This window comes from Papio anubis, chromosome 18 (genome assembly GCF_008728515.1).
Source record: "Papio anubis isolate 15944 chromosome 18, Panubis1.0, whole genome shotgun sequence".
NCBI classification, from domain to species: domain Eukaryota; kingdom Metazoa; phylum Chordata; class Mammalia; order Primates; family Cercopithecidae; genus Papio; species Papio anubis.
In genome coordinates this window covers 28,891,472-28,963,560 of record NC_044993.1, presented here as the reverse complement: position 1 = coordinate 28,963,560, position 72,089 = coordinate 28,891,472, and the positions used below count along the sequence as shown (strand labels likewise).

The window sequence follows — 72,089 nt, the reverse complement described above, 5'->3', positions numbered from 1 at the left end:
CAGTTTTGAAAGTTTCTAAATCATCACAGAGTGGATTTGAGAAGAGCAAGAATATATTATTTTTCAAATGTATTCATTTCATGGAAAATTCACGAGACATCTAGCATCTTTATTTACATGTTTTAAACTTCAACATTTAATTTTAACTTTCACTGAGTTCTGTTTATGTTACAGAAACTACTTAGTGATAAAAATTTGGGGAGATATAAAATAAGGTTTCTGCTTTCAAAGATCTCAGTCTGTTTTGACAAACACATATAAGTATATTACAAAGCATCTGAAAAAGGTTATAATAGTGAGTGCTATATGAAGACTGAGTCATTCACCCTGGCTATAGGTAATTTTGGAATGTTTAATAATAACATTATCAGCATTTTATGATTTTTTTAGATATTTAATTAAGTCTTTTATGCTCCTTCATTTTTCATTTTGTTTCATTTGTCATCTTTTTCCCCTGTCATATATTTCCTCCTGTCTTTTCAAACTCTTTTTCCTCTAATTCTACTACATTACTTATCCTTTTTAAGCATTAAGAAAATGATAATAGTTATAGTATATACAGCAAAGTGATGAGAAAAGAACAAGAATGTAAGAAATTGCTACGTATCAGACACGGTGCTAATTGGTTTACATGCATTTCTCATTTCAGTCTCAGAATTAGAGATGATTACTGTCTACATTGTTCAGATGAGGAGACAGGCACAGATTGCCACACGTCACATGTCAGACTACTCCCTGCACAGTCCTAGGCAATGTCAAGGCTAAGATGTCCAATTATGTGACCCTGGCCACTCTTCCATTCTTCCTCCCAAGGCAGATATGATCATCAACTACAATTTATAAAATGGAGTGAAGTGTTTTGGTTCAGTCTATGAGGCAAAGTTTGCCCAGATGCAGATGCTGGCTCTACCACTTACAAAGTGTGGGCCATAGGCATTGCCAGGTTAGGCAATTTGCCCCAGGTTCCTCATCTGAAAAATGAGGAGTAATGTCTGTCACACAATAAACACTTCAGAGTAGTGTGCTAGTAAATGTTTAACAGCTGGTTCTGGGAGAGTAAGAAGGGGAAGGTCTTTAATTTAGAGTATTTGCTGATTTTTGTTGTGGAAATAGTTCTGCCATAGACAATTTCCAGCTTCAGTGCAGCATCACCAAAAATGGTGTTGGGAAGAACTGCACAGTAGTATTTGGAACACAGATTTTTACTATATAGATATGATAGACATTTAAGAGCACAGCTATTATTAAAATGTAATAAAATAATTAAAAAATAATTCAAAGAATTAAAATTAAGCAACACTTCACCTTCTTTGATATGATTTAATTATATATTTATTTAATCATACACAATATACAATAATTGATATTTTATTTACAAATTTGTTGAATAATTTATATTATTCATATTTTTCTTTAACTTATTTAAAAATAATTTATATTTATTTCTTTATTTTAATTGAATTTCATAAAGTTTATTTTTTTTTGTGGTGTCATGTTTAACATTCAGGTCACATAATTCCTAATTATACAACTACTTTCTCTTGCAAATTTATACAAACGAACTCCAACATACCACTAGTACTATAATATATCAAATTTTCTTTTAAACGATAGATACATAAACAAATGTTGATACAGGTTTAGCAGGGTTGTCAATAGAGCACACCCTTTTACCAATGGATCAAAATTTTCAAAGCAGATGATGACACGATTTTCTAATCCTGGTTTATGGAGTTATTGATGACTCATATAAGTTATTTAACTTTAAATAATTAACCCTATAGAAGAGATTAAAACATAGTAATAGAAATTAGGTAAATATCACCAAGCTAGTCAGAGACAATATTTGAACTGATATCCCTTACCTCAAAGAGTATGATTGGGATTTTTTTCTTTTTAACTATTCCAACCTACATCAAGAAACAAGAACAAGGACAGAAATATATGCTTAGATGCAGGAGCTATTTTATAAAACCCAAAGTTAACGCTGCAGTCTGACACAACTACATAGGAAATAAGCTGTTATCTTTAAAAAATCTGGGCAACCTGAATGGTATTGCCTAGGTTTTCTTCTAGGGTTTTTATGGTTTTAGGTCTAACATTTAAGTCTCTAATCCATCTTGAATTAGTTTTTGCATAAGGAGTAAGGAAAGGATCCAGTTTCAGCTTTCTACTTATGGCTAGCCAGTTTTCCCAGCACCATTTATTAAATAGGGAATCCTTTCCCCATTTCTCGTTTTTGTCAGGTTTGTCAAAGGTCAGATGGTTGTAGAGGTGTGGTATTATTTCTGAGGGCTCTGTTCTGTTCCATTGGTCTATATCTCTGTTTTGGTACCAGTACCATGCTGTTTTGGTTACTGTAGCCTTGTTTGAAGCCAGGTAGTGTGAGGCCTCCAGCTTTGTTCTTTTGCCTTAGGATTGTCTTGGCAATGCAGGCTCTTTTTTGGTTCCACATGAACTTTAAAGTAGTTTTTTCCAATTCTGTGAAGAAAGTCATTGGTAGCTTGATGGGGATGGCATTCAATCTATAAATTACCTTGGGCAGTATGGCCATTTTCACGATATTGATTGTTCCTATCCATGAGCATTGAATGTCCTTCCATTTGTTTGTGTCCTCTTTTATTTCATTGAGCAGTGGTTTGTAGTTCTCCTTGAAGAGGTCCTTCACATCCCTTGTAAGTTGGATTCATAGGTATTTTATTCTCTTTGAAGCAATTGTGAATGGGAGTTCACTCATGATTTGGCTCTCTGTTTGTCAGTTATTGGTGTATAAGAATGCTTGTGATTTTTGCACACTGATTTTGTATCCTGAGACTTTGCTGAAGTTGCTTATCAGCTTAAGAAGATTTCTGGCTGAGATGATGGGGTTTTCTAAATAGACAATCATGTCATCTGCAAACAGGGACAATTTGACTTCCTCTTTTCCTAATTGAATACCCTTTATTTCTTTCTCTTGCCTGATTGCCCTGGCCAGAACTTCCCACACTATGTTGGATAGGAGTGGTGAGAGAGGGCATCCCTGTCAGGACATAGGCATGGGCAAGGACTTCATGTCTAAAACACCAGAAGAAATGGCAACAAAAACCAAAATTGACAAATGGTATCAAATTAAACTAAAGAGCTTCTGCACAGCAAAAGAAACCACCATCAGAGTGAACAGGCAACCTACAGAATGGGAGAAATTTTTTGCAATCTACTCATCTGACAAAGGGCTAATATCCAGAACCTACAAAGAACTCAATCAAATTTACAAGAAAAAAACAGACAACCCCATCAAAAAGTGGGCAAAAGATATGAACAGACACTTCTCAAAAGAAGACATTCTTAAAGCCAACAGAAACATGAAAAAATTTTCATCATCACTAGCCATCAGAGAAATGCAAATCAAAACCACAATGAGATACCATCTCACACCAGTTAGAATGGTGATCATTAAAAAGTCAGGAAACAACAGGTGCTGGAGAGGATGTAGAGAAATAGGAGCACTTTTACACTGTTGGTGGGACTGTAAACTAGTTCAACCATTGTGGAAGACAGTGTGGCGATTCCTCAAGGATCTAGAACTAGAAATACCATTTGACCCAGCCATCCCATTACTGGGTATATACCCAAAGGATTATAAATCGTGCTGCTATAAAGACACATGCACACGTATGTTTATTATGGCACTATTCACAATAGCAAAGACTTGGAACCAACCCAAATGTCCATCATTGACAGACTGGATTAAGAAAATGTGGCACATATACACCATGGAATACTATGCAGTCATAAAAAAGGATGAGTTCGTGTCCTTTGTAGGGACATGGATGCAGCTGGAAACCATCATTCTCAGCAAACTATCACAAGAACAGAAAACCAAATACTGCATGTTCTCACTTGTAGATGGGAATTGAACAATGAGATCACTTGGCCATAGGAAGGGGAATATCACACACTGGGGCCTGTTGTGGGGTGGGGGCAGTGGGGAGGGATAGCATTAGGAGATATACCTAATGTAAATGACAAGTTAATGGGTGCAGCACACCAACATGGCACATGTATACATATGTAACGTACCCTAGAACATAAAGTATAATAATAATAAAAAATCTGGGCAACCACAAGTATAATCTAAACTATTTAGTGATTTTAAAATAAAGGTAATTTTGGTTGCTCCATTAATTTAAGCAGAAATACCAAACTATTTTGAAAAGCAGAACAATTAGAGGAGTGGGGAAAGCTAATAGTCAAGCTTCAGTCTCTCCCAAAAATTAATATAATTTTTAAAAAAGTAAACAACTTTATATTTCCTTAACTTATTGCATCCCTTTTCTTATCTACGAAGTTTCCAATTTAAGTAAATTAGTATTGCTCAAAGTTCAGTTAGATAAGCTAAATAAGTTTATTCAACATCTTTGTAACATATCTAATATGATTTGTCTGTGTCCCCACCCAAATCTCATCTTTAGTTTTAGCTCCCGTAATCCCCATTTGTCATGAGAGAACCCTTTGGGAGCTAATTAGATTATGGGGGTGGGTTTTTCCTGTGCTGTTCTCGTGATAGTGAGTAAGACCTATGAGATCTGATGGGCAGTTCTCCTACACATGCTCTCTTGCCTGCTGCCATGTAAGATGTGCCTTTGCTCCTGCTTCACCTTCCACCTTGATTGTGAGGCCTCCTCAGCCACATGGAACTGTGAGTCTATTAAACTTATTTTTTCTTTATAAATTATCCTGTCTTGAGTATATCTTTATTAGCAGTGTGAGAATAGACTGATACAATAACCTTTTTTGTCCTTCCCCATAGAGTCACAAGTCAGGTTGCCAGAGAGGCTAGCTCCAAAATGAGATTTGGTATTCAGGATGTTTATATTAAGTTATTAAAGTTGGGATCAATACCAGTGGAAGAGAGGAGATAGGAGTGGGAGTGGGCACAGGGAGAAGTCAAGCTCTGATGCACCCAGATTAGCAGCTGGATCCATCCCCAAAGCAAGCTCAAGAGCTAGAATGGCCCTTCAGAGCTGCCTCAAATTGGACCAAGATAGTCAACTCGTAGTACAGCTCATTGATCTGTCATGGAATGCGGGACCTGATCAAGCTGATTCTCTGCAGCAAAAGCAATCTGGAAGGCAGTGATAGTTAAGATGCTGGCTTATGTAACCCCACAACAGGGCCCCAGGTTCTTCAGCAAAGGGTATCTGGGTGGCACATCACAGTGTCCACCACACAGCATCCCCTGTCATCAGAGTTAAAAACCTTACATTGGCCTTTGGGAGACCCTTTAACCCAACTGTACCTTTCGTGGCCTAACTTGTTTTCCACTCTTCCTTCAACAGAGTCCATTCTCCATCCTGCTGTTTGTTTTGTTGTCTCCCTGTTTCCCTAGTCTTTTTTCTTCTTTCTGGTTTTCCCTCATCTCGTCTGAGCAAATATTAATCTAAAGATGTGTACCTGATTTGTCTGGTTCACTGTGATTTCTAAAACATTAGTGTAGAATTGCAGTCTATATTTTCAAGGATAGTCTTAATTGCAAGTTATTGCACTTTTGTGAAAATATAATTCATTAAATATATAGCAATGAAATCTAATTAGCCTTTTCTTATAAAAACTGTGTATATATATATAAATAAACATATATTATATACATATATATATAATCACGAATGACAGAAACTGCCTTTTTAAGGTGATTTCATTGACTTAATGATGGTAAAAATGGCCACGACATTTCATACAATATTATCAGTAAATATTTAAATATATATATATACACACATATATATACACACACACATATATATATATTCAGTATTAACTTTAAATATACAACTATTATTGGGTAAGGTTAGATTCTAAGTATTTTTCATGAAAAAAATCCACAATGCTCTATACTTTCCTTGCATCATAAATGTCTTCTAGAACAGTACAAGGCACACAGAAAAAATTTTAAAAATTTCCTGCTACATTTATCAAGTTTCTCTTAGGACTATAAAGTGACATACAACTGAGACCCTGTATATTCACATGAATGGACTCCCAAGCAGTAGAAACTCTAGGAATGATTTTCTGATTGTTTTCTTAACAGTCAGTGAACTCAGAAGAGATCACCTACTGGGTCACCTTCTGAGGATTTTAGCAGGAGAGAATATTTCTCAAAGAGAGAGTGTCAAGAAGAATTTCACATATATTAGTGGTGAATTTTTTTTTAGAAGAAATAGACTTGTAGTCCTGTCAATGCTGTAATGACAGCATTTGTTCATACTGTTAGTAGGGGATTAAATGTCACTTTCCCCTGGGAAGTGTCTTTAGTGTATTTCAGTATGCAGCACGTCCCCAACTAGGAAGGTTTTTCAGGAGGTGACAGTGCTCTGAAATTTGCTCACTCTCTTGCCCTGTTTTAACACAAACCAAATTCTGACAAAATGTGAAGAAAAGGGAAGAAAAAAGGAAAAGTTTTAGCAATTTGTTCAATTCCAGAGCATAAAGTATTTACTACCCCCATTATTTTCTTGACAAGCCTGGTATATGGACAATGCCAGGTACAGTTTTTGGTACATTTTTATCATATCGATCATACCAGGTTTCAAACGATGTAATAAAAATGTACCAAAAGATGGCCTGTCTTCTAAAAATGGAATATTAAGAAAATGTAAACTAAATCCAATAATGAAAGAAAATCTCTTTTTGGCGTATTTTAAACATAAGAATTCCCTACCTTTAAAAAATATTTTGAAATGTGATTGTCCATATTTATTCTATATGAGTACTTTGCTTTAGGAAAACATGTTTACCTCATCACCAAAGAAATTTTTAATATTGCTCATGAGTGTTGGAGTTGAGCAAATATAAAAGATGAACTTTCGAAAGGTTGCAATTCTTTTTTAAATGTATTTAAAACTTGATTTGTGCTTATAACATTATAAGTTTCTTCTTGTGTTTTAAAAGTTTCGAATCTTTTCTGAAGAAGCCACTGATATGGAATAGCCCATGATAAAAACAAAACAAGATCAAAAAAGATTAAAATTAAAATAATTCCTTAGTCCAATGCTGCAATTTTCAAACGTAGTTAAATATGATAAGCATGCCTCTATATTGCAACACTTTTCTCCTCTCTATAGAACCTTAAATTAGCATCCTTGGGAAAACTCGGTTAAGAATAATACATTTTTGTTTAAATATATTATGCCTAATACATTTTACTTGTCATTTACATTCAAAAGGAATCGTTGTGTTGTGGGAGAAATTGTAATTCAGATGATAAATTTTTGGATTTCTTGTTTTTATAGCACCTAAATTATGCATATTTTTGTCAATACAATCCATCACATGATGATATGTAAGAAATAATGTTTCAATATACAGCAAAAAATTATGTGTCTGTTCAATTTGATTATACAAAGAACTGAAGCTCCTTGGGGAAACATTTTTTAGCATCAGCTCGATAGTTTACCATTTAGTTCTGAATTTAAAATAAGGTTTTATAGAAATTAAGAAATAAATAGTTTTGTAGGGTTTTTAAAATCCTAATTCAGTAGATGGTTGACCAAGTTGCTTTAAAATGTATGAACAAAACTTGGGGAAAGTTAGCATCGTTAAAATAGAAGAATGATTCATTTTCTCATGGAAAATATATTAAATGCATAAAGAATAAACAAGCCTAATTTGATTACATGTACTACTCTTTGAAGGAGAACTGCAAAGACTTTTTAAGACATAAATGCATACTTCTTTTTTGCTGACTGGTTATAAACCACAAGTTAATGTTTTAAAAGATTCATTTGAGTAAATAAAGTTATGCATATTCAATTTTAGTACTATTTTCCTATTTATGCCAGAGATTTTAAAACCAAGAAATTTGGAGAGCCCCAAAAGATAATTTGGAAATATATATGAGTTTTTATTTGTATGAACAAAATATAAGCAACCCAGAATTTTTCAGTTTTTCTTCAACTGCTCTGAAACCCAGCGGTCCTGTAATACTTTTACTGAGCGATCTGTTGAGACTGGCATACATTAAGCTCTATTTGGGTTCTTGTTTACCAATCTACTCTAATTATTTTTAAAGAAAGTATAAAAATGATGCTATACAATTTGAGGAAATTCTGAAAGACCCCAAATGCTGGACTTGGAAGGCATTAGGTCAGAGGAAAACAATAACACATCATATGCAAGGAATTCTGGCAAGGAATTAAATTATGAGATTGAACCAAACTTATATAACCTACCCCTAAATAAGTTAGTGCATATAATAAACACATGCACTGGTTATGATGAACTTCCTCCGTAAAACATAGAAGGATGGAACTATATAGAGAAACAATGAAAGTTTAATTAGGCAAAGATTTCAGATGCAAGTCATGAGTGTTTTGATATCAGACACATTTCTGTATATTGGATTCATGAAGTTAGATATATGATTCTTATTACGATAAAATTAGAAACAAACATCTGACAAGTCTCATGAAGTTCCAAAATATCCTGCTCTAAAACCCATAATAGCAATCATAGTAATTGAAGCTACCATTTACTGACAACTTACTATATACTGTTCATTCTTAGTTGATCTGTGAGTCAATAATTTGTATTAGGAAAAAGGTAGAAAGTGAGAAGGGAAGCTTGAGCTTGGAAGATATATCCAGCTTGAAAACGTAATACATTATGTCTGATGGAATGCACAACAGTTTATTTCAAATATTTGTAACTTTAGTGTCAAACCAGACCAGGTTTCAAATCCTGACTCTAACATTTATTAGCTATTAAACTAAGTTTGCTTATTAAATTGAGCCCTGGTTTTCACAACTAATAATGGAAGCAAACCTCCCTTACTATGATTTCATACAATTTGATATAAATGCTAAAATGAGTTAACACGACGTTAGGAAGGGCCATCATTAGCATTACACTTAAAGAAGGAGCAATTATTAAGCAGACAAAAGTTTCACATTAACCCAATCAGACCTAGACATGCTTCCCTGTAAATCATTATTTGAGTTATGATGATTGGATTAATATGCATGTCTGGATTCTGATTTTGAAGTATGCTTTCTACCCAGAATAGTAGGGAAAGTTTAACACAAATAAAAGACATACGCTGTATAAACATATGTCAGGATAGATTGGTATGTAGCTAACGTTTTGATAAACGAGGAATAACTAGAAAAGCTGGAAGATTTAAATTACCTATTGTTTTTCTGAGTTAGAATGAGAATTACTGAAGTGGGAAGATTACTGTTAGTGTACAGATAGATGAATATACTGATATTTGGGAGATATTACTTGGTTTTGCTCAAGTCATACAACCAATACATGAGAAAAAAATCCTTGGCTTGAACTCTAGTTTCTATTATTTCAGCATCCATGGAAGCTCTTCATTCACGCTGATGAAAATTAAAAGACCTATTTCTAAAAATATGCCTTGAAAGCTTACTGAAATAACTATTATTTGCATAGGATATACATGCACTAGATACTTAATGTTGGTCAAATTAATAAGTTAACCAAATTATAATCAATAGAATCTAACCACCAGGCTGTCCTGTTAGTTGGCCATTACTCTGCTATGTGGAGCGTGGTTCTGATCTCAGGGCTCTGGCCTTTGCTCTCTTTTATGAATCTTCACTCTGTCAACGATTGGCTCTAATTTTTGGCTCTGTCTCATCCTCTCATCCTAATACTTGTTACAACAATATTTTGGGGACATTGGGTGAAATTGAAAGGAATAAACTTGCTGGATTAGGGAGTGAGGTAGAGGACAGACCCTTGAAATCCGTGATATTCTATAACAAAAATGTTCTCATACAAGACTGTAACTTCAGGGGGAGCGTGTTAGAGTAATAAGTGGTGTGTGTGTGTGTGTGTGTGATGTCTGTAAACCCTTCTTTTAACATCTTCATACTCTGCCCCTTCTGCACCAGATCTCCCCATTTTCCCAAATATCATATTCTCAAAAAGTGATAGGCAAAAATTAGGTAATTAATCTTTCAGAAAACAGATAAACTGTGGCATGGCCATGGGGTAGAAGTTGTGGAGACAGGTTGATTTGAGAACTATGCATCTTTCTACCAGTTCTTACCACTTACCTACATTTGAACATGTGAGCGATTGGGTGGGGGGCAGAGGGCTGTTAATTGAAAGCATTCTTGTCAGTGGGATTTTGGTACTAAGGATATTTTATATCCTTGTACTTCCTAGCTGTTTTTAACTTGGATAAATCATTTAACACCTCTGAATTCATTCATAGTACCTATTAATAATATCTAGTTTGAACACTTATCCAAAATTTTGGCATCTTTTTTCCAAATATCTTCCCAGTTTCTGTTACTATAATCTGTTACCTGAATTATGCAATAAACATTTGTCATTCTGCCTATTCCCTAGCACCATGATGGAGAGCTGACAGAGTAATTAAAAAATATATTAGTGACATCATGTAATTCTTCTGCACATCTCAGAACAGAATCCAGAGCCTACAGGGTCCCACCTGTTCCAGTGCAGGGTGTCCGTTCTGACCTCATCTCCATAGGCTTGCTTCATGGCCCCAGTCACATTACTTTCCTGATCTTTCCATTAACATGCCAACCACACTCCCATCTCAGAGTGCCTTTTTCTTTCTTCTTCCTGGAACACTCCTCTCCAGATATCTGTAAGGGGCATGCCCCTACTTCATTCAGGTCTCTGCTCAAATGTCACCTGATCATAGAGAACTTCAGGACTAACCTATTGAAAAGAGCATCCATCACTTTTTATACCTTTACTGTGCTTTATTTTTCTTTATGTCGCTTACTTATTTTCTAGTGGTTTGTCAAATTTCTTTCCACACAAAACATTAAAATGTATGAGTGTGGATCATGTTTCTTGTTTTCTGCTACATTTTGCATACTGAATGAATAGAATTTTTGTGTGTATATGAGGATTAAACAGAATAATCATGTAAAAATACTACCATGGTGACTATTGCTCAATTTAAATTGTACCTGTTATTTTGTCTATTGGTTTGTTTAAAGCAGGGTTCAGCACTACATTCCATGGGCAATAGCTGGCACCTTCCCTGATTTTATAAATAATATTACTGAAATACAACCACACCTATGTTTTAATGTGATGTCTATGACTGCTTTCCTATTACAATGGCAAAATTGAATCATTCTGAAGGATTATATAGCCTGCAAAGAGTGAAATATTTACTATCTGGCCATCATATTAAAAAAAACTTGCTTTTTTACCTAGCAGGAATGAAATACATAAATGGACTGACTGAATGAAAAGAGTGAATGAATAAATCTTACATGTATATGGAAGATGATTGCCGCAATTTGTACCATCCCCCATTTGACAATTTGGTATTGGGTTCGAAATGAGCCAACTTCCCAATTTTAACAAAATGTGAAGTGCTATCTCTTGTCTATCAAAAAATGAGATGGTTAAACTAGTCGAATGCTGAGGCCCAGAAGCTGAAGATTTGCCAAAGGTCACCCAGCAGGTCAGGTGAAGAACTGAGGCAAGCTTGAAAGTCTCTTCATATTTGACCCATTTCTTTCTCAGTTACATATCTAGGTATCACTGACAAAAATTAAATCATTTCAGCACTTTTCTTAAAAGTTGATTAAAGCCTGCTTTGCTGTTATTGTCAAAATGTTGTTGGCAATTATCTCCTCAATTAGTAAAATGGATATTTTAAAGAGAAGCTTAATTTTTAAATGTTATCTTTGATGAAATAAAAATTGAGCTTTCATAGCTGAGTTCTTGTAAATGAGAATGATATTTTTGTGTTTTCCTGGGATAGCCTACCCACTGGAAATGCCCTCTCTCAGATTAGACTGCTGTTTGAGCAATTTTTGTTCCTCCTAGGCAAAATAATGTAGATGTTTGTTCTTGTCTAGCATGGTGAAGAAAAATCACTGTCACTATATAAGTGAAATATGTTTAATTTAAAAAGGAGCATTTGGAGAGGGATCAGGAAACTGGCTTCCACTTCTGCATCATCTGTAGTAATTTTGAACAGCTGGTTTTTTCAAAAAAATAAAATGACCATATTCCTTTTTACATTTTCAACCCCCAGCATCCAACATAGTACCTGATTCATAGTTGATATTCAATAAATACTTTTTACAAGAATACATGAATGAAAAAGTAGAAAAACAAAGGTTTATGGTTATTAAGAAAAACATTAAAAAGGAAAAATGGGTGGAATTTTACATACAGAAGTTTGTTTTACATCAGAGCCTTGAAAGAAAGAAAAGCTTATAATTTCCAGAAGGAAAATGAAGTTAACAAATCTAATCTAGGTCATTTTTTTCTTATTGTGGTGTTTTGTTATGTTTTATCTTGAGGTTTTAATGGCATTTAGGTGAAACTAAAGCCGTACATCTTCACTTAATGGAAAAAGGGTCAGAAGATACCTTTGGGAACATTTCCTCCACTATTTAAGCCATGCTAAAGAAGAGATTACATATTACCTAAAACATCCAGTGTAAAATGTATTCAAGTTACCCCATATCTGAAGAGCTATTATTATATCCTCTGAAGTGGTGAATAGGCCAGAAATATTCTATATAGAGAGGTGTCCCTCCTCAAATCACTCCCTGCCTTCCCTGGCAGGTGATGGAGGGAGGGAATGATGCCCCTGAGCGACTGAGGATGGTGACAGCAATTAACACAGTGTAGAGGAAGATAATGCTTATCTAAATCCTTGTGGTTTCCAGTTAGAGGAACCCAACTCAAATTAAATGGAAAGAAATGGGTGTGGGATTATGGAATATAAAATTACAGATTTGTTCTTGTCATCACACCTGGATAAGCTCTCATGCTCAAACAATCTGTCCGGAAAACTCTGTTCCCTCTTTCATTCAGTCCTACTTTCTTGTGTGGTGATTCTGTGCTCATGCAGTTCTCTCTATACGGTAGTGTCAGCTTAATACCCTTTGTATTAATTCATTTTCACACTGCTATAAAGACACTCCATGGGACTGGGTAATTTATAAAAAAGAGTTTTAATTGACTCACAGTTCTGTGTGGCTGAGAAGGCCTCAGGAAACTTAAAATCATGGTGAAAGGCAAAGAAGCAAGCAACTTCTTCACAAGGCGCAGAACAGAGAGAGAGTGAAGAGGAAACTGCCACTTTTGAAATCATCAGATCTCATAAGAACTCTCTCACTATTGCAAGAAGAGCATGGGAAAACTTGCCCCCACGATTTATCACCTCCCACCAGGTCTCTCCCTGGGAATTACAATTCAAGATGAGATTTTGGGTGGGGACACAGAGCCAAACTATATCACCCTTATAACTCATGTTATCAAAAAAAAAAAAAAAAAAAAAAAAAGACAAGACAGTCTCTTGCCCAATCATTGTTCCAGATTTGAGTATGTGGCTTAGGTAGAAGTAAGAGGATGTATGACCTCTTTGGGAATAATAATGCAAATTCCTCTTGTGGAAACAAACCTTCTTAAGTAATGTAATGGTACTTCTGGATGTGTAGAATAATTTTTGACGAACGATTTAAGTAAAATACATAAATGTTAATGGTTTCCTTAATGAAGGCAACTTGCTCCAGGATTCTTCTGGTTTAAGTCATGTGCCAGTCTCAGACCACTTACTGTATCTAGGGTCATGAGGCCCTCTAACCTGCCAGGTCATAAGCAAGGCAGCAGGGCCTCATCTCTCATAGCCCCCAAACTTACCTGGAGTGAGATACAAAGAATTCTTAGAGGGAGGGAATGTTAGACAGATATAGAACAACAAAAGTACACTCCCACACTGATGAGGTAACCTAAGATTTATCAACTTTAATGGGAAAGTAGAGAAAAGAACTTACAAAGCAGATTTTTTAAAATAATAAATAAAAATTGAGAAGTCTGACTCCTCTAACTGTACAAAATCTCCATAATGCATGATATAACTCTTCATGATCTTGACATACATTTATATTGCCTTATTTGTCTTAATTTCATCCTTGTGCAAAGGTAGAGTATGTCTTATTAAAGCAAAGTGTATATAAACATTAGAGATATATTTTATTCCAAATATTTAATATTGTCATTAAATGGACTGAGGACACTCAGATAGTTAGGCAACCCAGTCTCTATTCTTAGTTCTGTAAGTTGTGTGTGTCTGTGTGGGTGTGTTTTGATTTTATTATCTCCTTATCTTCTTATTATAGAGGTCAATTACATAATTGCAAAGTCACTATTATGCAGTTAGAAAGCTCACATAGAAGGAAAGAATCCAGTATTTGTTCTATGACGATGGTATTCTGATACATGTTTTGGCCTTTTATATAATTAATTTGACCAAAATATAGTACACCCTTATTTTATGCCAACACTCAAGACAAACAGTCAAAGGTATAGGCCAGATCTCTTCTCTAATAGGATGTAAGTATTTTGGGAATCACTCTGAAGAAAAAACAATCAGGGCAATATACTAGGGAAATGATGATGGGACAGAAATCACTAACTCATGTTGTAGGTCAGATGGTGCATCTGAAGAGGTGATCTGAAATGTGAGTTATAAAAAGATCTCATATCTAGATCTCCAAAAAGAGGGTTCCAGGCAGTAGGAATTAAAGGTGCTAGAAAGAAGCAAATGATGTGTGAGTCTCTTACAAAGGACACTGTGGCCAAACCATGGTGAAAGTTGAGTTAAAGAAGATGACAAGAGAAGTTAGGTTGAGGGCCAGTGATGTTGTATCTTGTAAGTAATGCCAAGGGGTTTTCAGTCTGTGGAATAATTAGAGGGCTGAAACATAGAGAAATATATATATATGCACATAGAACACAACACAACACACATACATATATACACACATGTGGGGAAATTTTACGTATATACACACATATATATTTTAATATATATTATAGCATCATACATTTTCATATCACAAGGACCTTAAGTTTCAAATATTATGGCTATTTTAGGGTTAGGGAAAAAATGAAGCTCAGAAGTTCTTACGGTGACAATTCACTACCTAGAACAGAATTCAAGATAAGATCCATATGAATAACATGCCCTTTCCTCTGGTCTACTGTCTCTCACTATAGCCACTAACTCAGTTCTTTCCTAGAAAGCTACAACCATGTGATCTGAAGAGGAAAGAAGACACTGGAGAAGAAAATGAGCATATCCATGGGAGATTAAAAATATATATATATCCCCCATCTTCATTTACACAAATTTTTAATTCCTTCCTCTTTTTTGGTTATAATGTTCTTTAAGTTTTCTCAAGCTTGGATATGAAGTTTTTTATCTTTTTATTTTATTGTTTTTTGAAAACTAAGGTAATTTTAAACCTTTTTGTATTAAACCGAACAATCTGAGTGAAATTCAATAGGCATGAGAAAGATTATCCTATAACCAAGGATCAAGAATTAAAAGTGTGATTGAGGTTTTTGTTATATTTTTTAATTATTAGATAGTTGAGCAATAATTTTCAATGATTGCCTCTTTAGTCTTTGTTCTTAAAGCAGTGTTATCTATAATTAAGGAGATTGGCCTGAACTACTATTTTTACACCTTTTGCTAGCATTGCTCAGGAGTAAGTGGAATAAATGTGCTATGATTTTTTCCCAATTGCTTCCTTTTCTTTTGTTTTGAAGTTGCTTTCATTTTTTATTAGCACACTGCATCAGAGGTGGGTTAATTCTGTCTTTTTATCCTTGTCAGTCACACCGTATCCAAGACTGCTGATTTCCAATTTGTTTCACAGGGGAGGTGGAGGGAGCAGGTGAGCAAAGGATTGCAGTTCTGCTTTTACCAAACACACACACACACACACACACACACACACACTGCACATGAAATGGAAGGGGTCTTATGGATCTGACAGGCTAGGTTATTGGTCCTGACATGTTTAGCATATTTGCAGATAACATGCATAATGCCATCCTATAAGGTGATCACGTTTTCAGAAGACCAGGAAATGAGAGAAATAACTAAGCTGAATAATAGAAATAGTATTCAAATGCTTCATTCTAACTTGCAATGATGTGTCACATCCATCTGAATTCCATTTACAGTTTAACTATTTCTGGAAGGGCAAAGAAGTCCAGAAAAATAAAAGCACATGCAAGGGAGATATTGTTTATGAGGTGAACATTTGAAAAAGGAGAGATGGATACATGTCAGTGATTTGGTGTGACTACAAGGGAAATTGAAACGGTCTCAGGTGCCTTTCTTTCGATATGTGGCTCTAATTGGGATGGGGGGCACATCTAGCACACTGTGTTTAGCGCCAGGAGTCATTCTTCAGAGATAACTAGATGAGGTGGAAACACTGACAAAGAAAGGACATGGAATTGAGAAGGAACTCAAACACATTAACCTTCCATGAGTTTTATATTTTTTTAAAGAGGGAGCTGAACAATCAGATTGCCCTAGCTGAATTCCCAGATCAACTTTTTGGAGATTTTGGTTTAGTGATCAGATTGGCATACGTAACTATCCTCATGCTTCAGAAAACCTACATGCTTAATTTTTCTCATCTATGAAAGGGAAATGTCACATTTCCCAAAGGGTAGCTTTTGGATGAAACCAAACAATACATATAATACAATCAGCATATTACCTAATATATTTGAGACAGCCAGTGAAGATTACTCCCATTTCTTTTTCTTTTCATTATATTTGTTAATTATAGAAGGAAGTTAGGAACAGTGACTCTCAAATATAGCCATCGGAAAGATGGTTAGGTCCAGTATGAACACAATAACAAAAAATCAGCCCTTGCGATTGCCCTCAGAAGCTAAGGGCAGCCCCGATAGTGTCACTTTTTAATCTTCTGTGCCATACTCATATCATTTTTCATGTATCTTTTGTCATTAAAAATGATGGGGTGCATTTTGTAGACAAGGGAAACAGTAATGCAAGTTATTTTGAAATGACATTGTAGCAGTAGTGTAAGAAATTATTTGGCTGGCGATGGTGAGAGAAACATGGGTTATGAAGGTGATCATTAACATAATTTCATGTCTATACTATTGCAATATTCAAAGTAGAGGTAATAGAGATGAATATGACAGCTTCGAGATTCCATTGATGGTGTTTGTATTATTTCACTATAGCGTTCTAAAAGTGATCTTTAGTTCACCTCAAACAGGAAAAGAACACATAATTCATGTTTAAGTATTTCAGCAATTTAACTCTTAACAACTGTAACTTAGTCATATTCAAAGGTAGAAATTCTATATATAATGTATAAAATAATATATAGTATATGTATGTATTATATATATAATTTTTATATATAATTTATAATATATATAAAATTCATATATATATATATATAAGAATCTGTTTCTGACTTGCCAGACTCCACTAGGGTTGCTTACTCCCCTTTTTTCAGATATCCTGTGATCTTTTCACTGCATCTACCCCAGAAGCTATATGAATTTAAGCAATTGAATGGGAAGAAGGACCATAATATTTTGAAGTCCCAGTTATGTGTATGGTTCAGTACTCGATGCTTTAGACGTCTGGTATTGAGGAATCAGACCTCTAGTATGTTATTAATACTTCCTCAAGGATCCCCCAGTGAGTGGAGTGAAGATCGAAACCCAGATCTGTCTGATTCCAAAGTCCATGGTCTTCCTTTCACAGCATGCTTTAGTTTCTGCCTCATTAAATTCTGCAATTTTAGACTTTTGTCACACATGTGTAGTAACACACTTTTCCTGGGAGAAACAAATTCATAATGTAATTGAATAGCAAAGGAGCATGTGCTTCAGGGTGGTGCTACAGCCCTCCCCTAACTGGGGGCTGCACATGTGCATGTGTGTGCTTATGAAGGTGTGTGAGTGTATGTGTGTGGTTGTGTGTATGAGTCTCCAGTGTTCAGTGTGTGGTGAATCTAATGGAATTGGAAAGCTCTGTGAAATTCTTGAAATTATATCACCAAAGAATCCACCTCTCACAAGGGCAGCATCAGAGAAATACCTACAGAGAATACCAATTAACACTCTGAAATAGCCTGATTAATACACAAACATATTTTACTAGCAACCAAAATAGGATTTTCATCTTAATCCTTTATTAGAACACAATCATTCAGCATAGTTTCAAGTCAAGCTAGAAAAAAAAAAAATAGAAAATATTCATGGTTCATTGAAACACCTTCAGATGTTTAACCTTTCTAAAAGTTACTTCTAATGTTCACCACCGAGCAACTGCAGCTGAATGATAAGGAACTAAGGTAGAGGCTCGGGAAAAGGAGATTATCAAATATAAACAGTTAATTTGACTATTTTCCTTAAACTCAGTGGGTAACATGGATTTTAGTTTACAGACTTATACCTAATGCCAAAAAAAACAAAACACAAAAAACAAACAAAAAAACCCACAACATTCTTTAGGGGAGGTAGGATGCAGTAGTTTCAAATTAGCCTTTTCTTGGAAATATATTGTTAAATTTATAGATAGTTATTTTAAATTAAGGCAACTTAAGCTAGAAACATCCTGATTTCCTAAACTCTGACTCCACTTTTTGATGGGATTCAGAGGCCACTGTCTTCTTGGTCTCAGATATCATGGTACCAGTGACGGCCAGGCCCTCACCACACTGTGCTGGCTGCCTGATGGTTTCCTTGTTCTTTCCCATAGCTTTAAATACGGCGTTCTCCATACCACATACATTGCAATTGATTTTGAGGCATTTTAATAAAGATACAGTCCTTCCGTGTCTCTATTTTAGGACCTGAGACTTCACTTTATCTAGTAGGGAAGGCTTGAAGTTTCTTCAGGATTAAGTCTATCTTTTCAGTTCTCTTACTTGCAGAACCCAGGAGTACTGTCTGTGCTGTAGGGTGGGCTTTGAAGTTCATCGGGAAATAGCTAATCCTGCTAGGGGTCTTTCTTGAAGACCCTACACTAGTTGGAGGTAGGTTCCTTCGCAATTGTAGATTCCTTTGTAGTAGAACTGAGGCTGGTGTTTCCATAGGGGAAAGCGCTGTGCCCTCTGCTCATTGGGCTGCTTGGGCCTTTCTCCTTTTCCTCATCCCTGGGGCTCCATAGCAAGCTAAGGCCCGGAATAAGGACATATTTAGGGTCTACATGTCCTTTTCAGTCCCATGGTGATGAGAATGGCTTTTATCAGGAGTTTTGTCTTTTTCCTTTCTTTTTTTTCTCTGGGCTTCTGCATTACATTGGAACATCTTGCGACTTCACTTTTCTTCTTTTTTAATATATATCATTTTTGTTTTGTTTTGTTTTTGAGATAAAGTTTCACTCTGTTTCCCAGACTTCACAATCACAGCTCATGGTAGACTCAACCTCCTGGGCTCAAGTGGTCTTTCCACCTTGGCCTGCTGAGTAGCTGGGACTAAAAGCATGTGCCATCACACCTGTCGAAGTTTCTTAAATTTATTTTATAGGAACAGGGTCTCTTGCTATATTGCTCAGGCTAGTCTTGAACATCTGGGCTCAAGCAATCCTCCTGCCTCAGCCTCCCAAAGTACTGGAATTACAGACATGAGTCACCACACCCAGCCTTATCCTGTTCTTCATGTAAACTTCAGTCTGCAGGGTTGAAGGGAGGAGCCCCACTATCAAACCCTGAGCTTTTTCTGTAATGGCTTTGCCATTTGTGTCTGCTCTTGAAATTACTGCAAACATCCTGCTGTCTAGGGAGAGACTGGAAGCTCCTGCTGACATGCTGAAAGCACCCTCTGAGGACAAGGACATGCTTGCAACACTTGCTACAAACATGGTAAGACCCTCTAAAAATGTGTCAGAAGTGCCTGGAAAGGTCATGCTGGCTCTACTTCCTCCAGGATCAGGAAGGCTGTTCCTGCCCATGCTGTCTTTTTCTGGCCTGCCTTCATGTTGGATTCCTTCCTTTCCCAGCATTATCAGAAGAGGCAGTTCTAAACACCTCAGGGACCATGCAAAGCCTCCTGATGCTGACCTGACATTGACCTCCCTCTCTATCAAGCTCCATGGCAGATGAGAAGGGAAAACAAGTGAAATAGAGAAGATGAGACCAGAAAGACGTGACCAGAAATGACCACCTCTCTTATACAGCAGAACAACTCAAGAGCTTATGATTAGAAGAATTTTTGAGATCATCAAGTCCAATCTTCCATATGATGCAAGAAAACCCTCTAGAGTACCTCCCAAAATGGCCGTTCTGGTTTTGCTAGAACCAATTCACCAGTAAACATTCTCATAGACTTATATTTTATACAGTTGTGTTAGTATTGCCACAGAATAAATTCCTGTGAGACTGCTGGTCATAGGGAATGTATAATTTACATTTTAATTACAAGTAGAAAATTGTGCATATGCAGGCAATCGTGTTGCACTGCCATTAATGTGTACAGAAATTTGTGCATGGCAGCCATGGGGAGGCAGATTATGGCTCAAAGAATAAACTTCCTAATAGTTGGAAATGCCCGTGACAGATCAGATTGCCTGGGCTAGGGTAGGAAGTATTCAAAAATAGATTGGAGGGTGAGGATGCATATAGGGTATGACAGGAGAAGCTGACATCAAGAAAACTCTGGAATTCAGCCTTGGAGAACAATTGGAAGAAGTACCAGGGGCCTCTCCAACATGGCAAGGCTTCAGAATGGGCCCCACACCCTTCCAAATGGGAGACACCTTCCCGATGAAACTAAGAGACCATCAAAAGGTTTTGTAGATGCAGATTTTACCTACTCTCCCAGCGTTTCCTGGATCTATCTTCTAGAGACTCTGCAAAGACTGCTGTATCGAAGACAGGCATGCCTATTGTGGCTGCAGCTGGGATGCTCTGGGTGCTGCTAGAATACTCTAGTGGTAAAAAGAGGTAAATGTGGCTTTTCCAGTGAACAAAAAGATCTTTTCCACACAGTCAAAAAGTGAAATGAGCAGCCAAGTGGCAAGTTTCTGAAGAGTTACTGCTTTTCAGTATCATTGGCAAATATTTTTACCAATTCCAATGAAAACAACCAGTCACCTCTAAGGTGTTACTAAGCTTGTTTTCTCTAGCCTGGATGTCATAGCCATGTTTGGTATATTCTTCACAGTTTGCAGATAGTCCACCTAGCAACATGACATTAGGTAGTGCAAGGCTGGGGCTAGACACAATGGGAGAACATGCCCACAGTCACCTTTTCAACTTGGTTGTGCACATGAGTCATAGCCCCTTTGCTGATCTGGCTAAAGTCATTCTCAAACATTTGTGTGCATTTGAATGTAGCATAATCTCCTTGCACAGTTGTCACTGCAGTTTCTCCGTGGATTAAACAGGGCCACTGCACAGCTGCATTGAGCTGTGCAATACAGTAACCGGGTTGTTGCTCAAGGCTACATTTAATGAAAGCAGCTCCTCATGGCTCCACCAACCCTTCCTTGCCATGCCTTCCCATGCTTTCTATATTCCCTGGCAGATGTTGGAGGGAGGGAAGGAGGCCACTGGGCAATTGAGGGTGGTGTCAGGCATTTCCAGCCTGAACCCAGATGTGTCCACCAGGGCACAGAGATGTGGGACACACCCGGGAGGGGCCTCTCTCCAAGCTGGATGCTCTGGGTCACCACCACCTCAAAGTGAGCCGGCAACTGCAATGCTCCAAAGAATACTGTTGCTCTGGAGCCTCCAACTGGGCCTAAAACCAGCTGGAGGGCCCCTTTCATTCTCTCCTGTTCATGGTGACTTGTTACCATTATACACCCGTTTGTTCCTGCTCCCCGCAACCATCCATCTGTCCAGGACAGTGCCTCTGGGAGACCCATCAGAGGCAGGAGTACGGGGTAGTCGGGCGGCTCAATTGGTCTTTATAAAGGAAAGCAACATGCTAGACAGTGGGGATCCTAACCAAACATAATTCGGGGTCATCTTTTACCCCAATTTTCTTTTTGAGGCAGAAATTAAAGGCAGTAATGAGTCCAGTCTTATTACTAATTCATAGAAAAATGATTTCTTCTCCCTGTTTTATCTAGTTTAATACATTCTATTAAAATCATAAATGTATTATAATTTTCTATATCCAACAATGATCATTTGCATAGCAGTGGATGAAAGAGAGACATATTTTTTAGAGGATATTTCTGAAATTAGAAGAAAGCAAACAGAAACCTCTGTGGAACGTTTATCTAACGTATTTTAGAGAGTGGCAGACTTTAATTGTGGAAATGCAGGCGCCAAGCATATCACATGAGTGGAAGCTCAGTATCCAAGTGACTTACAGGTTATCAGCTCTGTCAAGTACCTTAAAATTACCCCAGTCATAGTGGGTCTTATTTCTCATTTTACATTATTTGAAAGGTGCAGAAATATGTGCCAGGTGGTGAAAACATTCCCTTTGGTTATTTGTCTTGTTTGTTATTCTGCAAGAGATTTATTTTCTTTCTTCCATGTGATATATTTTTTTATATATATATAAAATCGCTAAAGGATTTTCAGACCATTAAGTTATTTAATGTTATTTATCCTTAAAGTTTGATGTTAACTAACTCATTTAAATATAGCCACTCTCTTCTAGCAAACCAACACTTTGTGCTAGAAAATAGAATGATGCTTTTCTTTCACTATCAATATGTTCCTGTTTACATTCTTTCTCAGTTACTTCTATAAGTTGATTGATTTTGAGCAAATGATTGTCAGTCTAAAAGGACACAGGTCAAGCAGGCACAGCAAAACAGCATATCTGACAGCCTTTTTGCACTTTCTTCAGTATGAGAGCATTACATAGTTATCAGAGCAAAGGATCTGCCATCAGACAACCTGTACTCAACCCTCATTTCTGTCTCTCTTAGTTGTGGGACGTTAGGCAGGTTTCTTGACCTCTCATAGCTGTATTATTCCTACTTACGGTGTTGACATAATGCCATCTTACCTCATAGGGATCGACTGAGAATTTAAGTCACTGCAGAGAAAGCTTTCAGTCCAAGGACTGATACATAATAGGCACTCAGTAAATGGTAGCTGTTCTTACAAATGAGTTGCAAGTATGTCTTTCAATAGCCATCAATCTAAGTAACAAAAAGCTCTAAATAAACAGCTCTTTTAATCTGTTTAGGAGGTTAGAATTCTTATTATTAATACTCGCCCTGTATACATACACATAGATTAGGTACACAGAGGCATTGCTCGCAAATCTTATTCCCGGGTGGGGCAGAGGTCCTGGGAAAAAAAGCAACTCTAATCTAAGGCACAAAACAAGTGTTGCACTGATCTACATGGGAGGTGATGTATTGCTTTACTCTTAGGATTTCTGGCCACGTATAGCTGAGAAGAGGAGAGAACACAGCATGCATTTTTAAAAAGGCCCACGGGAGGAGTACTGGAAGGAATGGAAACAGTCAGTGAACTGGACATTCAAGAATCAAAGCAGAGAGCAAATTTCCAACTGCGCTTTCAGTTACTTTCTCAGGAGGGAGTCAAGAATTAGAGACAAGAGAATGAGACTGAACTCTTGATGAGCTGTGCTGACCTTCGTAGCTTTGTCATGTTGTATTTTTCATATGCCATATCCTATGAAAAAATTTTTGAATACCTATGCTATGGTCTCAATGTTTGTGCCCCCACCCCAAATTCTTATGTTGAAACCTAATCACCAACATCATGGAATTAAAAAGGTGGCCCCTTTGGGATGTAATTAGGCCATGACAGCTCTGTTTTCATGAATGAGATTAATGCTCTTAGAAAAGAAACCTTAGAGAACTAGTTAGCTTCTTCCACCACATAAGAATGCGGTAAGATAGGCCGGGCGCGGTGGCTCAAGCCTGTAATCCTAGCACTTTGGGAGGCCGAGACGGGCGGATCACCAGGTCAGGAGATCGGTATCCTGGCTAACACGGTGAAACCCCTGCCTCTCTTACCAAAAAAAATACAAAAACTATCCGGCGAGGTGGCGGCGCCTGTAGTCCCAGCCTGCCAGGAGGCTGAGGCAGGAGACGGCGTAGTCCCGGGAGGTGGAGGCCCAGTGGACCCAGCCACTGCACCTTTTCAGCCTACACAGAGAGAGATCTCGCCTCAAAAGAATGTAAGAAAGCATCATCTATAAGCAGAACAGGTTCTTTCACTAGACACAGAATATTGGTATTATCGACTTTCAGCTTTCAGAGCTGTGGTACATTAATTTCTATTATTTACAAGCTTTACTCAGGCAATGGCATTGTTTTATACCAGCCCAAATGGACTAAGGCCACCTACTATGTGTTAGATTCAGTGTTACAAAGTGGGAATAAGGATAAAAAACGTATAATTGTTTCTGCCCTGAAGGTATGAGTGGGGGCCGTGTAGGGATAAACAAATAAATAACTAGTTTATTATATTGTGGAAGATAAATTATCTGAGGGTACTAGGCACCACTATACATAGCAGCACAGTAAAGAGACAACATTGAAGTCCTCCAGGGTAGGAGAAAAATTTATTACAATTTAAAGAGAGAATAGGAGTAACTCAGACAGAGATGGGACATGGTGGTCATTTCAGACCAAGGGAACAGCTTGAGCAAAGGCCAAAGGCAAGACTGATCACTCAAAAAATAGTCAGCAGTTCACATTACAGTAGAATAAAATTATTATTATTTATTACTTGTAAGTAATAAAACTTACAAGTAAGACTGGAGATAAGCAGAATAGAGATTGTGTGGGACCTTGAAGGCCTTGTTAAGAGCCTTACCTTTCTCCTGAGTATCTTGACCCACGGAAAGCAGGTTAATCACTCAATGTGAGTGTGCTTTAGAAAATTAATTCTGGCTTCAGTGAGGACAATGAACTGGAGTGCTATGAAGGTTAAAGAAGAAAGAGGAATTTTTTAGTGTCTTCAGAAGGTCTTGAAACCTGGTTAAATACTGGCAACAAATGGGGAAAGAATGGTATTCTTGGATTCTTGAAAGATGAGAGTGATTATCTCAGCAAATGTGAAATGTGACCATCTTTTACTTTGACCATAACCCTAGATCCGGAGTTTGGAAAGGAAATTCAGTCCTTCTCTCATTGACTTGTTTATTTGGTCTTCCATTGAACCAATATGTAATAAACATTTTGTGTTGTAGCCTGTGCTAAGGATGGTAGATATGAAGATAATGCCAAATACCATGACTTGAAGGATCTCACTGTATTTTAAGTATGGAAAACATGCATATCATATGACAATGCAGTGTAGTCAGAGCTATAGTAGAGGTGTGCTCAAATATGTCATGCTGCATTATGTTTTCCTCTTTCACAATGCCAGTGAAACTAGAGGGTCCCATTTTATTAATGAAAATAATCTAATCATATGCTTTCAAACGCGAAACAGATCACCTATTTCTGATTTTTTAAACTTAGTTTTGAAGGTTGAGCGGGAAGCTGAAGACCCAGGTTGGATGGAGCCAGAGGAACCTTTCCTCTATTTCAAGTTATGGTATGGTGAGACCTAGAGTCAAGTCTTAGCTATGCCACCTGCTGCTGAACCAACTTAGAACATATTTATTACCTTTCCTAAAACCTCATTATATTTATTTGCAAGAATAACAGTTACAGTCCATGGTCTTAACTATTTGAGAGAAACACACTGTTATGCAAATTTAGACTAGGTAAACAATAAATGCATCAAAATTTATCTGCACATAGAATAAACCATTGGCAGAGTCCCAGGGCAAAGGTAGATCGGGGGCTGGAAATCAGGGTTGAGATGAAAACTGGGAAGCGCTTTAGACTGGAAATGATAGGACTGAGCAGAGAACTAGAACAGCATATAAGGTAGAATTCAAAGGAAAAAAATGAAAAGATTGGAAATTAGACAAACCAAGTCTAGACAAACACACATAAAACAACAAAAAGAAAGAAGCATGGTGAAAACTAAGAGAAGAGCCTACTGACAGAGCATAGGAAGATTTTCGTCCCGAGTGTTTCCATCTCTTCTCTTTTCTTTCCTTTTCTTTCATTTCCTTTTCCCTTCTTTTCTTTTCTCTTCTCTTTTTCCTTTGCTATTCAGTTTTTTACTCTTGCATGTTTTAAAAGTCCCCAGAATTTCTGACACCTTTATAACATATCTCTCTAAAACTGCTTCTTGTTTATGTGTACATGTGTCTTGTCACCTCAATAATTTGTGGTTAATTTTGCATGAGACATGAGTCAAGTTAAATGGGTTTTAGCCCTAAGGAAGCAGCAACAAATTACTCTTTAAAAAATTCATTGATATGTTAACAGTATTATAATTTCTGTGCACCAATGGTACAAAACTACTATTAATTTTCAATGCCTTATTGGATAGAATCTTAATTCATCCCCATAGGTGTTTTAATGAGAAAACATTGCTCCCTCTGTCTGACCTGCTCAAAAAGGGCAGTGGATATAATTCTAGTTAAGATGCATGATATTGGGAAGAACTTTTGGGAACAGAACAAAACATGTGTTGAGTCCTATTTTTGACATTCAATCTTTGCATGAACTTGTGATTTTGCATACTGTGCCTAATATTTCTAAACTTCCAATCCTTTCCTTCTAAGGCAAATGTGGATTAATAGCTCTTAAGATCATAATGAAGATTGAATATACTAATGTTTACAAAATATGAATCATTGTCCCAGACATATAACAATTATTCACAAAACGGTAGCTATCATTATTTAATTATCTAGGTTGTTGTTGTTGTTTTTTATTTTTTTTCCTGGAAGGCTTACCTGATAAAATGTTTATAGGCTAGAACAATATTTCAAGAAAAATCTAAAGAAAAATATTTCCTTTCCCATAAATCATTTTAAGTGAAAATGTTTTTGAAGTTTTACAAATTGACTTCTGATACTATCTGTAGGATAATGTCAGAATAGAGAAGGAAATAATGACTTTAGGTTTGTGCAGCTCCCTGGTGACATAAAATCAATCACTTACATCCTTGCATATAGTCTTTCTCCTGCTCATTGCACATACTGGTGGAGCAAGACAGCTATTAAAATCTATTAACCTGATATTCTTCTTTAAGTTGAAAGTGTGTTCAGATGATAGGATAAAATATTTAAGAAAAAAAGTTTACTAGAAAGTTCAGATGGTCAGTTTTGTCAGGTTCACCCGTGCTCATTGGAAAACATTTCTTTTGTTGACACGTTAAGCAGTGCCTCCAGGAGGGAAATAAATTAATTGCAACTTCCTCAGTGAGTGGCATGTTCTGAGTCTGGAGCTTCTCAACGTGGTTCCTTAGGGTAATGATTACAAGGTCAAGAGATCGAGACCATCCTGGCCAACATGGTGAAACCCCATCTCTACTGAAAATACAAAAATCAGCCGCACTTGGTGGCGTGAGACTGTAGTCCCAGCTGTTTTGGAGGCTGAGGCAGGAGAATCGCTGGAACCTGAGAGGCGGAGGTTGTAGTGAGCCGAGATCACACCACTGCACTCCAGTCAGGCGACAGAGCGAGACTCCATCTCAAAAACAAAAACAAAAACAAAAAATTTACTCAGCGCCAGGGCCCTTCTGGGATTCTCAGGTTGAATTTGAAGACATGGGTATTAAAAAAGGACTTATTGTTGTATGTTGTGCTGTAATACCACTTGGTTAAATTTGTAGATTTTTTCCCTATCCGTTATCAACCACCATATTCTTCTCAGCCTTGGCATAAGTATAATTTCATGATAGACCACAATAAAACAGATTTGTTTGGTATGATGACTGTACTTCAAACTTAATTGAGAATTGCTCTATGATGTCAGGTAATAAAATCGTTGTGATAAATAATAAAGAGCAGAGTGGGAGAGGAACTGAGATAGATAATCAAGGGAATAAAACTATGTTTTCATTTGGAGATTGATGGAGCTTGAGGTGCTAAAACATGCAGGGAGAGAAGTGTTTCCTAGTGATAGAGGCAAAGGAAAATAAAGCCTTATGGTGACTATGGTAAAATAGCAGATAAGATAAAAAAGAAATAGAGCTCCATGAGTGCAACGAGGAAATACGGAAGGTTAGCCTATGGAAATTTGTCCATGTTTCAAGTAAGTATTTGGATAAAAATAGTGATTTCACTACTCATCAGTGAAAGAGAAAGAAAACAAATATTAATATATACAATGTAAATGACTTTCTCAGATATTATGATAAGCAGAAAATCAGACACATAATGATACATATCCTTCAATTCCTTTTGTGTGATTTTTAAGAATGGACAAGACTAATTGGTGATGATGCAAGTTCAAATACTAGTTTTCCTTAGAGAGGGGAGTACCTAGTAATAGAAGGTTAAAAAACTTTTAGCTTTTCGGTGAACAAGCTATTGTGTGTGTGCATTTATGTATATAGATACATATGTAAATATATTATGTATGCTTAAGAGTTACCCACTTTATGTGTGTTGTACCACATTTTTCAAAAAAGGATAAAATTGTAGATTTATTAAATCAACTTCTAAATTTTGGTATACATTTTCTACTGTGAGTGTTCTCAGGACTGATGTAGTATTTCAGTTTGCATCTTACAACAAGCTTTATGACTATGTAGAATCTTGACGTATATTGTTGCGTGAGAGGTGGAGGAAGAGAAATGTGTTGTTAAAGGTGAGGAACATAAAGTGGGCGTCTATTTATTACCAAATGATTGGTATTTACATTGTCAATCACCATAACTATCCTGTAAGGTAAATTATATCTCATTTGTTTTACAGGTGAAGAAGTAAAGGCTTTGAGAGGTTAAGTAGGCTACCCAGAACCTGTAAGTTACTCAGATATTAAAAATCAAAGCCAGAAAAATAATACAAATCTAAATTTAAAGCCCACAGTTTCTTGTAATGTTCCTTTCTATATAAATGATATGAGTCAAATAATTTAATAATATTATAAGTTTATGCTTGGAGATAGATAATTAAATTTGTGTTCATCAAAGATGGAAAAATTATAAGATTTTAAAAGTTGGCATGTTTACTTAATCTGTGTTTATTTCATTTTCAAAGTGGATTTGAAGCAAATTGGAGTTTTAAGAGTTAGCCTTTTAAAGGGGTTTCAGATGGTTAGCCTTCTTATGGCATAAAGTTGCTAAGAAGACTAATTTTTTGTTAATATTATTGATGTCTTTCATTAAATATATTTAACTTCTAACTAAAACTCTTAAATAATTTTTTAGCCTGGTGGGCCTATAAGCTGGAAGGCACAAAAGCCTGCATTGATTTTTAGAGAAAATTATTGAAATTCCAATATCTACTTATTCTATTTCAGTTCAGAGGAAAAAGTGGGTGGGGTGAGGGGCAGGGGATCTAGGAGTTTGTTCTCAAATGTTTGTTGATTGTAGAATAACCATACTAGGGTTTGATGGGCAAATCATCATGGAGTAAAAATGGTTCCTCTAATAGAAACTTCTTCCTTTTTGAACCTCTAACGTTTTAAATTTACTTTGAAACTTCTACCTTGTGGGCCTCTTTCTGCCTTCCAAAGTCACAAAAAAAAAGGCATCTAAGTAGTCCTCAAGACAGCCTTTTATTTTTCCTTGAAGCCACTGAAAACCAAGGGTCTGCAACAGAGAATACTGCGTGTTCATTCACCGGTGGTTTTTGACACAATATCTAGGGAATCCTTCTGTAGTGGCTCCCCAGAGGAGATTCAAGAAACTTGTATAATTTAGGTTTAAAAACCTTTGAGGTATATTCCATTCTAGACATTTTATGGGATATAGTCAAAAAGCACAAATGTATATTTAATACTCCAATCCTTTGGGAAAGAGTGTTCTTAGGTAAAAATTGTGCACCTTGGATAAAAATATGTACCATAACAGAGATTCTGTCATGCATTTATTTTATAGCTGTACTAATACATACTGATACATTTCTTAAAGATAAGTGTCAATCTCCCCTCACTTATACAATAAAACCCTAAAATTAAAGTTGAACTAGTTAGTTTCCTTCTTCTACGTAGAAGTTTCCTTCTTCTACGATTGTCCATGGTTTAACAATGCCATAATTCATCTTGTGACATCATATATACCTTATATTATTGTGCAGAATATCCTTGCAATAGTGTGCACTCTTTTTATCTTTTTTCCACCTTTATTTTGTTGAATATATATCAAATAAAATTGTATTTATTTGATTAGGTACATGGTAAACGCATGGGAGGGAGGGGCCAAGTGATATACTTGGTGCCAATCTATTGTGATAAATATTACAAAAGCTTTCATTAAGTGAAGATAAGAGATATTCCAAAAACTTTCATTAAGTGAAGCTAAGAGATATTCCAGAGATAAACGCATTGATTAAAAGTGAAGATGGCAGTGATATGCTGACTTTTTCCCATAATGCTACAAGGGGTTACTATAGATATGGTGGTGGGAGTTTCTAGTAGTTGGAAGCCTTATTAAAATGTGGCAAAACCTAAGGCTATTTCCTCTTTGTTATATTCATCTTGTTCACAATGCACACTTTGTAGGGAGGTCTGGAATATCAATATTGAAATTTCCACAATGGTTCAGACCATAGGGCATTAAAAACCCTAAGACTGTGCAAGTCACATTATCTTAATAATAAGGGTTTTGTATAAAGGAATAGGAGATGCTAGTATCGAAAAACAAAATAAAAATTCATTTAGGTTTCTAATATACGGTGACATAAGAACCTTATCTAAAGCAAGATATGGCAAATGTATGCATTATATATTTAAAAGTATGTAGCATTATTAATGGCAATAATAATATTACATGGATACCTTTTAATATTCAGTTTTAGATAATGCTGGGTGTTGTCAAAATCACCATTATATTTCAAAAATTTACTTTTGTTTGACAAATAAATAAAATAAGTCATAAGCATATGTACATCCAATGAATTTCAAACACTTAAACTCCCCTTATAAGCAGGGTGATTTGCTTTCATAGTAAAAAGAAAAAAAATCAGGAAAAAAATGGCGTAGCATCACTGAGCCCACATAGCTACAGCTGCTCACTGAAAAGACAAATTATTTTCTGCTGAATATTCTCACGCTTTGTATGCATGTGTTGGTATCTCTAGCATAAGATATCAACAAACCACTGACCTTATTTATTCTCTGTCAAAATTCAGAATCTGTGTTCTGTCATATGAGGTATAAACATTGTTAACATACACAGTGTGATTTTTTTAGAAAACAATATTTCATTGAAGTCAACGAAAGAAACTTCTTTCTCCTTTAAAAAAATGATTCTAGAGAGGAAGAATTCAAACAGGGGCTCTGGGTAGCTGGGCTGTGCATTGGGACTGGGCGTTGCTTGCTGTCCGTGGTGCTGATCCATTCTCCCTGCCTCCTGTGGCGGCTCACTCTCCAGAAGAACCACAGAACGGTTACCTGCAGAGTTCTTATCTGGAACGACTTGACAAGGTTTCTTTTCCCTACAAACGTTGAAATTGAGGAAAGCACTCCTTTAATTGACGTCAGGATTCCAAATAATCACTGGGTAAACTTCAATGGGACTCAGAGCCATTAGTTAATATCTACTCCATGGCTGCATACAACTTGTGGATAAGATTGTGTTCTAGTAAGGAAATGAATGGCATATCCAATGTCTGAAGAACTGTCTTTCTGTTAAACACCTTTGAGTTATTAAATGTAACCTTTTCATGGAAAATGTAAGGTTGAATAACACACTGAAAACATTTTAGTGAAGGAGAAGTTGTAGTATGTCTAATTTTCATTTAATTCCATTAGATATCTTTTGAAAGTATTTAATGTAAACTGTTAGTACTTACAGTATGCAGATTCATCAGGGATGGGCTATTGCATTTGTGATCACAGCAAATCAGGTATTTTTATTAGAGCAAGTGATCTCCCAAAGCTTTCTCTCAAGGTGCACTTTAATCTGTGCTGCCTATTGCATTAATACTTCCCATACTAAGATCTGGCCTATAGATTTTAAGGTCTTGACACAAGAAACAGAAGAGAAACAATATCCTTTGTTAGCTCAAGATGTTTCTTGAAGAATAGCACATACAATCTGGAGACTTCAAGATGACCAGTTTTATTCTAATCCTGAAGGAGCCTCTGAAGAAGAAATTAGAGCAAAACAGGACACTTGGAATCATGCAGTATTTTTGTTAAATGTGAAAAATCTGCACTGAAGGTCATCAAAAGAAAGGAAAAACATCTGGAGACAATGCTTCTTCATAGAAAGGTGAGAAATAAATAATAAAAATGAAAATGATTCTGGAGACATGTAGCTAAAAGAATCAAAGTGTGTTTTCTTAATGACTTAATTACAACACCACCTACAACAGAGGTCAGAAATATTGTCCTGTTGTCAAATAGTAAATATTTCAATATTTGGGACCAAACAGATTTTGTTGCAATTGTTTATCAATAATGTTATAGCAAGAAAGCAGTCATAGATTATATGCAAAGAAATGGTAATGGCTGTCTACCAACAAAGCCTTCTTTGCAGAAACCAAAATGTGAATTTTATATAATTTTAACATATTACAAAATAAGATTCCTCTGATTTTTTCATGTCTGAATGTATAAAAACCACTCATGAGCTAAGACAGACAATTGACCAGCTTTTTCCCATGGTCTGTAGTTTGTTTATCCCTGATCTACAGCAATAGCTTAGAAATAAGTACAAGGTATAAAATAAAATTGTAGATAAAAAGCAACTTTGAACCTAAATGTATACTGTCTTTAATTAGATAACATTGTCTTGAGGATTTCACATATGTTCTCTGAAATATTTGACACTTTTAAAATATTGACCTTTCTAGGTTTGACAAAGAGTTGTTTGAGATGTTTTTGAGATGTTTCATATTAAATCCAGCTTTATGTACAACCCAATTAACTGAACACTTGATAGATGCCAGACATTGTGCTTAGAGTGTAATTAAAGAAGTAAGGGTTTCCTTTGTGCTTTAAAAGATCTTTTACAAGTGTAATTTGATATATGTAGTATCCCTACTTACAATTATTCAGTTGATTCCAATCGTCACAAGCATGAAGTTCTTAATATGATGTAGATTGCTTTCCCAGACCTGGCCCCTGTCCTTCTTTTCAGAAGAAAAACTAAGGCATCTGCTCACATGTTAAGCTATAGGAGCCTTCTTTCAGCTCATTAAACAATATTCTTTAAGGAAAAAAAAAAAAATCCATTGATACTCTTCTAACTGGATTATACTTGCATCTCTATTCATCTCGTTATAACAATTATTCCTTAAATTGGCATTTAATTATTCAAGGGGCCTTCTATAACCTCTAGGTAAGAATAAATCCCTTTTTGAGCTGGGTGGAGTGGCACAAGCCTGTAGTCCCAGTTACTTGAGAGGCTTAGGTAGGAAGATCACTTGAGCCCAGATTTTGAGGCTTCAATGAGCTATAATTTGGACACTGCACTCCAGCTTGGGAGACAGAGCAAGACTTCATCTCTAAAGAGCAAAGTAAAAAGATTAAATTATTTTTATATGTTTCTATAGCACCATATATCTTCTGTTACAATGCACATTTATAATTAGTTATTTAATATATGTCTTGTCAATATCCCTCTTTGTCCAAAGGTGCAAGAAGTCAAAGACTTTGTCCATTACATTCAATGTTTAGTTCTTACACATTTTAGTACATGGCCTGGCAAACAATAAGGCATGAAAGTGGTGGTCAAATATATGTGTTGAATTGGATTCAATTGACAACCTCTCAGTTAAATAGTACAGAACAGTAAGTAAACAAAACGTAATCCTAAAAGTAAGATACTAGTTGTGCAACCTTGAAACAATCTGTTGCAGCCTTCGACCCAGTTTCTAAATCATCCTAATGGAGTATTGTTCCTGAAATTGATAATGCTTTGTCAAGAATGGATATTGCTTACTGACTTTATTGGCTTTAATAATGCTGTCATAAGAGGGATCACTCACGTCTGTAATCCCAGCTCTTTGGAAGGCCGAGGTGGGAGAATCACCTGAGATGAGGAGTCAAGACCACCCTGGCCAACATGGTGAAACCCATCTCTACAAAAATACAAAAAAAAAAAAAAAAATTAGCTGGGCATGATGGCGGGTGACTGTAATCCCAACTACTCGGTAGGCTAAGACGGGAGAATCACTTGAACCCAGGAAGTGGAGGTTGCAGTGAGCAGAGATTGCACCACTGCACTCCAGTCTGAGTGACAGAATGAGACTCCATCTCTAAATAAATAAATAAACAAACAAACAAACAAATAAATAAATAAATAAAATACTGAATTTTGTAGAATACAGAAGCATACCATCACCTCCCCCCGCCCAGATTTCTAGATGCCATTACCAAGTTTTGTCCAGTAAGATTTTGTGATTCATCATTGCAAACAATTTTCCAGAAATTTATGAAATTGTTTTTAATGTCAATACTTAAAAGTTGGTGAAAAAATTAGTTATCCCCTCTCTTTAAAAGGTAATGGCCTTTTTAAAATATAGAGAAATGTTTATTATACTCACAGCTTTCTGTTTCATTTTAATATTTAACTTGAAACAGTTTAGACTGATGGCCCACTAGCTTGAAGAAACCCAGAACTGTGCAAAAAGAGCATATTTCCATGAATTGCAAAACCTAGGGAAAAGGACTAAAATGGCATATTTGTTTTGTTTGAGATATGGCTTTAAAAGCCTAAAATCACTTTTTTTGAAACTTGGTTAGAGAGAAGCATTTTGAATATATTTATAGTGCTTCTGAATAGTTTTCTATGGATTTCATGTTTTCTTTATACTTGTAGGTTAGGAAAATGGATAGTATAGGTAACACACTTTACTTTAATTCAATAATATTAAAAAATAAACCAGTCATGTTGATGTTATGCGGACATATTCTTTCTTTCATTTCAAGTCATTTATTTGACGATTTCATTTATTGTTTTACTTTTTAAAAAATAACTCCTTATATTAAAAAAATCTAAACTAATAACATTAATACATATGAATTGTTTATTAAATAACTTTAATACATTCATGTAAATATGGACAAAAATGGCAGGTATACACAAGTCCAGTTTGACTAGGCAATTAAATTGCATTTAAAAAATTATACCAATGACGTAATTATCATTTAATATAGGATTATTTTTAATTAAACAAACTTGTATCTGCATCCTCACATTAAGAAACTCAGCATTCATTAAAGAGTATGAGAAAATTGAAACCATTTTATTTACTTATAAAGCCTCAAAAGTAGAAAGACTAATAAAATTCAACCTCTGAATATTACTAAGTATTCCTGATAATTAAATATAAATAAGTATCTGGTAACTAACATTAATCAATAGAATGCTATTTGTTTCCTCTGATAGAGGATTAAAGAGATGACCTTTTCTTAACCCATTTAAGGATATTTTAAACTCATAGTTCTCATTAATGTTTTATAATATTAGTCTCTTAGACTATGAAAATTTTTAAGAATAACTTTACAGGTTTGGTGATTTTCAAAAATATAACAGTTATTAATTTGTTTACACGTGGGTGTGAATCACAATGAACTGAAATACACTGGAGAATAGATATTCAAGAGGGAGGCATTTAGTTAAGAAGTTATTCTCATTAAATGTCCATACGTCACATTTTAATATGCTTTAGTAGTTATCTGCTTATGGTTGTAAACACATTACATAAAAGAAACTGTATTATGATATATTTTAGAATTTGGTGATCCCCAAATATCACTATAATTGACTTTTGATGTTCTTTTGAAAGCATATATAAACATTTCCCTCATAAGAATATGAAAGCACTCATGATTTGGTAATTTTTCCAGGGATAACCAGTTGATGTTGTGATCAGCGTTAGCCAGTCTAGTTTGGCTTTGTTTGAAGGTTTCATACCCTCTTCGTAGTGTCGGACCCTGTTCTCTGGACAACATTCAGGCATGTGACAGAGTCATGAGTAATCATAACATGTTAGATTCCCATCAACAGCAGTCGGCCCAAGTGGAGAGCAGCACATCTACTTAAGCATGAATAATACCAGTGTTCTTTCCTGAGATACGGATACTAGGAGACAATTTTCCAGATTTCTGAGATTTCTAAATTGCAGCTCCTATGTCCTGTTCTTCACCATCTGGAGAGATTTACCACAAGAGCAGAGAACAAATCACAACTCAGAGAAACAGAGAGAAGCATAGAGAGGAAACATGAAATTAAAGAAATACGTTTTGCCTGCAGGTTCTGAGTCTTCCGATGTCTGTCTCTTTCCTTTCTATCCACTTTTTTTCAATTTACTTAAGCTGTCCCATGGTGTTAATGGTTATCTGGGCCAGATAATTCCTCAAGGTTCAAATGAAGTTTCAGATAGGCATTGTTCTAATTCTTAAGCCTCCACTTTTTATATATTATAATGATGTTAACCACACAAATATTTTATTTTTAAAAAGTGTAAGTTTTATAAACCATCGACACAAATCAGTTTACTTCAAATCGGCATTGTTCATTTCCAGATATTGTCCTCCATGTGCGCCCCACATCTCTAAGAAAAAAGAGAAAGCTGAATATACAGCATATTCTTTTAAAGCTTTAATGGATGTCCAAACATGGCAAATTGTCTGATACTGGTCAATAAGTGGACAAAAGCTGAAGATATTTTTGAGATTATTATGTAGCCAAGGAGTGGATAAATAAGTTATAAAGGAGATTGCAAAGAAAGGCTTGAAAAAAATGAATGGAAATAAAAGTGATCAGGCTAGCTGTGATCTGATATGAAATTATTTGATTATGATCAGAGGCATAGGAATCATTTATATTAACAGAGAGGTATCTGGCAACACTTTTTACAGCAATCTCACTTCAAAACACTCATATTTATTTAATTTATTTACTGAGACAGGGTCTCACTCTGTCGCCCAGGCTGGAGTCCAGTGGCACCATCATGGCTCACTGCAGCCTTGACCTTCCCAGGCACCAGTGATCCTCCCACCTCAGCCCCTCGAGTAACTGGGACTACAGGCAAGCACCACCGTGACTGGCTAATTTTTTTTTCTCTTTTTTTTTTTTTTATAGAGACAAGGTTTCACCATGTTGCCCAAGCTGGTCTCGAACTCCTGGGCTCAAGTGATCAATCTAACTCAGCCTCCCAAAGTGCTGAGATTACAGGCCCAAAGCACTCATATTTATAGCATATTTTCCAACTGCATGTAAGTAGAAAAATAGGTACGCAAGTGCACTTTTTCTTAAATAAAAAGTTGCTAGCTCATTAGTTTGATTAATTATAAAATGACTTTCCTATCTGTCCTACATTTCTGACCAACTTTGTCCTCACTAAATTTATAACTTCCAAGTAGTCTCATAACAGAATATGCTAGTGAAAAGTAAAGTGAAATGTTGTAACTCTTTAATGTGTATTAATTTAAACAAAGCTTAATGCCAGTTTTTGTATTTCTCATTGAGAACTCTCATGGCTCAGATCATGCATTAATCTTTCCCCTCCCAACTTCTCCCATACAGATGAGTCAACAAGATTAGTGCTGAGCTTTTATTTGAACAAACCTAAGCATCAATACCATTCTGCTATCAGAATAGAGATAAAATACACTGATGATTAGCAAGTATTTTAAGAAGTGTGTGATGTGTGTGCATTGTGTGTGTGTGTAACATGTCTGTGTGCCTGAAGATATGTGGAATGTGCATAATTATCTATAAAGTGATTTCTTGCTCTGAGAATACTAAGTCTAAGGTATCCATACCTATGAATGGCATTAGAGCCAATTCAGGAAGATCAAAGGTAGGTAGGGAATCACTCCAAAAGCCAGTTGGCTGGTGTTGAGTAAAGAATATGAGGTAGATTGTAGGACTTAGAATATCAGGTAGATGTTCTATTTTACCATGTAAAACAAAAACTTGAGTCAAAGGGTAGAGTCAAAGACTTTTTTTAAATTTTGCAGATAAAATAAAACAAGACTCCAAGTGGTCTGTAGCCAGCGATTACATAAATAAAGAAGCTCAACAGCTTGTAGGTCAGTATTAAGATAGTCAAGTGCAATTTAGTTGGAGTTCATGGCAGGATTAAAAGCCTGAAGATATAAATGATATAAAGGGATGAGAGAGTATGGTAAAGTTTTGTAACTCTATGTGTTGGGGAAGGAGAAGTATGGCAGATGAAAGCAGTCTGTGATTGAATCTGTGAGTGGACCCTACCTCTGGTATTTAACTGTGGCAGTAGGGAAAGATAGTGAGCTAGTTGCCTTCATCAGCTTGATATTTTTGTTCTTCGCATTTTATTATGCATTCTGAACACTGTCTCAGGAATGAAAAGTGAGACTATGGAGTGCAAAATTGTTTCCCTGCCCAAACATTCTATCAGTTTTGGTCATACTTTGATGTTGAAAATAAATAAGTCCAATCCACTTGTTTCTCTCATCTATCTCTTGAGTTCTAACTATTCAATTTCTAAGCTGTCTTGGATGAGAATTAATTTTTACTCTGCCTTCCTATAGACTGCGGAAAGAATGTCTTCATGCATACAATTTCTGTGATTTTTTTTTCAAAGTCTCAACATCATTGCTTCTCAGCACTCTTTCGGTACTTGATTCTTTGAAGGAAGGAAAGTAATATTATAAAAGAGGCAACGAATTTCAAGCAGGTAGAACTCCAGGTTATGGTGTCCTCTTTTGGAAAGAAATAAAAAGCTGAGTTTACATTCATTGGTAAGCTCAGGGTGGAGAAGAATCTTTTTCCCTATCCTTAGCCACAATATCCCTGAGAATATCTAGATTATATAATAACCATTTAAAATAAGGTCCAAACAATACAAATAAAGAATAATTCAATTTTCCAATCAGGAAAGCAAGTTTTATGACAGTTTTGATAGAGGAAGTAGTATTTTACTCCTCAGCAGTTTTCTTAAAAGCATCTCCTGATACTTACATACACCGTGGCAATAGAAAGAAGAAAATTTTAAAGGGGAATAAAATGTAATTGAAAATCACCTTACCTGTTTATGCAGTTGATGTGAATCAAATGAAATAATGAGTGTGAAGGTTCATTTACACTCAGTTTCCCTTATGATATGGTTTGGATGTTTGTTCTCTCCAAATCTCATATTGAAATGTTATCCCCATTGTTGGAGGTGGGATGTGTTAGGATCATGGAGGTGGATCCCTCATGAATGTCTTCTCCCAGTAATGAGTGAGTTCTTGCTCTGAGTTCACATAAGATTTGATTGTTTAAAATAGTGTGGCACCTCCTCCTCCCTTGCTCTCTCTCTCACCATGTAACACTGCCTGATCTTCTTTCACCTTCCACCATGATTGGAAGCTTCCTGAGATCCTCACCAGGAGCAGATGCTGGCACCATGCTTTTCGTACAGCCTGAAGAATTGGGAGTTAAAATAAACCTTTTGTCTTTATAAATGACAAGGCTCAGATATTCCTTTTAGCAGAGAAAATGACCTAACACAACATATAACAAGAATGGTGCCATGAACCTTCAAATGACTCACTTTTTAAATTAGTCATATGGGGATAAAATTTTTATGCAGAGTCATATCCCTAATATATTGACAACAGAGGATTAGAACCTTTGGATTTTTTACTCCTGTTCTCATGTCTTTTATTTTCCTGCAGCTCAAAAAGAGTGCTTCATATCAAAGAACAAGGCAGAGACAGATGTAGCAGAATTGTAACAGAGAATGGTGGAGCCTAAGTAAGGGCAAGTCAGGACTAATATATCAAAGTAGCACATCTAGACTCTGTCTAGCCAGTTTCCAGCAATGATGGTTTTGAAGCAGGGATGTGATGCCATTAGATTTGCATTCTAAGATTTATATCCTTTCAAACAAGAGGGTAATTTCTTTTAGGAGTCAGTTGAGAGAAACTACAACTTGAATCTTGTACGAGAGGGTCACTAGCACAAGAGTGGTAGTGCAAAGATGAAATCCATACCTGAAGGAAGAAGGGTGAAGATGGAAACATAGGTCTCCTCTTCTTCACCTCTCAGAGGTCAGAGTGATCTAAGGGCAGTAGCCAAGAAGAAACACCTGTTATATGCCTGCAAGGTTAGAGAGGTGAGCATGTCACATGCTCCCAGCTGGACCTGGAATTGGGCTGTGAAGTGGCTACCTAGAGCAGGTGTTCTCAAAGTGGGGCCTTGGAACAGCAGCATCAGCATCACCTAGAAACTTGCCAGAAATAGAAATTCCTGCCACCCAGTTCAGACATTCTGAATCAGAAAATCTTGGAATGTTTCTAAGGATCTGTGCTTCGTCAAGCTCTGCAAATGATTTTTGATGCTGCTAAAATTTGAGAAGCAATAGAATTGAAACAGTAGATCTCAACTAGACGCATTTTTTTTTTTCCAGAGGGCACCTGACAATGTCTGGAGATGTTACTTCGTTCAAAAATCTCTCTTTTTTTCTGTTACATACCCACACCCCAAATGCATACACACACACATATATACATACATACATATATATATAGTAATTATATAATATATAATCATTATTTCTCTTTACAGATGAATACCTCTCAAGGCAAAGTAATATTGGTTATCTTCCCAAAGTGTTTCCAAAATAAGTATTTAAACCTAAGTTCTACAAATAATTTTAAAGTTTCTGGATTTGGTGGTATTCTTTTCTCTTTTTTTTTCATTCCTCTCTTCCTCTTAAAACTGAAATATTACATGTAATGTCTGCTTGTGTGCGTGTGCTACGTTACATGATACAAAAATTAAAGACAATATTATTCTTGTCTGCAGGGATTTCATTGTGCCTTAAGGTAAATGCTACGTTCTTTATTTTGTGTGTGTGTATGCAACTGCTACAGTAAAGGTTTTAAGCTTTTGGAATAAGAATAAATGGGGGAATTTCAGAATTCTTCACAAATGGGTATGCATTTATTATAGATTCAGTACTTACAAGTCGTATGGATGTTAAGTGCCAAGAAAGTAGGTTGGGAAGAACAAACAGTAGGGAGAATCACGTACCATGATGGTTTTTATTATCTCATTAAATTTTTCAAATTCGTCAAAAACCCATAAAGGTAAATTTTACAACTTTATAGATGAACAAATAAAGATTCAGAGGGATGAAGTATCCAAGGTCACACAGTCAATGACGGCAGAGCTGAGATTAGATTTCAAAGATATCTGAATCAATGGTCATTCAAAAAGCCATAAAAATTCTTATAAGTAATAATTTATAATGCTCTTTCATGTGTCCAAGTTTGAGGAAATGGGTCATGGGAAGAGGTGGCAGGGTTGGAATGAATAGAAAAGAGTTAGTGAAAAAAAGTGGGGTGGAAAAGAAAGTTTAGAGGTAGATACAAATACTGAAAAATTAATACTTTAAAGGAGAGTGATAATGACTAAGATGTGTGTACTAGTTCATTCTCACATTGCTGTAAAGGACTGCCTGAGACTGAGTAATTTATAAAGGAAAGAGGCTTAATTGGCTCACAGCTAAGGAGGCCTCAGTAAACTTACAATAGTGGTGGAAGGGGAAGCAAACATGTACTTCTTCACATGATGGCAGGAAGGAGAAGAATGTGAGTTGAGTGAAGGGGGAAGCCCCTTATGAAACCATCAGATCTCATGAGAACTTACTCACTATCATGAGCACAGCATGGGGAAACAAATCCCATGATTCAATTACCTCCCACTGAGTTCCTCCCACTACACGTTGGGATGATGGGAACTACAATTCAAGATGAGATTTGAGTGGGGACACAGTCAAACCATATCAATGTGTCATCCTCTAGAGAAGATTTGAAATGTTCCCACCACAAAGAAATAATAAGTGTTTGAGAAAATTGATATTCTCGTGACCTGGATTTGATCATTACACATTGTATGCATGTGTCAAAATATCACATCTAACCCTATATCTCTGTACAATTATTATTTGTCAATACAATTAAAATCTAATTTAAAAAAGAAAGCTTTCTTGTCTTCAGTGAATTTCTCTCTCAAATCAACAAGGAAATCATTTTAATTACAGGATTTCTCATTTTATCCTCTAATTAAGAATTTTCTGTGAATTTTCCTCACCAGTAGAGCAGAGCATAAATCTTTTTGTTGACATTGAAGCCCCTTCAAACACAGGACTCACTCTAGCATTGTACCTTATCTTCTGTTCCTCCCATGTCATGAACATCATGCTCCAACCGCCACCTGACTGATCATTGTTTCTTCAACCATGCCTTGCTTTCTGTGACACTGCTTCTAAAGTGACCTATCTGAGGAGAAACTAGATTTTATTTTTTGCCATCCCATCTTTTGTGGATCAATAATTCATTAAAATTGATGATTAGAAAAATCAGTTTAAAAGACAAAAAGCAATTGTTGTCTTTTCCATTGTTAGGTTCAACCTATGTAATATTAAACTGCTAAAACTGCTATAAAAATTTCTAGATGCTTTTCCTTATTGTTTATACTTATCTTGTCATGAATTGGTAATAAACAGAGGACCAGAACCAATTTCTGCATCAAACTTTATTTGCACAGCTCTAATGTCCTCCTTAGTCTATACCACCTGAATAGCACCCCTTGGATTTATGAGCTCAGAGACTTTGAGGTCTTAATGTAGCTTTGCTTTTAATCTTACTTGTCCCTCTGTATGGAATCCGATATTTAAATTCACAATGCCTTTTACTGAGTATCAACTCTGCACAGCTCTAGGAGGAAAAATATGAATGATAGTCTTTCCCAGACGGGGTCCATTTCAGCGAAATCAGTGATGGTACATAATTTTCTAATAATAAAGCATTTTAAGAAGATGAACAAAGCCTTTTTGGACTATAAAAGAAGATGGATTAGGAGGGAAGGGGTGATAGAAATAGGAAATGCTTCCAAATACAGTGTTTTTAAAATAAGTCCATGCAACCAGTATTTTGAATTCCAATTCTACTCCTTCTTATGTTCCCTGTACACAGTTTAGCTGATAGCAAGTGCTTAAAAAGAAAGTATGATTGCACTGAATTTCTGTCTTTTAAGTAATTAATTTTATGTTATATAAATTTGTCCCCAATATAAAAGAAAGAAAGTGTGATTATAGAATTTTAAAACAACATTTCACATAAGCTTTACCTACAGAGCCAAAATCAAAAGATGGCAAGCAATTTTACAGGTAATTGACTTAGATAAAAATTTTATCGCATTGAACAAGAGGCATAAAAATCCAGATCAACATTTGCTGCTAAAATTCACAGAACGCTTTCTCAGAATAAGCTTTTGTTTGTCTGTAGACATATGAATACTTCTTTGAAGAATTTCTCAATTTGAGGCAATAAAACCAAACTCTAATATTGAATATTTCAGTGTGATTAAATGTAAATAATGGGACACTAGTATACCTCAAAATATGGAAAAGTATATGAAACATTTCGACTAAAATCAGAGAAATCATGTAAAGAAATGCAATAAAAAATTTATTCCTCATCCTGATCACTTTGAGTAAATAAAAATAAGTGTACAAGGCCGGGTGCAATGGCTCACACCTGTAATCCCAGCACTTTGGAGGCCCAGGCAGGTGGATCACGAGGTCAAGAGATTGAGACCATCCTGGCCAACATGGTGAAACCCTGCCTCTACTAAAAATACAAAAATTAGCTGGGCATGGTGGCGCATGCCCATAGTCCCAGCTACTCAGGAGGCTGAGGCAGGAGAATCTCTGGAACCTGGGAGGCGGAAGTTGCAGGGAGCTGAAATCGTGCCACTGCACTCCAGCCTGGCAACAGCAAATATATATATATATTTGAAAAATGGACAGCAAAGAAAATACTGTTTCTATGCAAGGGGTTGATCTTCCACTAAATAGGATGAAAGATTAAGTGATATAAGAATAGTGATTTTCCTTCAATTATAGCATCAGATTCTAACAAATATATGTGAAACTTCTTGGAAATAAAACCAAAAAGCATCAAATCAGAATGAATTGTATTTATAAGGGTTTATACAGTGTGCTTAAATTTTTCTAAGTTGGATAGGAGGTCAGACATGAAGACAACATATTTAATGCTCCCATTGTTGAAATTTTGAATTTTACATCACATATAAAACATAGATTTTAAGAAAGTAAATTATATTTAGGTATTCAGTAACCCTGAGCATGATTCCTGACTCTCTTATTGGGTCTATAAATGTCAGTCACTGAAACAATACAAATTAGGCAACTGAGAAAGAGCCAACAGTGATGACACTACTGTGAGGCAGAAACTAGAACAGGGTTGTGGCAAACATCAATGGAAGCCATTTGTCAGGCAGTTTTGCCACAGCTCATTGAAACCACCTGAAACTGTCTTGTTACATTTTCTCTGATTGCCTTCTTTTGACATAACTGCACCCATGGCTAAATTCAAAACCCTAAATTCACAATTAATGATGTCTCAAAAGATGCACACAACATGCTGACCTGTTCCTGTTAAATCCCTCGTCCCAACCTCAAGTGGATTGCCTAGTCAGTCCTTCCCTAACTGAATCATTCTTCCACTGTCAGAGATAACTATTTCACATCTTTTTCTTTATGTTCAACCTTTAATCCTCACTCTCAATTTACAACCCACATTCTTATTTCAATGAGAAAATTCCAGCACTTTGAAAAGACTTTCACAAACTGGCAATTCCACACCTGCAAATTATCTGTGTATTTACTCTTATACCCTGTTTTCTTTTCTTCCTATTAATGTGAACAAAATCCTCACTGTCTTAGGCAAATCCATGACGTGTACACAAGTTCTATTTCCTCTCATTATTTAAAGACATAAATATATCATTCCAGGTATTACCTTCTCATTCTTGCTCTCATCAGCTCTTCTCCACTTTATTGGATAATTCTCAATGACATACAAAACGAGACTTAGTTCCTTCAATTAAAAAGGAAAAATAGTATCTTCTAGTACTTCATCTCCTCCAAATACCACACTACTTGTTTGCTCTCTTTAAATTTGAAACTGTTAAAAATAGTCAACTTCTGTTGTTTTCTCCAATTCCTCTCTTGCAATCATCTCTTAAGCCCATTTCAATTAAGCAATCACCACGATAATTCCACTGAGAAATCTCTCACATGCACCACATAATGGCAAATATTATTAAATCATTTTTATTTGATATATTATCAGCAATTAACCATGTCTTTTGCATATATGCATATTAAATTGTCTTCCGGTACAAAACTCTCTTTTGAGCAGCCTTCTGAGCAGCTTTTACTTTTTTTCTTTTTCTTTTTCTTTTTCTTTTTATCTTTCTTTTTCTTTTTCTCTTTCTTTCTTTCCTTTTCTCTTTCTTTCTTTCTTTCTTTCTTTCTTTCTTTCTTTCTTTCTTTCTTTCTTTCTTTCTTTCCTTTCTTTCTTTCTTTTGACAGGGTTTCAAGTGGCATGATCTTGGCTCACTGCAACCTCCACCTCCTGGGTTCAAGCGATTCTCCTGCCTCAGCCTCATGGGCAGCTGGGACTACAGGCATGTGCCACCACGCTCAGCTAATTTTTTGTATTTTTAGTAGAGATGGGGTTTCACCATGTTAACCAGGATGGTCTCAATCTCCTGACCTCGTGATTCGCCTGCCTCAGCTTCCCAAAGTGCTAGGATTACAGGCTTGAGCCATCGCGCCCTGCCTGAATAGCTGCTTTTTCTATCTATCCTTTACTGGTTTCTTATCATCTTGCAAATCTCTGAACATTATACTGTGAATGATTGATGGATTAGGACTCTTTCTACATTACGTCACTCCCCCTACTCTCACGGCTTAAAAAAATTTCTATCCCTGATAGCTTACAATTTTATATGTCCAGCTTGGACATTTCTCTGACTTTTATATTCAACTTCTTTCTCAACATCTCCATTTGGATTCTTTAATAGGTTATTTCAAACAGAGCATATTCAAAAACATATTTTTGAGTTTTTCCCCAAACATAATCCTGCTCCACACCACTCTACGTCTGAGAAAGTGCCTATTTGGCCTCTTAGAACTTGAAAACATCCTTGATGTCTTTCTACCCTTTGCATAATAAAACTAAACCATCAGCAACTTCTGCTGGTTTTGGTATCAAAATATATTTAAAATTGCACCACTTATCTCTTCCTTCATTGCTATCATCCTTGGCCAGGACACGAAAAATAATGCCTGGCTCACTGCAATCAGCAACTAACTGGTTATCTTGTTTTTATCTTATGGTATGGGTTGCATGGGAACTCTTACTAAGACCACAATGACTGCTAAAAAATATTTTCCCCTTGTAGTTTTCAAACTTCATGTTACTTACCGCCTGTGGCCAAATGAAATAAAATTTGTTTTTGAATAATCTGTTTTCAGTAAGAGGCTTTTCCACAGGATTTAACAATCTATCCTAAGCCTGAATGTCTGATTTATAAATGTTGGTCTCAAAATGAAGACTACCGAAAGGCTCACCAGCAGGACTGGAAAGGGCTTTGAGCTTGTGACACATAGGAAACCACGGACCAACAGGTTATGCTGAGACTGAAGACAGTACTCATGGAGGGAAATGTCAGCCGTTCCCATATGAGGGAAGTAAGAAAGAGTAACTCATTTTGTCCTAAAGAGCAGAACTAGGACCTTCATCAATGAGTGGAATTACAAATTTCTCCTTCTATTGATCAATGGCTTCTCCCTGACATGCAAAGTCAGAACTGCCAAAGACTAAATGGGGATTGTCTGAATAAATAGTGGATTCCCAAACACTGAAGCTATTTAGTAGATAATCGATTCCCAACCACTGGAGATATTCTCAGACACTGAATGGCAGGATATTTCAGCTGAGATTTAAACATTAATGTTAGATCAGAAAACATAGAAGTTTCATTCTACTTTATAATCAAATATTAACACTTACTGATGGATACGATAGAGGCAAGGCATGTTTCTTACACTTGCTCTCAAGGAGCTAAGAGTCTGGTAGTGAGATAAACAAAGGTACCATATACAAGTAAAACTGTGAGAATGCATTAGTGTTCTATTGTTGTCATAACAAATTACCACATACTTAGCTGCATAAGCAAAGCAAATTTATTATCCTGCAGTTCTGTATGCCAGAAGTTTGACTTGTGCATCACTAGTTATAATCAAGGTAACCACAGGGCTGCATTCCTTTCTGGAGGCTCTAGGGAATAATATAATAATATATCATAGTGAAAATGTGTCTTTTTTCTGTCCCACAAAATACACTAGGGATAGTAGGCAGAAATTATCTATGGCGTTTTAATATAGCTAGCACTAGTAATATATTGTTTTTTGTGCAGATGATGACAAGATTTTTAATGTAATTTAATTAGCTCTTAATATTTGAAATGATTCAGGATCGAATGGTCAACAAGCTATGACCTCTGCCCTCAATTGGCTTATATAGTAGAGGGAAATATAGACAATTAAATAAAAGCCTTTACACAATAGGATAAGGACTAAAGTAGGGAAGGTAAGATGCTAGGGTAACACAGATTAGGAAAAAATAATGAAGACAGAAAGGTGTTTCCAAAGAAAAAGATACTGGGTGAAAGGAAGAAAAATAACATTCCAGGTAGAGAGAAGAATATTTGTGAAGTGTGGAAGGTGAGAGTTTAGTATGTTTCTTGAATTGGAGATGAATACATGGTTGGTGTAGAAACTGGATGCCAAGGGAAAGGAGCAGTCAGTGAATGTTGAGAAGTAGACTAAGGTTAAGTTAGTGTTAGGATTAAAGTATAGACGTATTATTTTGCCAAACATACAGTGAATGAGCAATCTTGTCAACATAAAATATGGCCTACTTTTTTATTAGTACAAATTCTGGGCTACCAAAATCACTTAGCTAAGCACTAAAATTATAAAAGAATTGTATACACATAGAAGGTTACATTTATAACATATAAGGTTACATTTATCTCCAGATCTACATGGACCTTATAGTTAAATCAGATAGACTTAATGGCTTGAACTCCATTGTTTATTCCTTCATTTATCTATCATTGCATTCTTCAAGTAATTAAGGATATTAAAAATAATCAGAGATATTTTCTGCCTCGTCTCCCTTGAGAATACAGTATGTAGTAACACCTAACACAAATGCAGCTGTGAGAAAACCAGTGACGAGAAAATGCATGTAAATCTTTAGCACTGAACTTGGCTCATAGTGAGCTGCTATTTTTACAGCAAGAGAAATGATTAATGATTTCCTCATTTGTAGTTCTATAATAGAAATAGATAAATATTAGGAGTGTGACAGATATGGATTCCTATAGGAATACTAGATCAACCATTTATTTCTGTATGACCTTGGCTAATTCTGGCATTCCTTTGAAGTCTCAATGTTTTTAATTTTAAATGGGGATAATTATATTGATTTTGCAGAACTGGTTTGAGATTTATAATTTAAACATACACATAATTAAATATATTATTTTATTTAATTCATTTCAATTCAACTGTAAATATATAGCAGATTTTAAAAACTAACCACTTAGCAAATTTAAATTTATTTCCCCTTAATTCTTTTCAATTCAATCATCAGCAATATCAAATTTTATCATTTAAATAGATGGTAGAGAAGGCTTCATAAGTGGTTATTGCAGTCTTTTCAAATGCTTGCTTTCATAATGATGGATTATCATTATATAGAGTTTAAAATGAATGATAGAAGAGAGTTGGCTCCCTGTGGGAACTTCCAAGAAATTGTAAGATATATACAGGATCTGCTTCACCCAAAACTAAAGGTATATTAATACCTGTTAATGTATCTTTCTTTTTTCCAATTTGATGGGCCATTTATTTCATATAGGTTTTCATTTACTCATTAAAGTGGTTCGCATCATTAGCTTGGACTTCTAAATAGATGGCAACGTAATAAGTTACTTGCAGACAGTCTCTAAAGTCCTCCCACACAGACCCAGAATTTAAACTAAGTTTTAGTTTCTGAATGGGGTCTTTTGATTAGGCACAAGTTATGTTCTTGCTTTTTGTCCTGTTCTAATAATCTCTGTTGACAATATGTAAAAGGAACTCATGATGAAAAGTAAGAATGAATAGTTTGTTCAATTGAACGTTTTTCCCCCGGTTCAAAATGTGATCTTACTTTTGGACACAAAACATAAAATGTTCCATGAGATTTTTCATTGAAGGATGATATTTTTATAACAGATACATGCACCTCTTTCAAATAATAAAACTAATTGAGCCCATTTGGAGGCTTTGAAAATTGCGGAAGTACATAAATAGCAAAATAGCTCTAATTCAGTAGCATTATTAAATAATTTACAGTATATTATATTAATTTAAAATAATTTTATATTATTGTTATATAGTACTATAACTTTGTAATCCATATTTTTCTGTGCTCAAACAAACAAAAAACACCAATAAACACACAAACAACAACAAATCGCCTTTGGGGAGCATCATTCTTCATTCCCCTCCTCAAACAGACCAAAGTCCAACTAAAACTGCAACACAAATACAACTATCACTATTGCCCATCACTCTACTATTACTACCATTTTTTAGTACTGTGTGCCAATTATCCTTATGTTTAAGTGTTTTATTGAAATATTTTATTCTTCAACCAGCTCTATATAATTGGTAGAACTATCTTTCCAAGAATTATCATAGATGCTAAATAACTTGCCTAACATCTCACTGCTGGCTAGAGGAAGAACAATTTGACTGTAATTGCCTCAATCTTAATCACAACAAGACCATGCCTACTATATTGAGTAATTAAGCTCATCATAGAAAAGATGACCAACTATTTATTAGGGTCTCCTTTAAGATGAAACCTTTCTTGACAAATGACAAACAAATGTACTGATGTAGAGGGAATATAGCTTTGGGGGAAAGTAATAAGAATTTTTCACTGGAATGCTGTTAGTGCTACTGGTTTGTACTGGAGTATAGTTTGATAGAGGAGAAGAGTAATGAATAGTATGAAAAAGAAAAGCATAAAAGAAGCAATGAGGGTAAGAGACAGAAAAAGATTCTCAAATTGTCAACTATCATTTCCCAGAAATCTATTTTGAGCTGAGGGCTGTGATCATCTTCTTTTTGTGAAAGCCCTTTACAATTTTGGAGGAGTTTTCACATAGATGATCTGATTTAATTTCCACAACAAACTTCTAAAGAAAATATGAGATCCTCAAATTACTAATATCAAACCTGTGGCTTAGAGAATTAGATCTCACTGTCTAGAATCATGATAAGAAAGCTTTCATTTATGCAGCACATATTTAAGTCATGTACCAAGCACTGTGTCATGATGTTGAAGGAGGTCCCTGAGAACTAAGACATACGGTCTTGTTAGAACCATGAATATAGCCTGTAAATCATTTCATAATTACCTCACTTATGCATATGTTTTTTGGAACAACTTATAACAATTGCCATTTCATTTAAACTTATCTGTGACATGACTGCCATTAGTTTTTAGGGACTTCACATAGGTGAATGCTTCTGAGTTTTAGAGGCAAAAGCAGACGGCATTACCTGACCATTACCCTGAAATTTTTTCTGAGGTGACTTGACTTTGGAGGTTTGAACTGGAAGCTGTTAGAAGTACATACCTCATACCTTTAAATCACAACTACCACAACAAACTCTGCATTTTCCCTTTAGGCTCTTTGTGGTCTTAAGTGCATAGCTGAGTAGCCACAATAATGCCAGTACCTAGAGTTTTACAAAAGTAAGGGTTTCACATTAATAGTTGCATCAGAATGCAAATTGTGGACTTCATGGCACCTGAACCTTGGAAGTCAAAGGCATGTAAATCTTTGGGTGTGAGTTTCATCATCTGAAAACTGGGGACAAGAATCAGCTACATGATATAGCAAAGGAATTCTGGGCAGTGAATAGAAGTATCATCTCTTTCTTCACCTCTATAGTCATTTTATTGATTGCTACCAGAAGCTTTGTATGGTGAGCTTCGTCTTCTTTCTTAAAAAATATGTTAACTACAGATAAAAAATGCATGTTTATCCTCTGCCTCTCTGTTGTCTCCTCAAGACTACATTCATCTAGCTTCCTGTTTGGTCCATTGGGAGCCCTGGCAGAGATCAGCAGCAGATAGAAAAATGATGTTGGGATATTGTATAATTTTAACAAAGGGGTCTGATCTTTGTTCCAAGGTGTGGGGAGGGAGGTTTTAAGACCTTGGAATTTTCCTAGTGTTAGGATTATTATTCATTCTTCATTGTGGGCTTCCAGGAGTACACCCAAGTTCATGCTAACAAGATGACTTGGGGTGGGGGAGCCTAGATAGCTTCAAGTTGTGGGGGCCGGACATTCTGGAGAGACCAGCCATGTAATTAAAAGGCTGGGTCTCTGAGGCAAGTGACATCAGCCTGACCTCTTAACCTCTGAGGATAGGAGGTTATAATTGAGCTCAGTCATGTGGCTAACAAGTCAGTCAGACGTACCTGTGTAATAAAACACCAGTAAAATCTCTGGACACCTGTAGCTTTCATGTGCTCCCTGGTTGGTCAACACATCAATGTGTCTGTAGGATGATGAGTCTTGATTCCATGGCCAGAAGACACAGAAACTCCACATGTGGGACCCTCTCAGACCTCACACTGTATATTTATTGTTTTGGCTGATCCTGATTTATATGCCTTATAACAAAACTGTGATCACAAGTATAGTGCTTTAGTGAGTTTTTTACATAATTCCAGTTAATTATCAAACCTAAAGCTCTAGTGGGAGGCCCTGAGTTGGTCAGAAGTGCAGACGGTCTAGAATCCCAGAAATTGCAACTGGTGTCTGAAGTGAGGGCAGTGTTCATGGTAGCATGCCTTCAACCTTTGCAATCTGTCTTAACTCTGAGTAATTAGTGTTAGAATTGTATTGCAGTATTGCAGACACACAACTGTTGATCTCTGTCCAAATGCATGAGCATTCCTACACAGTTTTTGTGTGACTATCTCCAGTTTATATATACTTTTGTTTTTAAGGGCCAGCATCTATGACTTTCTTTGGAAGGTTAACTTAGGGCTAATAGACCTGCTTTGACCAGTGTTATAGGCTGAAATGTGTCCCTCCCTCAAAAATATATATATTAAATTTCTAAACCCCAGTACTTCAGAAAGTGTCTAAAATTTGAAGTAGGGCCTTTAAAGATGTGATTAATGAGAACTTCAGGATGATCCTTAATCCGTATGACTAGCGCCCTTATAAGAAGAGATTAGGATACAGGCAACATACAGATCAAGGAATGACCCTGTGAGGACGTAGCAAGATGGTGGCCACCGACGAGCAAGGAGACAGGCCTCTGAAAAAACCAAATCTACCAATATCTTGATCTTGGAATTCTAGCCTCCATATCTATGAGAAAATAAGTTTCTGTTGTTTAAATTACCTAGTCTGGTTGGGTGTGGTGGCTCACAGCTGTAATCCCAGGACTTTAAGAGGCCCAAGTGGGAGGATCCACTTGAGCCCAGGAGGTCGAAGCTGCAGTGAGCCATGATTCACTCCAGCCTGAGTAACAGAGTGAGACTCTCAAAACAAAACAAAACAAAACAAAACAAAAACAACCTAGTCTATGGTATTTTTTTTACAGTATCTCTAATAAGTTAGTACAACTATATATGCAGACAAAGAAGGAAAGCGTAAAAATGTGTGTACTTGTAGTTGTCCAGTAACTAAAGGCTGACTGACGTAGAAGTATGGTGGCCCAACTATCTTGTCTGGAATCCGTTCAAACTCTGAGCTATAATCTGCACCACATATTTCTTTGAAGGCTTAGGCTGAAGCTAAGGCTTTGACTGAACTTGCACCATCCTTGCTTGACTTCTTTCTACCATTCCATTCTGCTTTTTCCTGGGAGTATTTTAATTGAACCATTTATACATTCATTGTAGTTTGGATGTCTACTTTTGGGTGATCCATTTTAAGAGAAGGCATTTATTCTGCTGTCTTTCTCCCTATGGATTACCATGCATCGGCTGGTCTCTTGATCAGTATTTACTGCCCATGTCAAGGTAGCCAAATTGTATAACTCTCTCCTTAAAGTTTATTAACCTCTCCTGGAACTGAGAGTGCAACAACTCTGTTGATGTAAGCTCAACGATGCAGCACCGTCCTTTGTGATTTCCCTACACTGAGCCCACAATATGTCAATGGAAAAAACATTTTTAGATTAAAAACATGATAGAGTTTTGGTATATATAGTCATTAACTCTTCTTTACAAAGTATTTTTCTTTTTGCTTTGCTATGTTTGTCTCTTAGTTAAGAGACAAAGAGTGATAAAGTGGATAAGTATATCGATCCCAGAACTTTGCCACCTAACAGGAATATGTCCAGGGTAAGTCATGGCAATTGACCACTCTGTGCCTCAGTATTTATAGCTATAAAATTATGATAATAATATAGATTTCATAACTTATTTTTCTTAAGATTGAGTTAACGTACCAAAAATATTCCAATAGTAAATGTCCGATAAATGATAACTGCTTTTACTTTTACGTTTCATGGACCGCTTTACTTTTATTCTTGAAAGTAGGGCTACCCCTCCTTCTATGCCCTAATTGTGAAAGCATGCATTCCCCTTCGCCTTCTTCCAGAGAACATTCTCTAGCATTTGATGCAGTAGACGCTTGAATTTATTCAACAAATACTGCATGTAAGACATTGACCTACAAATTTAAAATATACCAATAAACAAGGCAGACAAAGTTTAGCATAATGTAATCCCTAAGATGCGTGTAAACAATGGAAAAAGTACAAATCCACCACTTTTCTATTTGAGAGAGTGCCTGGGTTGGGGATTGTGGAGCCCATGTATGTGGGAAGCAGCAAAGTTCTCCAGGAATAAGTAGCATTTGAGCAAGGCCTTGAAATAGAAAGAAAAAGCCCGTCATGAACAGGGCCAGGGAGAAGAAGTTCTTAGGTAAAGGAAATAGCAATTGCCATGGTCCTGGGATAGGAAAGAATTTGCTTTACTAGGATAAATAAAGAAAGAAAGAAGATGAGGAGAAAGCATTACACTTCAGAGTTCTGTGACACATATAGAAGGGTTCTCTTGAGATATTCCTTATATGAAAAAAAAAAAATTCACCTTACACTAAAACAACAGCAAGTCATATAACTGTTTGAAAATGTTCTCCAGTGCTATCTATGTGAAATGGGCTGAGCAGATTTCTGAGAGAGATTTATCCATGTAAGCTGCAAAACACAGTCATTTGTAAGTGCCTAGAATTTCAAATATTTAGATTTGTTTAGAATAATGCTGAGTTCTCAGGAAGACCAGAGAAGCACAAAGAGGTTAAAAATAAAAGTAAAATGTCAAGTATCTGCTCACGTTTGCCCTGAAGTAACTCCTAGACACTAACTTTTGAAATGTACAGCACCTCATTCAATCCACATTCCTCCTCAGATCTGTACTCTTCTCTAGTTTTGTAGAGATGAATTTCAAATTTTCCCAGATAAGATTTGGTTTTGAGCTTCTAAATGTTCATCAAAGATAACATTGAAGAATTCAATTATGCTATTTTTTTTTTTTTTTTGCAAAAGGAAGAAAACCTTGCCATAATCAGTGAAGCTATTTTTAAATTGCAGGAGGGCAGGAATGAAGGTACAAATTAATGAGCTGATGTCATATTAATGTAGTCTTTTTGATCTTGTAATCATGAGCTCTTTACAAATCATGTTTGGTTTCAAGATTGTGATTCGAGACTCCTGGTTGCAGACATATAATTTAAATACCATTAAAGGAAACTCCAGATGTTTCAGGGGAAACATTTCTTGTATTTAAGAATGAAGCCACAGAAGACAATCTTGCCTAACTAGCTGTGTGCTCATGGACAATTTACCTCTCGATGCTTTAGATGCTTTATTTAGATTGGTTGATTTCCAGGGCTCTTTCACATCTGACACAATTATGAAAATTTTCTATGGTTGACAAATCTAGAAAAATAAGTCACGTAACAAAACGTCTCAGAATAAAGTCAGGTGATAGACCTTGAAGAATCATTTTTACAAAGAAAAAAAATAAGAAGGGCTAGGTTACACAATTTTTTTGGAGAGGACATGTCTTATTATTCTGTTTTAAGATTCTTATTGCCTACATGATGATGTGCCCATTGAATCCAAACTTCAAAATGTAAGTTTTGCTTCTTTGTGGTGAGGAATGATTAAAACACAGGACCTTTATTAGTTCTGTGACAACTCTTTTTAAATCTTCAGGATACATTGACTAGGTGTGAATGCTTTTACAACAAAATATTTTTGCTATATGTAGAAAATAAAAAGAGAAAGAGAGGAAACAGGGAAAGGAAAACAGCCCAACAATAAAAAACTTGACATTTAAAAGTGATTTGAAAACAGCACAAAAATCTGAATTATAAAAAAGCCAGATCAAAATAACTCTGCAGTCAGAAACAGTTCCTAAGAGAGAAGGCAAAATAACATTTTTATTTTTCCAAAAATGAATGCTTTTGTTCTTGTCTGAATATTCTTCATTAAGTAGAAACTATTTATGTATTGAAGGTCAGGAATTTTAGCTTAAGTGCTAGAACAATTGCATGGAGCATGTAGTGTGATTTCTTCAAGGACCACTCAAGGAATTTTTCCTCCTTTGTGGTTTAAACACTTTCTGTGGTGCTTTTTTGACAGATGTGTGGTTATGAATATTTATAGTATTATCAAACATGAAAAATAAAATGTTTTGTTTCAGTCATAGAATGAAAAGTATGTGATGCTTTTGGAGGAAATAGGAAAAAATGGTAAAGAATGATTTCTCTTGGAAACTGAATATCTAGTCATAATTATTTTTGGCATAAGGCTCTGCCATTGAGTAACTTCACCGTGTATAGGATTATTAATTCTTTTTTTCTTAATTTTAATCACTTCAATTATCCCTAATAGAAGTCTTCTCTAGTAATGGAGTTCATTGCTTCACAAGTATTTATTAAAATTTGTAGGTTCTGCATTTTTAATTGCAAACAGAATTCTTGGGGATTCAATAAACTAAACAGACCACAAAATATCAAATGTTAAATAGAATCTTAGACCAGATTATGCTTCCTGCAACTTTTAAATTCTGAAGCTAATTATCTTTCACATACGCTTGCATGATTTTATTGAGCAAGGGGCCATATATTTTTCAACAACTTCAGTTAAACTTTTTAAAGGAACAGCACATAATATTAGTAATAATCAGATCAAATACATTCAGTATTTGGTTGCAGTTGCATGCCTACATGAGAGGGCAAACTTGAGAATGGTGGCTGAGTTGTAAGAGATGTTTTTTAAAGAAATACAATTGTTGGCAGGACCTGGCAGCTCAGGCCTGCAAGCCTAGCAGTTAGGAAGGCCAAGAGGGGTCAATTGTCTGAGCCCAGGAATTTGAGACCAGACTGGGCAATATGGTGAAATTCCATCTCTACAAAAAATACAAAATTTAACCAGGTGCCGTAGCACGTCTGTAGTCTCAGCTACTCAGGAGGCTGAGGTGGGAGGATCCCCTAAGCCCAGGAGGTTGAGGCTGTGATGAGCTGTGATCACACCACTGCACTACAATCTCAGGGACAGAGTGAGACCTTGTCTCAAAAAAAAAAAAGAAAAGTAAATACAGTTGCCTATTAGGAAGCAGGGACAAGGCTAATAAGGGGAGAAAGAAGGGCCAACAGGAGTCTGTCTAATAAAGGTGGTTCACTAAAAATGACTGACTACTGGAATTCATGGATTAATTTATTTGGAAAGGAGGAAGAATGGGAACGAATGAGGTCAAAGGACATTACCTTGTGCTTCTGCTTCTGGGTTTTTTATATATGAAAGCAAAATGAAGTTTCCCTGTGTCCAACACATCAGCATCAACAAGGAAATGTCAGCATAGAGGGTGATAGGTCTCTGGGACCAGCATGCATTTATACAAATGTATTTTATACATTTTATACATTTGTATAAATCTAGTTGGAGCCCACATAGAACTTGCTCCAAAAGCAGTTCTATGAACAAGAGACAAGTTAATGTTAAGAATGAGTTATTAAATTACACACAGTAAACTGTGGCATTTTAAAGCCTATTTAAGAAGAAAATTATACGAGGTGTATTTTAATTTCTAAGGTTTTTATTTAAAAAACTGTTGAAGAATAGTAAACCTTTCAAAACTGTGCATTTCAAGATCACATCCACAAGCTGTGGTATGCATCTGCAATAACAGGAATCCTGGATTAGGTATGTACATGCAATTGCAAGTCAAAGTTTATATGCTCATGATGTCATGACCATGTCCCTCATTCACACCACACTCGAGTTAATAAATGTATAGATCCCTCATAGGCATCCTCCGTCTTTTGTCTACTGCTCCTGTGAAATCAATCTTAATCATAATTAATTCCATGACAATACTATGTGTATGTGCTAACGCCATATAATTGTGGCACTTTTAAATGTTACAACTGAATAGTGCATCCCACTCAGCATTTGGACCATAGTAATTATTTCCAATGTGAGATGTACCAAAACCTTGTTAATTAATATATTTAACTTGTAAATTTTATCTAAGGTGACATATTGATATATGGGTTACCAAAAACTAACATAGTATGAAAAGCAAACCTAAGGAGTTGGAAAGAAAGAAATTAGAGTTTGAAAATATAAAGGAAAAATAAAATAGCATGCTTAACATAACATCCTCTTCTTTTCTTTCTTTCTTTTTTTTTTTTTCTTTTTTGAGATGGAGGCTCGCTCTGTTGCCCAGGCTGGAGTACAGTGGTGTGATCTCGGCTCACTGCAAGCTCCACCTCACAGGTTCATGCCATTCTCCTGCCTCAGCCTCCGGAGTAGCTGGGATTATAGGCGCCCGCCACCACACCTGGCTAATTTTTTGTATTTTTAGTAGAAACGAGGTTTCACCATGTTAGCCAGTTTGGTCTCAATCTCCTGACCTCGTGATCCTCCTGCCTCGGCCTCCTAAAGTGCTGGGATTACAGGCGTGAGCCACCGCACAAAGCCCATTCTCTTCTTTTCTTTTCTTTCTCCTCTTCTTCCTTCTTTTTTCTACTCCTTCTTCAGCTTCTTTTTCCTCATAGCTAAAGTTGAATTATATCTTATTATATTTATTACTATCTTATCATTTATTCATGCTTTTAAGTACTTTGGACGTAAATATTAAGTTTCATTATTAAATCTCTCATGAAATAATTTGTGGCCATAAAAACAAAACTTTGTAACAACCCTCTGGTGTTAAGTCAGTTAGCCCTGAATTTATGATCTCAAACTGTCATAAGAATAAGATTGAACAAATATGCAGTTTACAATTTAATTAAAGGTCTGGAAGCATCAAATTGTTAAATAGATGGAAATGTATTCTAAGCTAAGACAAAAAACAGTATTTATGTGAATTTACTTGAAAGAATTCTTCCCCCAAAACCTGTTAACATAATTCCTGGTAAGAATTTCAGCAATGAAGTCTGATTTTCCAGGAGGAAATCTTTTTACCAATCTGGGATAGGTGAAGAATGAATGAATGCCATTATTCACTGATGTCACTGACTCTCATCCGCATCATTGTCACTAGCATATTCTTCAAAGTAAAATTTGATGGGAAAGAGAGGAAACCTCTTATCTAGACTAGCAATCAAGAGAGCGCCAAAATTCCTAGTGGCTCCTAGGGTCTTGGAGAAGAGTTGTATCGTGACAAATGCAAGCGAATAGGCTCTATTGCATGGGTGCATAGCTTCAGTATAATTCCTAGACTACTGAAATAGTATCTAGTTATTTTCAAAAAGTGTTTCCTTCTGATTATCTTAAAACGGACTCTTTTGTGACTGTTAGGTACATTTTTGAGTAGTTGGAAGTTTTTCTTAAGTTACTTAAAAAATACGCATGAACTCTGTGTGATTTTTTAACCTATATTTTATCCCTAGAGATTCCTTTTACATTGTTTTAAGAAAATATGGATGGGACCATCAGTAAAACGTGATTTTTGTGAAACCAATTGCTCTTTGTGTAAAAAGATTTCATTGTCAGATGTCATCATTGGTGTGATCATTGTGAATGAATCGTAATATAATCTCTTCAGGTCAGAGGCACTCTGAAACTAGACATGTTAGAATGTCTTTTCAATGCCACTATTGAACCACAGAGTCTTGCCTAGAAGTATCACTCACGTTTCTTGGGGAGAAATCTTAACTACATGAAATGACAAGCCTGACTTGCTCTATCCTTGAAAATTCCAAATAGCTACGTGTTTTATTCCTGCACAGCCTTACTATTTACCCACTACTAAGATACAAGAAGAGATAGTGTTTTGTTTTTTTTTTTTTGACCAAAAAAAACCTGAAACTAGATTTTTAAATAATCTTTCCATAAAAATTTTATACCTCATTTAACTCAGAATACAAAAAATGGAAAATATATATTGTGATTGTTTAAAAATCTTACATTTTAAATTGTTTTATCTTGGTGTGTTTTATTCAACATTTTCTCTTGCTTCAAATGTTTTTTCCTTCTTTTTTTCCTCTCAAAATTTCCCAAAATTAAAATCATACTACTTTAATGCAATTATCAGAAAGCAAAAATACTTCACTCAAATTTTTGAAATCAGAAATATATTTATTTGTAAATATTTTTTCTATCAGAGGCCTAGAATCCAAAAACTGTATTTTGCAACTTATTAGTCCACCAAAAGAAAATTCAATTCAGTATATTTAAATATTGTAGGTATTAGAGTAGGTAGTTAGGCAGACGTGAGTATAGCAGGAGAGACCTGTCTTCCAGGAACGTGAGGCAGGAACGTGACCAGGTGATGGTCAGGCAGTTGTTAAACTGTCTCTCTAAAATGATACTTAGTCACAGTTGCCACCAGGAAAAGACAGTATCCAGGTAGAAAACCCATCAAACTGGTGATCAGCAGCTTCCTGATAAGATATTAGGCTTTGGGCAAGCAGGTGTAAGCACACACTAAGAGGCAAAATGGCACAGTTTAATCAGCATATGACCTTCCTCGGGGAACGCTCTACTTGTACGGGAAAAATGCCTCAAGTGAGCATGCACACAACTTCAGTAACACACTGTGCATGTGGACCCTCCCAAGTGCCAGTAGGTCACTGCACATGCAGACAGCCCAACCCGAGGGAAAAATTTTTTTTTTTTTTTTTATTTTATTTTATTTTTTTAAATTTATTTATTATTATTATACTTTAAGTTGTAGGGTACATGTGCATAACATGCAGGTTTGTTACATATGTATACTTGTGCCATGTTAGTCTGCTGCACCCATCAACTCGTCATTTGGAGGGGGGAGGGATTGCATTGGGAAAAATTAAGATAGAAGAAACACAAACCTGAGAATCATGCCAATGTATAAAACCGCAAGTCTAGGGCTGAATGGGGCACTTGAGTCTTTCAAGACACCCACTTGGCCCTCTCCCAAGTGCAATTTGCTTCCTTTTGCTCCTGCTTTGAAACTTTTTAATGAACTCTCCCTCCTGCTCTAAAACTTGACTCAGTCTCTCCCTCTGCCTTAAACCTACTTCTGACCCTCAGACAAATTCTTTCCTCTGAGGAACCAAGATTTGAGTTTGCTGGAGACCTACACAGATTCACCACTGGTAACACAGGGAGATTGGTGTAAAGAGGAAAAATTATTTGTGTTTCTTTTTCCTTGTCTGAATGAATGCTCTGAATGAATGAGTGAATGGTGCTAAACACATCAGAAAAAAAGAGAAGTCACTGTTTCTTTTTTAAAACAAGTAGATACCACAACGAAGCAGTTTTTTAAAAATTTATTTGGGAGTGGGAGAAGACGCTGAGGGAAGGGGAGAGATAGAAGGTAAACAGGAGAAAGAAGAGAGATCTTTCTTTTTCCAGCCAAAAGAGTTACTCCTAATCCTTTAGAAAGGTTAACAATTAAGAAAGCACTAAATTTCTTAGTTGCCCTTTTCAGTTTGATATTGGACATCCTATTTTTTCACAACAAAGGCAAGACTTAGATCTAAAAGGGAAAAAAAATCAATGAAAACTCTCCTTATGAGGTTTTTGTTCCTATGCAGATAATCCACAGTGTTCTACAGAAACTTAGGCTCTGAATTGCATTCAAATTAAGGACAGATAATGCAGTCTGCATTTAAATTTTAAATCTGCACGTGGTATTCTGCATTTATTAGTAAGCTTTAGCTTATAGAAGAGCAGATGGTCTCTGTGCCCAGATCAAATACTGTCAACTACTTATTTGATCATCTGCATTGGGTTTTTGATTTAAATAATTGAGCTTTTGCAGTCAGTGCTTCTGAAATCTGACCTGCTTCTTGCAGCTTTTCTGACTGTGGCAACCATTTTTGGCTCTTGACCAAGGACTATTTATACAAAATTTTTGAACATAGTTAATCCAAGAATGAAAATTTTTATTGAGAGTCTTCATACTCCTTCCAGAAATGGAACGTTCAGTTCTCTTTTTCAAATAATCAAATAGATAACCCTATGTTTGATTTGCTAAACCTTTAACCACAAATGAGGAAGAATATATTAATGGGTTTTCATGTTTCTTCCTATGGCAGTTTATTTTCAGCAATAGCCCAATGATTCTCCTCCCTGTATCCTCTCCCATTTTTTATGTAACTTAAAAGTTTCTCCCATTAAGACGTGGAGTGTACTTCTTCACTCTTTAAAATTGTCCTGGTCTCATGACTTGTTTTGAGTAATAGAATGTAGTGTTGGGGACATCTTGACAGTAATAGGCCTGCACACTTCCACTCTTTCTCCTACCCCAAACTTATACATACGGGTTATCTCAAAATCAATAGAGCCACCTACCTAACCTATTGTGGATCATGCACACTTGCAGAAACTTTACATGAGAAGAACAACACAACTAAGCACAGTCCAAATTGTCAGTTCACAAAAATGAAAGCTAAATGAATTGTTATTTTGGTTTATGAGGCATTGGCGTTTTTGAATGTCTGACAATAATTAACTGACACAACTTCTATTTTATTTTCCACTAAGCGATTTTTTTCCCCATGTGGCTTAGGAGTTCAAACAAACACAGCTTTGAAATCTGGCAGACCTTTACTGTTTACTTATCTTTGACAAATGTCTTTTACTCCTGTGTGCCTCCACTCATTCATTTAGACAATAAATACCTAATTTAGTTTCTACTATATGCAGTGACTACACTGTGCAAGGTGCTTTGAATAGAGTGATGACCAAGGAAAAAGCCTGTAATTTATGGCCCTTTCCTTCCAAAAAGATAATAATATTCATCTCTTACATTTTATATAAGGAGTAAATTAAGTGATGAGTATATAACACAGAAGCACATGAGTGTCAATTGCTCCACACCTCTCCAAGACTCTTTCAAGAGGAAAGGGCACATCCCTAAGGAATGATCTCTGATACAGCTTTAGAACCAATTCTGCTACTTAATGTAACCACCTGATGGGTTCCTCCTCCCTAATGCACACAAAAAATTAACTCTTTGAGACCATGACGTTGCAGCAAAGAAAGAGTTTAACTGATCCAAGTCCAGCCACACCAGGTAGTAGATAGAATTACTACTAAAATCAATCTCCCCAAAACTCAGGGATCGGGGGTTTAAGGATAATTTGGTAAGTAGGGAGTCAGAAAGTGGAGAGTGCTGAATGTTCGGGTCAGAGATAAAATCGCAGGGAGCTGAATCTGTCCTCTTGCACTGAATCAGTTCCTCATTGGAGGCCAAGACCAGATGAGTAAGTTTATTGATCTGGGTGGTCCCAGCTGATACAATAAGTACAAGACATGCAAAATATCTCAAGCACTGATCTTAGCTTTTAAAATGGTGATGTTATCCCCAGGAGCAATCTGGGGAGTTTCAGAATCTTGCAGCCTCCAGCTGCATGACTCCTAAACCATAACTTCTAATCTTGTGCCTAATTTGTTAGCCTGTGGCGGCAGTCTAGTACCCAGACAGGAAAAGGTTTTGTTTTCATAGAGGGCTATTATCTTTGTTTCAAAGTTAAACTATAAACTAAGTTCCTTCCAAAGTTAGTTCAGCTTATGTCCCGGAAAGAACAAGCATGCTTGGAGGCTGGAAGCAAGATAAAGTCAGTTAGGTCAGATCGCTTTCATTGTCATGCTTTTCTCAGTTATAATTTTTGCAAAGGTGAGCTCATTAACTAAAAAGAGTGAAGTCAGATTGAGTCGGATTGAGATTTTTATTCTATCATTTTTACCTATTACATAACCTCTCTAAATCCTGTTTCCTATTCAACAAAACAGAGCTAATACTTTAAAAATATTTTTATTAGTGTAAGTCATGTCTCCTGTCCTCAATTTGTGTTGAGATTACATATTGACTCTGAAATGTCCTCAATCACTATTACTTGTAATTAGGATTCTAAGAAATTGAATCAAAAGCAAAAAAATTTTTTGGTTAAATTTTTCTTGATATATTTTTGTTCAAAGTTCCTAACTGCATATGACATTGACCCTTTTCTCTGGAGCTGAAGATAATGCTATAAAGCCTGTTACTGAGCCAATTCCCATGTGAATTTCACAGATTGCCTCACTGAACTGAGAACATGATCAGAACGTCCAGGAACTTCAGATCATTAGTCATTTCATAGGGGAAAACAGATGGCTTCCCTAGAAGAAGAAATTTTCACCTCCTACAGAATTTGGACACCATTACAGAAGTAGGCCTAATTGTTCAGAGAAACAAGTGTGAGTAACTTTCAACTGGAATCTGTACCTCACCTTTCTCTCAGGATATGTGTATGCGTATATAAATTATACTCCATCAACAGAAGGGACTCCCAAAGACAGAACGATTACAATCATCCAAGTCTATGAACATGGAAATGTACCTGGTAAGAATGCAGTGGTCTGCAGAGTGAGTGAATATACCTTGTCCACAGAAAGTATTCTATAGAAAAAATAGTATTTTACATATACACATACTATATAAACTATTAATAATAGTTTTTTAATCCTTGGCACTATTGACATTTGAGACTATATAATTATGTGTTGTAGGGGGCTGTCCTGGGCATTATGGCATGTTTGCAGCACCCCAGTCTCTCCCCAGTAGATTCCAGTAACATCATCAATTGTGACAACCAAAAAGGAGCTCTGACATGCCAAATGTCCACTAGTTTCCCTGGGTTAAGAACCATTGATATAAAAATATCAGAATATCAGAAAGGAAAGGAAATATGCTCCTATTAATCTAACCTCTCATAGGAGGATAATAAAAGGCATGGAATTCCACTTTATTTTTTTATATTAGCATAGTTTTATTGCTTACTCATTCTTTTATCTGCTTCTATATATGAGGCACAGGGCTAGAGACAATTAGGAGATGCAAAAATCATTATTTTCTCCCTATGAGAACATAACACACTCTCCTGGATTATATAATCTAATATAATTTTATCTTGTATTATAGTGCATCACCACTAATGAAATGGTACAGAAAAAATTAGGTGCCATATTTCAAAGGTAGGGTGAAGTTCAGGGTCTTACAATGGTATAGCAAACGGAATTGATGACATTGGCTACTCCAGACATCCAGCTACTGCCATCACCCCGGCCACAGCAGGGAGGTGTGACTAGGGCTGCATGTTCCATGGAGCCAGTGGGAGCCCAGGAGCAGGCTGGAGCCGCACCCTCTCAGGTGTAGCTGCAGCTGCCCAAACCGCAGCTGGGGACCCAGGCATCCCTGAACTCTTGGGGGCCCAGGAAGGCCTTCCCTAGCCTCACAGGCTTGGAAGTGCCTGCTCCTGCTGCCTGGCTTCTCCCTGCTGTCAGAGCCCACTCTGATCTCCAAGCAAAGTTCAGCCAAGCCCAGGCACCATGAACAGCAGCAGGAGGCAGACAGGTTCCCGGGTTGAAGGACGTGGGTGCCCTGTGAGGCCTCACCGTCTGGCCACGGAGGGCCTGAAGGCTGGGGACCAGGCTACCAGTCCCATGGACCAGAGTGGGAACTTGTGGTGACTTTTCCATACCTGCCCATGGGCACCCATGGAAGAGTTGGCATGCACATCCTCCCCTCCGAGCCCGTAAAAGCTCCCCACTCAGACAGAGCTGAACAGACGTTGGAACACCAGACTACAGAGAGGAGCTACCCACTCCAGGGCCTCCTCTGAGCTATTCTGTCACTCAATGAAGCTCCTCTTTGCCTTGCTCACCCTCCACTTGTCTACATGCCTCATTTTTCTTTGATGCAAGATAAGAACTCAGGGCCTGCCAAATGGCTATGCTGAAATTTCTAGAACATAAACAAGGTAAAAACATGCCCCTTGCTTGCCACAATATGAGAGAAGAGAAGGAGAGAAGAGCCATGGACCTTCAGGGATCCCAGATCTGGGAGCTCCCTGAGCCAGCACTGTGACTCCCTCTTGGGGGGCCCAGTGGTTCCTGAAGTCTCCAAGCTTCCAGGCACCACTGTGTTCCGCAGTGGCAGCTGTGGAAACTACTTGTGGTGCACATGGTCCAGTTGCAGCCTCACAGAGAGCCAGCACCCATGCAGGCACCTGGAGCTGCCCGTCCCACTGCAACAGCCAGTGTGCCTGACTGTGCACAGTGTCCAGACCCCATGCTTGCTTACTTACACACCCCTTTTACACACCCCTTGCTGCTCCACGCCTGGCTCACACTTGACAGGTGTGGGATTCAGGCTGGTAGCTTGAGCTGCGCATAGCCTGCCAGGCCGAGTGAGTGAAATAAGCCCCACGGGCTCAAGCAAAACTTGGGCAAAAGGCAACACCAGCCACAGAAGTTTCTGGTCAGAAAAGAGACACTCCAAGGATCCTGCAACAGAATCAGGAAATGGATTATTCAGCTTTTAGTGCTGGTTTTTTATCATTGTACCAGCGTTGATATTGGAATATTTATGTTACGTCTATTAGTTTGCTAGGGATGCCGAAACATATCACCATAGACTGGGTGTATTAAATAACAGAAATCTATTTTTCCATAGTTTTGGAGTTTAGAAGTCCGAGATCAGGGTGTCGTCAGGGTTGTTTTCTTCTGAGGCCTCTCTTCTTGGCTTGTAAATGTCTGCCTTTTTCCTCTGTCTTCCTATCATCTTATATTCGTGTCTCTGTGTCTTAATCTTTTCTTATAAGGACAAAAGTCATATTAGTCTAAAGCCCACCTTAGTTACCTCATTTTGACTTAATTACCTCATTAAAACCCTATCTTCAAATACACTCACATTCTGAGGTAATCAGGGTGCCCTTAACATATGAATTTTGAGGAGACATAATTTAGCCCATAAAACCATCTGAGTCTCCATTTTCTTATCTTTTAACAAGAGGAAGAATAACGTGTACTTCACAGTAAACTTTCACGAAAATTGAATAAAGATAGAAAATTGGATATCTACATTGCTCTTAGCATAGTGTCTAAACCATAACATGTCTGCAATATAATTAACTATTATAATAATATTATAATTTTGTTTCATCGTTCCTAAAGAAAAAATATTAATGAGAAGGAGCATTTTGCAACAATGATGGTTAGAGCTGGAATAACATATGCAGATAAAAAGCAAATGCAGGTGAGGATGTAGGCAATTCAAGGAGAAGGTAAAATGAAAACAATGTCCCAAGGCATAGAAGTCCATTTGGGACGTGGATAGTATTTCCTTTCTTCTAATTTTAGTAATTTTTCTATTGTTTTTCAGAAAAAAATTACTAATCAAAATGTCTTATACTCAATAAGTTCATATATATGTATGTGTGTATATATATGTATGTATATATATGTGTATATATGTGTGCATATATGTGTATGTATATACTTACATTCCTCTTGCTACCAGTTTGTTCTTAGAGTATTTTCTGTTATTGATGGCCATGTAACTCAGGGACTCATGGTACAGTAGTTGCATGTCACCCAGAACATGGCAAAAAACTGCAGCGATTAAAAACTATTTTGTGGCCAGAGAGCATGCCACGGCAAAGGCTTAGAGCATGCCACGGCAAAGGCTTACATGATGGGGGATATTTCTGTTCTTTATAATTCATAAAATGTTTCTCGATCCATCAGTGACTTTGGAAATGGAGATGTCACTAATAATGCTGTGTAAGGCAGGAGAGGGAGTTGAACATGAGGAGACATTTGGGAGCTTGGTAATAGGTCGAGTTGATGAACTACCTGTATACAGGAGATCATGCACTTGTTGGTCCTAGTCCATCACTCCACTCTTAGAGAAGCAGAAGAATGTAGCTATTGAAACTGGAATGGACATGTTATGCTATTTATCATACCAACCTTCTTTGTTGACTGCTACTAGAACTGTATAAAAAGCCACTTACATGAGAAAGATTTAAGTAGCTTATTTCATATGATCCTGAATTTCATATTTTCATGCACACATATATATGCATACATATATACATATAATTATTCTTATACTTTATCAAATATAATACCACATGAAATTAAAATACGTAAAACCATCTCACACCAGTTAGAATGATGATCATTAAAAAGTCAGGAAACAACATATGCTAGAGAGGATGTGGAGAAATAGGAACACTTTTACACTGTTGATGAGAGTGTAAATTAGTTCAACTATTGTGGAAGACAGTGTGGTAATTCATTAAGGATCTAGAACCAGAAATACCATTTGATCCAGCAATCCCATTACTGGGTACATACCCAAAGAATTATAAATCATACTACTATAAAGACAGATGCACATGTGTGTTTATTGCAGCATTATACACAATAGCAAACACTTGGAACCAACTTAAATGCCCATCATTGATAGACTAGATAAAGAAAATGTGGCACAGCAGACTAACACAGGAACAGAAAATCAAACACCTCATGTTCTCGCTCATAAGTGGGAGTGAACAATGAGAACATATGGACACAGGGAGGGGAAAATCACACACTGGGACCCGTCGGAGGGTGGGGGGCAAAGGCAGGAACAGCATTAGAAGAAATACCTAATGTAGATGATGTGTTGATGGGTGCAGCAAACCACCATGGCACATGTATACCTATATAACAACCCTGCAGGTTCTGCACATGTATCCCAGAACTTTAAGTATAAAAAGGAAAATGTAAATCAATGTCTGGAATATGTGTGTGTGTGTGTGTGTGTGTGTATATATATATATGAAGTAAACTTTGTATTATATTTGCACATTAATGGTTTATTTATAATAAATTATTGGAAAAACATATTTTTATAAATTTAAAATCAAATTTCTATTTGGCATCTCAAAAGTCAGAGGGAAGAAGAAATCATTTTCATCAGTGGACTGAAATCCTCTTGAAGTCAAGGCTTATTTTAAGGTATATTTTATTGTTCTGAAACCTCTGTGCTTCTCAAGGGTTTGTTGAGTCAATGTAAGACCTTGGTGAGAATTCTTCCATTTAGACATGGCTAATTTTCAATGTCAACCACAGCTATTGAGGTACTTATATTAATTAACCTTCTTAATTATTTGTTTTTATTTCCCTATAAATTGGCAATAACACCTGGTCTCAAAGTTTTGTTGTGAGGATTGAATAAAGTAATTAATGAAAGAAGATGTAGTGAAATATCAGTTCCATGATAAGCACATGATACAGGCTTTCTTCTGTTTTCTTCATCTTCACTGAACAGGGAAATATAAATCAATGTCTAATGACTTGTAGGAATAGAGAGAATTGCATTTTCACATAAGCAAGTTTCTGATAATTTATTATAACTTAGGGACAATTTTTGTGGAAATATGTTTCAAATTATAATTTGACTTCATATAGCCTGGAAACACTAAACACGTCATAAACCACAAAAACAAATATTTACGAAGATTGATGCACAAAAGCATTTCCATTACCACTGCATTTCCTCGGGGGACTCACCTGACCTGGAAAGGTTTCTCTGTGTTGCTAAAATGAAAGAAAATATGTGATTTTCCTCCTGAAGGTATCAGAGAAAACATTTCCAAAATGCCTCACTGATAGAAATAGAATCTAGTCCTTTGTTGTTTTCAGGACACACACTGTATTTGTGATAAGGCCAAACTCACAGACTCACAGACTTACAGGTAAGTATATAGAGAACTCAGCACCATTTCCTCAAGTGAAGCCCAGGACACAACTGGAACAAACCAATTCTAAATTTCAGCCTTATTGTTATTTTGCATTTCTGTTTTCTCATTTTATCTAGTGTTTCATCCATTAATTGAACACCTGATTGTTGTTGTATTTATGTAACAATGAGCTAAAATTGACTTTGTTATGTTATACTTTTACCTATCATGATCGCTTCTCTGTCTATTTTCATACACGTATACCTCTGTGTTCATGACAAAACATGCTTCCTTTTCACTATAGGTGCTCCTGCTGACTGCTTCAAATCATAGTTGAACAATTTCTTCCAGATTTTGGAAATATTCTCAGATTACTAAATTGGTCATTTGTCCTTAGAATATCTAAAATGTACCAATTGAACATTTACATAGTAGCCATCACTATATTAGTTATATTTCATGTATTGTTACTGAAATGGCACAATAACCCAAAGAGGTAGCCATGATTAATCACATTTTAGAACAGCAAAGCAAGAAAAATAGCTTAAAAAGTCAAGTAACCTACTCAAACTCACACAGGTGATAAGAGAAGGTGTGCCTGGCATTAATGCCACTATTCCTTCTGCTACTCCTGGCACAAGAAAAAAGAGAGCAAAATGAAAACTGCAGGACAGAACAAACTGAAATTTTGCTGGTTGATGGTTCTGGGTTCCATTAAAAATGATGAAGATAAAATGCCTTTAAATTGCCATCAAGTTTAAAATCTATATGTAAAGCTGTGTGGCAAGAGCAATCTTCATTTTCATTTACTTTTATTTAGGTCCATCTCAAATGATTTTGACATGAAAATATATTTTCTAAAATTAAGCTGAGAAGGCTATTGAAATATAAATGAAGACACATTGAAAAAGAAATAGAAGCACAAAATTGATTTGTGCAGTTCAGTCTTTGGTTCTCTTCGTGAATTGTCCTGTCTACTCTTTGTTTTTCATGGTATGCCCCAGACAGAAAGCTTTGCAGAATGTACCATGATAAAGATGGTACTTTTAGTAGAGACGTATTCAGTTCAAAATAATGTGTCTCAAAATCAAACCAGGTGGAAGAAATTTGTGGAGGGATGAATGCATCTAAAAAAGATATTATCAGCCTGATGAAAGAACTGTATGGAGAGTGCATTCAGTAGCAGGACAATGAATCAAGGTAAAGATGGCAGATTACTTTCGGTGATCTTAAATACAGTGTTATGTGTGAGTAACCAAGTCCCATCCAGACACAAGCAGCCGTAATCAGAAAGAGACCCTGGGAAAAAGGAACTGAGTACCAGTGGAATATCTGAGCCTGGAGTGAGAGAGGCACCAACAAAGCCGATCTGACAAAATTCTGTGGAAACATCAAGTGTCATCACGTTCTTTCAAGTTTACATTTCTGTGGTAGAATAACACCAACACGATACAATTAAAATCCATTAACATTTTTAAGAGAATATCTTATGATCCAGCGATTGTCTAGCCAGACTCAATTCTAACAATCTTTCTTACAATTTATGCTGTAGCAAACTTGGTCTGCGGGTTTCCCAAATGCAAGTTCTTTTTCTGTTTTTTTGTTTGTTTGTTTGTTTTGTTTTGTTTTGTTTTTTTGGTGATTTTGCATATATGGCTCCATACCTCCAATTCATGACCCCTACCTCCTATGTCTCTGCCTTCCAGAATCATTCGAAAGTTCTCTCTGATATGAAACCTTTCTTGGACTCTTCAAAGCAGATATGGGGATTTCTGTTCCATGTTCCCAAGACATATTGTATTAATTTATCATGACATGGTGTTGCACTGTGTCTAAGTATTACAGGACTATGTTTGGTCTACATGCATCATGTTGACATCATAGAAAGCACCATACTCTATAAAAAAATTGTCTGTTGGTCCACTCATCAGGTCACAATTTAGTGTCAGCCAACACTGTGTTCTACCACTCCCATTCTTTTCCTAGTGGCAGGCGTCACTACTCTATCCCACAGATTTCTACTGAGTCAGGACACACAGTTTCTGAATCCTTCACAATTTAGCACTAAAGACAGGACTATCAATCCATTTTAAATGGCCCACCAGTTAAGACTAAAATTACTACAATTAAAAAAAAAATAACAAACATATATCAAATACTATGTACTTTATGTTATTATATTTGAAGCTATTTGCTATAGCTGGAGAAATGCCAAATACCATTTTGTCTTTGATTGATTAAAGTGTGTAGTTGCTGAAATTATTGTTTAATCAATATTTAATCAACGTATCTTTCCTGAAGTTCTTTTTAACCTCTCTTCTTCCTACCTGCCTACAAAGCACATTGATTCTTAAACACCAGTGTTTTAAAGAAACTTTCTATAATATTTGTAGATATGAGACATCTTCTCTTTTTTAACATTTATTTTAAGTTCATAAGTATATGTAAAGTTTTGTTACATAGGTAAACTTGTGTCCTGAGAGGTTGCTTTACAGATTATTTCATCACCCAAATATTAAGCCTAGAACTTGTTATTTTTCCTGATCCTCTCCCTTCTCCTACCCTCCAGCCTCCGAAAGGCCCCAGTGTGTGTTGTTCCCCTCTGTGTGTCTCTGTGTTCTCATCATTTAGCTTCCACTTATAAGTGAGAACATATGGTATTTGGTTTTCTGTTCCTGCATTAGTTTGTTATCAATTTACTTACTGGTTATGTCGACTGTTAGGACCAGTGGGAAGCCCATGGAATTTCTAGAACCTCCTAGTACTAAAGGACCTTATAGGAAAATACAAGTGTGTTCAACTGACAGATTGCCTCCTTCAGGTGAGGTCTATGTTCATGCCATGTACAAGCTTAGCTTATTCTTAGAGAGTAATGCAAATCCTCTTCCAGACTCCATTTCTAAATAAATACTATGCCTAGCCAGCCTTAAGATGACATCTCTGAATCCATGCATTTTAGCATACAGATACATGGCCTGGCAATGTCGCCTACAAGAAGGGTTCCTCTGCTTATGGATAGTATTGATGTAGGATTGAGGTGAATTGTCCCTAGACCACATGCCTTTTGTTATTTCGACCGTGGGGGTGCATTTGTCCATGACTCCATATCTGTCCTAGTTTAAGGTAGCTAGCAACCACAAAATAGCTAAGAAATTCATTTGTGCTCAAATAATGACCACCAACAAAAGCCCTTCAGAGAACTGATTATAGGTATAATGTGGGTCCATTGCTTATACTAATTGGTGAACCAATAATTCCTATAATTCCTTCTTGTGTTTTAAAGGCAAGGAAAAAAGGATTACATTCACTACAGATGAGGTATAAAATCTCTGGAGACTACCCCTTGCAGAAAGTGGAGAGTTTTATTATTTTTCTTAAAAAGAAGATAATTTTTAAAAATCTGAATCAGGAAT

General features: G+C 36.3%; 2 long non-coding RNA genes across 4 annotated transcripts; one reads left to right on the top strand and one right to left on the bottom strand.

Moving 5' to 3' along the window:
* Positions 1-24,085: 24,085 nt before the first annotated feature.
* Positions 24,086-46,687, bottom strand: LOC103880487. Of its 2 annotated transcripts, none has more exons than XR_002519276.2 (3): positions 46,595-46,687; positions 41,873-41,986; positions 24,086-24,679 (listed from the first exon to the last, which is right to left on the bottom strand). It is a non-coding gene; the product is annotated as an uncharacterized LOC103880487 (long non-coding RNA). The 2 variants fall into 2 exon arrangements; XR_002519277.2 differs by lacking the exon at positions 24,086-24,679 and adding an exon at positions 39,029-39,762 and having other exon boundaries at positions 46,595-46,686.
* Positions 46,688-46,725: 38 nt separating this feature from the next.
* LOC103880488 lies at positions 46,726-68,061 on the top strand. Of its 2 annotated transcripts, none has more exons than XR_002519274.2 (3): positions 46,726-46,828; positions 63,198-63,507; positions 67,884-68,061. It is a non-coding gene; the product is annotated as an uncharacterized LOC103880488 (long non-coding RNA). The 2 variants fall into 2 exon arrangements; XR_002519275.1 differs by having other exon boundaries at positions 46,728-46,828; positions 63,198-63,361; positions 67,884-68,058.
* Positions 68,062-72,089: the final 4,028 nt, after the last annotated feature.